This window comes from Sciurus vulgaris (assembly GCF_902686455.1).
Source record: "Sciurus vulgaris genome assembly, contig: HiC_scaffold_316_arrow_ctg1, whole genome shotgun sequence".
In the NCBI taxonomy this organism is placed as follows: Eukaryota; Metazoa; Chordata; class Mammalia; order Rodentia; family Sciuridae; genus Sciurus; species Sciurus vulgaris.
In genome coordinates, this window is record NW_027632733.1 from 75,023 (window position 1) to 147,111 (window position 72,089).

Genomic DNA, 72,089 nt, shown 5'->3' on the forward strand with positions numbered 1-72,089 from the left:
CATGGAGTAAAGGCATACCATTTGTGTAATCATATATTTACATAGGGTAATGTTGTATGATTCATTCTGTTTTATTTTTCCCTAATCTCCCACCTTTCCCACCCCTCTTTTCCATCTATAAAGTCCCTCCTTCCTCCATTCTTGCCACCTCTCCCTGCATATGTGTCATCATCCGCTTATCAGCAAGATCATTCATCATTTGGTTTTTTGAGATTGGCTTATCTCACGTAGCTTGATATTCTCCAGTTTCATCCATTTGCCTGCAAATGCAATAATTTTATTATTGTTTATGGCTGAGTAATATTCCATTGTATAAATATACCACAGTGTCTTTATCCTTTCATTAATTGAAGGGCATCCAGGTTGGTTCCACAATCTGGCTATTGTTAATTGAGCAGCTATGAACATTGATGTGGCTGCACCTTTGTAGTATTCTGCTTTTAAGTCCTTTGGGTTATAGGCCAAGGAGTGGGATAGCTGGGTCAAATGGTGGTTCCATTCCAAGCTTTCTGAGAAATCTCCACACTGCTTTCCAGATTGGCTGCACTAATTGGCAACCCCACCAGCAATGTATGAGTGTACCTTTTTCCCTACATCCTCTCCAACACCTATTGTTGCTTGTATTCTTGATAATCCTCATTCTAATTGGAGTGAGATGGAATCTTAGGGTAGTTTTGATTTGCATTTCTTTTATTACTAGAGAAGTTGAACATTTTTTATACATTTATTGATTGCTTGTAGATCTTCTTCTGTGAAGTGTCCTGTTCATTTCCTTATCCCATTTGATGATGGGATTATTTGTATTCTTGGTGTAGAGTTTTTTGAGTTCTTTATAGATTCTGGAGATTAGTGCTCTATCTGAAGTATGGGTGGCAAAGATTTTCTCCCACTCTGTGGGCTCTCTCTTCACATTGCTGATAGTTTCCTTTGCTGAGAGAAAGCTTTTTAGTTTGAATCTATCCCAGTAATTGATTCTTGCTTTTATTTCTTGTGATATGGGTGTTCTGTTAAGGAAGTCTGATCCTGAGTTGACATGTTGAAGATTTGGACCTACTTTTTCTTCTATAAGATGAAGGGTCTCTGGTCTGATTCCAAGGTCCTTGATCCATTTTGAGTTGAGTTTTGAGGAGGGTGAGAGATAGGGGTTTAGTTTCATTTTCCTGGATATGGATTTCCAGTATTTCCAGCACCATTTGTTGAAGAGGCTATCTTTTCTCCATTGCATATTTTTGGCACCTTTGTCTAGTATGAGAAAATTGTATTTATTTGGGTTTGTGTCCATGTCCTCTATTCTGTCCCATTGATATACCTGTCTATTTTGGTACCAATACCATGCAATTTTTGTTACTATTGCTTTGTAGTACTGTTGAAGTTCTGGTATTGCAATACTCCCTGCTTCACTCTTTCTGCTAAGGATTGCTTTAACTATTCTGGATTTCTTATTCTTCCAGATGAATTTCATGATTGCTTGTTCTATTTCTGTAAGGTAAATCATTGGGATTTTAATTGGAATGGCTTTGAATCTGTATAGCACTTTTGGTAGCATGGCCATTTTGACTATATTAATTCTGCCTATCCAAGAACATGGAGACATTTCCATCTTCTAAAGTTTTCATTAATTTCTTTCTTTAGTGTTTTGTGGTTCTCATTGTAGAGGTCTTTCACCTCTTTCATGAGATTGATTCCCAAGTATTTTATTTTTTTCGATGCTATTGTGAATGGGGTAGTTTTCCTAACTTTTCTTTCTGAAAATTCATCACTTATGTATAAAAATGCATTGGATTTATGAGCATTGATCTTATATCCTGCTACTTTACTGAATTCACTTATGAGTTCCTGAAGATTTTGGTGGAATTTCCCCATTCCTCTAAATATATAATCATGTCATCAGCAAATAGGGATAGTTTGAGTTTTTCTTTTCCTTTTTGTATCCCTTAAATTTCTTTGGTCTTTCTAATTGCTCTAACTAGAGTTTCAAGGACAATGTTGAATAGAAGTGGTGAAAGAGGATATTCCTGCCTTGTTCCAGGTTTTAGGGCAAATGCTTTCAGTTTTTCACCATTTAGAATATTAGCCTTGGGCTTAGAATAGATAGCCTTTACAATATTAAGGAATGTTTCCACTATCCCTATTTTGTCTAGTGTTTTGAGCATAAAGTGATGCTGTATTTTATCAAATGCTTTTTCTGCATCTATCTAAATAATCATTCTATTCTTGACTTTAATTCTGTTTGTATGGTGAATTATATATTTGATTTCCAGATGTTGAACCAACCTTGCATCCCTGGGATAAAACCCACTTGATTGTGGTGCACTATCATTTTAATATATTTTTGTATGTGATTTGCTAAAGCTTGGTTGAGAATTTTTGTGTTGATGTTCATTAAGGATATTGGTCTGCAATTTTCTTTCCTTGAAGTGTCTCTCTCTGGTTTAGTATCAGGGTGATATTGGCTTCATAGAATGAGTTTGCGAGGGTTCCCTCCTCTTCTATTTCATGGAATACTTTGAAGAGTATTGGAATGAGCTCTTCTTTAAAGGTTTTGTAGAACTCGGCTGAGAACCCATCTGGTCTTGGACTTTTCTTTGTTGGTAGGCTCATGATGACTTCTTCTATTTCATTACATGAAATTGATCTATTTAAGTTGTGTATGTCCTCCTGGTACAGTTTATGTAATTCTTGTCTCTAGAAACCTGTTGATCTCTTTGAGATTATCTCTTTTGATGCAGTATAGATTTTCAGAATAGCTTCTAATTATATTTTGTACTTCACTCGTGTCTGTCGTGTTATTTCCTTATTCATTCTGAATTTTAGTAGTTTGAGTTTTCTCTGTTCTTCTCCTTGTTAGTATGGCTAAGGGCTTATCAATTTTGTTTATTTTTTCAAAGACCCAAATATTTATTTTGTTAATTTTTTCTATTGTTTCTTTGTTTCAATTTTATTGATTTCAGCTCTGATTTTAACTATTTCCTGTCTTCTCCTACTTTTGGTGTTGATCTGTTCTTCTTTAACTAGGGTTTTGAGCTGTAGTGTTAAGTCATTTATTTCTTGATTTTTACTTCTTTTATTGAATACACCCAATGAAATAAATCTTCCTCTAAGTACTGCTTTCACAGTGTCCCAGAGATTTTGATATGATATTTCTTTTTTCTCATTTACTTCAAAGAATTTTTTAATTTTCCTCTTGATGTCTTCTGTTATCCATTCATCATACAATATCATATTATTTAATCTCCAGGTGTTGGAGTAGTTTCTGCTATTTATTCTGTCATTTATTTTTAATTTCAATCCATTATGATCTGATAGAATATGAGGAAGTGTCTCTTGTTACTTCTATGTGCTAACGTTAGCTTTATGGCATAAAATATGGTTTATTTTAGAGAAGGATCCATGTGCTGCTGAGAAGAAGGTATGTTCACTCTCTGTTGGATGGTATATTCTATATATGTTTATTAAGTCTAAATTATTGATTGTGTTATTGAGATCTATGTTTTTTTTATTCAGTTTTTGTTTGGAATATCTGTCCAGTGGTGAGAGAGGTGTGTTAAAATTGTCTGATATTATTGTGTTATGGTCTATTTGATTTCTGGAATTGAGAAGGATTTGTTTGATGTGCATTAATGAGCCAATGTTCAGGGCATAGATATTTATGATTGTTATGTCTTACTGATTTATGCTTCCCTTAAGCAGTATGAAATATCCTTCTTTATCCCTTCTGACTAGTGTTGGCTTGAAGTCCACATTATCTGAAATGAGGATGGATACTCCAGCTTTTTTGCTGTGTCCATGTGCATGGCATGTTTTTTCCCATCCTTTCACCTTTAGTCTGTGGTTTTCTCTTTCTATGAATCAGTCTCTTCCAAGCAGCATATTGATGGATTTTTCTTTTTAACCCTATCTGCCAGTCTATGTCTTTTGATTGATTAGTTCAGGCTATTAACATTCAGGGATATTATTGACATATGATTCATATTTCCAGTCATTTGACTCATTTTTGTTTTCTGGCATGACTTGGTTTCTCCTTAATTGGGCTATCCCTTTAGGCTAGTTCCTCCCTTTGCTGATTTGCTTCATTGTTTTTCATCTCTTCCTCATGGAATATTTTGCTGAGAATGTTCTGTAATGCTGGCTTTCTTTTTGTAAATTTCTTTCAGTTTTTATTGATCATGGAAATATTTTATTTCATCATCAAATCTGAAGGTAAATTTTGCTGGGTATAAGATTGTTGGTTGGCATCCATTTTCTTTCAGGGCTTGAAAAATGTTGTTCCAGGCCCTTCTAGCTTTTAGGGTCTGTGTTGAAGAATCTGCTGATATACTTATTGGTTTCCCCCTGAATATAATTTGATTCTTTTCCCTCACAGCCTTTGAAATTCTGCCTTTATTTTGTATATTAGTTATTTTCATAATAATGTGTCTTGGTGTGGATGTGTTGTAATTTTGTGTATTTGGAGTTCTGTTAGCCTCTTGTACTTGGTTTTCCATTTCATTCTTCAGATTTGGGAAATTATCTGACATTATTTCATTGAATAGATTGTTCATTCCTTTGGTTTGTTTCTCTGTGCCTTCCTCTATCCCAATAATTCTCAAATTTGGCCTTTTCATGATATCCCATAATTCTTCTAGATTCTGTTCATGATTTTTTACCATCTTCACTGTTTGCTCAACTTTGTTTTCAAGATTAAATATTTTGTCTTCAATATCTTAGGTTCTGTCTTCCAGGTGTTCCATCCTATTGGTTATGCTTTCTATGGAGTTTTTAATTTGGTTTACTGTTTCCTTCTTTTCAAGAATTTCTGTTTGTTTTCTTTTTCAGTATCTCGAACTCTTTATTGAAATGATCTTTTTCTTTCCATATTTGCTCTTTTCACTGTTGATTGGTGTGATCATTTAATGCCTGCATTTGCTCTTTCATCTCATCCTTCAATGCCTGCATTTGATCTTTCATCTCCTTGTTTGCTTCTCTGATTGTTTTAATTATGTACATTCTGAACTCTCTTTCTGCCATTTCTTCTGCCATGTTGTCATTGGGTTTTATTGATATAGCTTCTAGGTTTGTTTGGTACATTTTCTTCCCTTGTTTTCTCATATTGGTCAAATATCAGTGGGACTCTGAGATATTGCAGATTTCCTCTATTGGCTTATAGTGTCCCTGTAGATTTCTAGCATATCACCTCTTAACCTTCAGTAGCCTGAAGTCTTGGAGGAAACTGATAATGCAGTGCTTCAGAAGAAAGCTACCCCTGGCCTGCTAGTGGGTGCAGAATTGTGGGATGGATGTGCTTCGAAAGACTCTCACTAGGCATGCCTACTCTGAGAAGCCTGCTGTGCACTGGGTCTGCCACTGGATGGAGGCAGGCTGCCCAGGAAATCCTCAGGCCTCCATGCCCTGGTTCAAGAAGCTGCCTGTGGACAGGATCATGGCCGCCACTGGGGACTGTGTGTGTGTGGAAAGCTTCTCACTGGGAGGGTCTGTTCAGAGAAGCTGACTGTGGGCTGGGCCTGCCACCAGATGGAGCCGGGCTGATGGGGAACCACCCTCTCCACCCTACCTTGGTCTGAGAAGCAGTCTGGGGACAGGGACCCACTGCTGGGTGCGGGACTCGAGGTTGGTTGTGCTCAGAAAGCCTCTCACTAGGCAGGTCTGCTTGGAGAAGCTGGCTGTGGACTTGGCCTGCCGCTGGATGGAGCCAGGCTGCTTTGGAAAGCCTTCGGTCCTCCTGTCCTGGTCTGAGAAGTTTCCTGCAGACCTGACCAGGGCTCACAGCTTGGGGCTGGTTGTGCACAGAAAGCCTCTCTCTAGGTGGACCTACTCTGAGAAGATGGCTGTGAGCTGGGCATGCCACTGGATGGAGCCATGCTGCTTGGGAAGTCCTCTGGCCCTCCTGTCCTGGTCTGGGAAGCTGCCTGCAGACCTGACCATGGCCCGCTGCTTGGGGCTGGGTGTGTGCAGAAAGCCTCTCACTGGGTGGTTCTTCTCCAAGAAGCTGGCCATGGAACTGGCCTGCTGCTGGATGGAGCTGGGCTGCTGGGGAAATTCTCTCACTGCCCTGCCCTCCTTCGAGAATCTGCCCACTGTCCTGGCCTGCTGCCCAGGCCGAGCTTCACCCAGTGGGAGCGACTCATCAAGTGTCTCTGAGTTTGTCGGAGTCTCTCAATACCTCCCCTTCTTGAATCCTGAGTTCTGGGGTGTCAGGAGATGCAGTCACCCTCTAGTCTGCCATCTTGAAACCCCTTCTAGAAATCATGTTTTTAAGATAAATTTTCTTCTTTGACAGGCAAGAAGGACTTGGGATACTGCATTCAAAGAATCCAAAATAGAAAGTATCAAGTACCTAGCTCTAAAGGTTTTTTTGAAAAAGCTAAAGGGAAGGGGAAATGAGGGAAAAACCAAAGATAATAGCTAGGTAATTTTGGAGGGGATAAATGAGGAAACTGAAAGAATGTGATTCACTTCTATCAGGGTACCTGCATTAAAACCAAAGGTGAGATGATTGCTGGTCCACAGATGATTGAAACCAGTAGGGACTGGAATAAATTTCTCCTCCATACCTAACCGGCCCACATTCATATCAGTGGCAAACATATCAGTGATTCAGATGAGAGGCCTAGCATTTTGAAGCTTTGGTTGTTTTAAAGATAACTATTATTTCATTATTATTGGGGCTTCTTCTACTATTACTACTATTTCTACTAGTACTTCTACTACTAGTACTACTACTAATACTACTAGTACTAATCTACCACTGCATTGGAAAGAATCCATATCCTCGGTTATGTCAAAAATGCAATCTCTTGGGGTGCCAAACTCTGATCTCTAGGTATCTAGTTTTCTGCTCAGTCAGCACTTTCTGAAAATATTTGCAATTAAATTTATGTATGCTATACCAGAGTCATTTTCACCAGAATTCTTGATGGAATTCATTCCTTTATTCCTCAAATACCAAGACTAATACTCATAGTGTATATACCAAAGACTTTGAAGCAAAATACTTAACTGGTATGTGTCAAATCTGTGAACTTTCAGAACACATTTTGCTTTGGATTGGCTTTTCTGAATTCTTTAATCTTTATCATGTGTTTTTTTGTTTTTGTTTTTCTTTTTAGATGTGGAACCTATATCTGTGCACAAGGGAGGAAGAAGATACATGAAATGGCTTAAACCAGAGGATTCAGACAAGAAGGTATGCCACTGTCCCACATGGGTATGAAAAAGACAACAGTACATATATTAGCTTTGGTTCCAAAAGCATATGTCTGATCTAATTAGTTCAGAAAAAACTGTCTGATGAGAAATGGATTCTCTTCACAACTTTGGAATTTTTGATACTAAGACAAATGAAGTACAGGTTGCATGCTTACAATAAAATGGATCAAACAATTCTGACAGGTCACTCCACATATGTGCTACCATCTTATTACTCCAACATTGACGTTGAACTTCTCAGGTTCCTTGCTTGCTCCTCTGCATACAGATGTCTTGTTCTCTAGCATTCTGCATAATAACATTGGTATTTTACCCTTCCCTAAGTATTCATGGTCATTACAAAGGTGTTCTTACCATTGGAAACTTAACTGCAGCTTTTACTAAAGCTATAATTCTTATATTGATTTAGTATATTTCAGTCATGTGGTTATATTCAACAAAAATCCCCAAACAAATAAGAAACCCAAAGCTAATGAAATCTTTATCAATTCTCTCTGAAATCCTTATCACTCAGGCTAAGCTGCATATTCATTCAGTAGGAACATGAGGTGGCATTGATATATTCCAGTTTTTGTAAGTATATATTTAATTTTCTTTTCTGAATCTAAGGACTTACATGCTTCCTATGAGGTAATTCATCATCTACTTTTATGTTTCATTAATAACTGAATGTTGGGTGAAATACAAAACATTTACAAAATATCTTGTCTCCAGGAACATAAAGCCTACAACCAAAATCAAACATACATTTCCAAAAAATGGAAATAAGAAGAAGGGAACAAGGAAACTGAAATCAGTTAACTTTTGCAGTGCAACTTCTATGAAAATACCTATATTAAAACCTATGAAATGATAGGCAATTTCTCACTCATGATTTAAATGTTTTCTGCAATGCTTTGGGAAGATTTGCCCCATCAGGTTTGTGTTGGTGTTTGCATTCATGTTTCAAAATATTTCTGTAAATGTCTGAGGAAAAGGTGTTTTAAAATACCATATCATAGACATTTCTACAAATAAACTTCCCAAATTGGAGTTGTTACACCAGTTACCTGGATTATGAGACTGATTTGCTTGCCACCCAAATTTTATAGATAGGCCTAGGGGAGCAGAGTTAGATTCCAGAATCCTGAGACCATAAGGAAATTTTTTTTGAAGCCAGGATGTCAAGTCCTGTCTGTAAATTAGGAGAAACTCATTTATAAGACACTGTCCACTCTACTATGACACCCAGTGTACTGACTGAATGCATTAAAACATTTGTTATGGTTCATATGCCATTTTATTTCATGACTTCGACAACCTTTCTGGTCAGCTTGTAGCAAGAAATGATAAAATGTATGATCTTATGTACTTTCATTTACCGCTTGTTTGTAAAATGAACATTTACTGTTGAACACTCTTTCCTGAAATTTTGACTCAGAACAGTCAATACATAATACTTCCACACACCAAGGGAGTGTTTTCTCATCACTCTTTGACTTGATGTTTGTTATCCACTCCATGGTGATGACAAATCCAGATCCTTCTGGAGATATGCCCTCCATTCAAGCCTGCATCAAACCAGTAGTGCATGGTTGCATTCTCATCATCCATCTCCATTCATGAGCATGTGCCTCAAGTTCTAATGCTCACACAGTTTGATTGGTCCAGTTATGTATGTATATGTGGCATGTTACTATCTTTGGAATGTGGTTTTCCAAATACCTCAACATTTCTAGGCATGTTTCACAGTACAGTTGTGCCTAATCTGCATCTTTAGTCCTTTCCCTGCCTGTACACTCCTCTGGCAGTTTTCACCAATTCCTATATCATCAGACAAATACTGTGCCATTTAAGCCTGTCTCTATGCCATGCTACATTCTTCCACACCACTACCATTTTCTGCCTCTGCATGCTATCCTCACTACTTAAGTCTGCATTCATTCCTACCTCTAAAATAGGCACTATCCATGAACCTGTTATGACCTCAGAATCATACCTCACACTCAATTTTGTTTGCAAAGTGTTCACACCACTGTGATATAAAAGCATCCCCTGGCACTCCAGGACCTAATGGAATAGAGAGGAAATGGAATAATTTACAGGTCAAGTGGTTATTCCCCAGTAGAAAAGAGGGTCCATATGTGAGGTAACACTAGTAAAGGAAAATCAGTGTATGCCAGGAATAGCAGGCACTATGATTGATGCTTCCAAATGTGGAGTGAATACTAAAAAAAGAAATGAAGAAAATGGAAAGAAAAGGAACATGCAGTTCACTGGTAAAAGTGGAACAGTGACCATTTGTTTTTGTTGTTGAATTCCAAAAATGCTGTGCAGTTGTTCTTGAAAAGTTACTATTATGACAAAGATATAGTAATGAGTGTGAAGATTGTTTATTCATTTTTTCACATATTTAGAGACTTCATTTAGATTCTTTGTACACAAATAGGTACAAATTTTTGTTTCTATGGTTGTACATGATGTAGATTCATACCATTTTTTAATCACGTGTGCATAGAGTAATGATGTCTGTCTCATTCCACCATCTTTCATACCCATGTCCCCCTTCCCTCTCACTTCCTCTATGTAACCTAAAGTTTCTCCATCCTTCTCTCACCTCCCACCTCCCCATCTCCACTATGTATCATCATCCCTTTATCAGGGAAAACTTTCAGCTTTTGGTTTTTTGTGACTGGCTTATTTCTCTTAGCATGTTATTTCTCAATTCCATCTATTTATATACAAATGCATAACATTATTCTTCTTTATGACTCAATGATATTCCATTGTGTATATATGTCACCATTTCCTTATCCATTCATCTGTTGAGGGCATCTAGGTTGACCCTTGTTTCCATTGTAATTTTAATATTTTTTTTTCTGTAAAATGTCCTTTTTCCTTGAATGGATGGACTTTTGAGTCATCATATGCATTGAACATGATGAACTCTAGTGTCTCAGGAGTATTGGATCTGCCTAATTACTCCCTAAATAACTCAGTATTCCCTGAGAGAAGAGGGGCACATCTCTATTTACAGATTCTTGGGAGGCTGAGGCAGGCTGATTACAGGTTTTACATCAGCCAGGGAATTTGCAGACCGCCTGTCTCCAAATAAAAAAAAGACTTGGGATTTGAAGTAGTGACACAGTTCTCTGCAAGGATTCACCTGTGCCTTTGTACAATCTCTAGGCCCCCACACACAACAATCCAAAAGTTTCAAACAACATAAACATTCACCTAAAATTAAATTTAATTTAAAATTATAATTGTGAAAATAAAATTATAGAAGTATTACTATTATCCTTTCTTATGTGGCCAGATTTTCACTCATTCTAACAGTTTAAAGTAGCTTAAGTACATCTTTATGTTTATCAGCAGAGTCACATTTGGACATGTTATCAGCAGAAGAGCAGGAGTGGCTTGATGGCATGGGACATAGCCAGCAATGGGTATGTAAAGTGTCAATTTAAATTTCTTGTCAACTTATTTGCTTACAGAAAGGAGATTAGGCCAAACAAAACATAGAAAAATATGCATAATATATTGGCCAGACAATGAAGAGAAGCAGTAGAAAATAACAATGTATACCTCACTGAAAAAAAGACCTTAGGGACAATAAATTTATCATGGTAAATTCTAAAAAAAAAAATGACATTGAAAGTACTGACAGTAAGCAGAGACTGAAGAGGAGATGAGAATGAAATTCAAGAAGGATGAGAATAGAAAGGATTTAAAATCAGAAAAAGAGATCAAGGACCCTAAAACAAGGAATGAATGAACATATCTGAAAAAAAATCAGATATATCATGAGAAAAGAAATAAGTTGGGAAACCCAAAGATAAAACAAACCAAAGATGAAAAAGACACACTTCAAAGCTCTGAAATCTTCCCATTTCCCTGGTACTAATGTAACTGAAATAAAGGGACCTCTTTCTAGGATTTCTAATTTTGGAAACATATAGCTTTTATGAAGCAAATATGATCCAGCAGTTTTCTTTTCTGCTCTGGCTCAATCAGGCCTTTCCTCATGGTGGAGAGCACAACCTTAGCTTACCTGCTTTCTTCCCCCTCACCCCACCCAGAGAATGCTGAGGTAGCACTGCAAATGTTAGAGGAAATGCAATCTCAGTACTGGGTTTTGTATTGAATGATGTGGGTCTCCTTAATGAAGAAATTTCCTGATAAACCCTCTAATCTGTGGAAACTGTGGAGTAGTCTGTAATGCATTTCTTCTTTAACAAGCCACTGTTTCTGGTTTCATCTTATGACAGGCTCTCCATAGTGGCTTTCCGGTGTTTACCCACAACCCATCTTTTTGATCATGCAGCCACAAAACAGATCATTTGACTGCCATCTCTGAAAAAATGCAGTCAATAAGCACCATATGATGCTGTGCTGCTACACTTTTCCCTTGGGATTTCTTTTTTATTTTATTTTATTATATTTTGGTTCATTGTAAATAAATGGGGTACAAATTTCATTTATCTGGTTGTACACATACATGTACATAAGGTAATGATGTTTGTCTCATTCTATTGTTTTTATTCCCCTACCACACCCCATCCCTCCTTTTCCTCTATACAATCCATCCTTCCTCTATTCTTGCCTCCTCCTCACCCCACATTATGTATCATCATCCACTTATCAGAGAAATCATTCAGCTTATGGTTTTTTGGGATTGGCTTACTTCACTTGGCATGATATTCTCCAACTCCATCAATTTGCCAGCAAATGCCCTAATTTTATTTTTATGGATGAATAATATTCCATTGTGTATATATATCACTGTTTCCTTATCTATTCATCTATTGAAGGACATCTACCATGGTTCCACAATCTAGCTATTGTGAATTGAGCTGCTATAAACATTGATGTAGCTGTATCACTGTAGTGTGCTGAGTTTCATTCCTTTGGGTATCGTCCAAGGAGTGGGATAGCTGGTTCAAATGGTGGTTCCATTCCAAGTTTTCTAAGGAATCTCCATACTGCTTCCCAGAATGGTTGCACCAATTTGAAACCCCACCAGCAATGTATGAGTGTACTTTTTCCCCACATCCTTGCCAACACTTCTTGTTGCTTGTATTCTTGATAATAGCCATTCTAATCAGGTGAGATGAAATCTTAGGATAGTTTTGATTTGTATTTATTTTATTACTAAATATGTTGAATATTTTTCATATATCTGTTGATTGCTTGTAAATCTTATGAGAAGTGTCTGCTCACTTCCTTAGGCAATTTGTTGATTGTATTATCTGTATTCTTGGTGTAATATTTTTTGTGTTCTTTATAGATTCTGCAGATTAGTGCTCTATCAGATGTATGCATGGTAAGATTTTCTCCGACACTGTAGGTTCTCTTTTCACATTGTTGATTTTTTCCTTGCTGAGAAAAAACTTTTTAGTTTTAATCTATGCCAATTATTCATTCCTGTTTTTTATTTATTGTGCTTTAGGAGTCCTGTTATGGAGGTCTGGTCCTAAGCTGACATGATGAAGATTTGGACTCAATTTTTCTTTTATTTGGTGCAAGTTCTCTGGTGTAATTCTGAGGACCTCGATTAATTTGAGTTGAGTTTTGTGCAATGTGAGAGATAGTGGTTTAATTTCATTTTCCCAGCACCATTTGTTGAAGAGGCTATCTTTACCTACTATGAGATAACTGTATTCATGTGGGCTTATCTGGGTGTCCTCTATTCTGTACCATTGATCTACTTGTCTTATTTTGATGGCAATACCATGCAGTTTTTGGTAGTATTGCTCTGTAATATAGTTGAAGTTCTGGTATTGTGATAACATCTGCTTCTCACTTCCTGTAAGAATTGCTTTAACTATTCTGGGTTTCGTATTCCTCCAAATGAATTTCATAATTGCTTTCTCTATTTCTATGAGGTACAATATTGGAATTTTAATTGGAATTGCATTGAATTTGTATAGCACTTTTGGTAATATCACCATTTTGACAATATTAATTCTGCCTATCCAAGAACATGGGAGCTCTTTCCATCTTCTAAGGTTTTCTTTCATTTCTTTCCATAGTGTTCTGTAGTTATTGTAGGTATTTTACCTCTTTATGTTGATTCCCAAGTATTTTATTTTTTGAGGCTATTGTGAATGGGGTAGTTTTCCTAATTTCTCCTTCAGAGGATTCTCACTTATGAATAAAAATTCATTAGGTTCATGAGCATTGATTTTATATTCTGGTACTGTACTGAATTTATTTATGAGTACTAGAAGTTTTCTGGTGGAATTTTTTGGCCCTCTAAATATAGAATATCATTGGCAAATAGGGATAGTTTGAGTTATTCTTTTCCTATTCATATCCCTTTAATTTCTTTCATCTGTCTAATTGCTCTGGCTAGAGTTTCAAGGAAGATGTTGAATTGGTGAAAGAGGGCATCTATGCCTTGTTCCAATTTTCAGGGGAAATTCTTTCAGTTTTTGTCCATTTAGAATGATGTTGGCCATGGGCTTAGCATAGATAGCCTTTACAATGTTGAGGTATATTCCTACTATCCCTATTTTTTCTAGTGTTTGGAGCATGAAGGGATACTGTATTTTATCAAATTTTTTCTCTGTATCTGTTGAAATGATTATATGATTCCTAATTTAAGTCTGTTGATGTGGTGAATTACATTTATTGATTTCTAGATATTGAACCAAGCTTGCACCCCTGAGATAAAACCCACTTGATCATGGTGCACTATCTTTTTCATATATTTTTGTATGCAATTTGCTAAAAATCTTGTTAAGAATTTTTGCATCTATGTTGATTTAGGGATATTGGTCAGAAATTTTCTTTCTACAGTATTTCTCTGTCTGGTTTTGGTGTCAGGGTGATATTAGCTCCATAGGTTGAGTTTGGAAGTGTTCCCTCATTTTCTAATTTCATGGAATACTTTGGAGAGTATTGAAATGAGTTCTTCTTTAAAGGTTTTGTTGAACCTGACTGAGAATCCACCTGTTCCCTGACTTTTCTTGGTTTGGTAGGCTTTTGATGACTTCTTCTATTTCATTGCTTTAAATTGATCTATTTAAATTGTGTATGTCCTCCAGATTTAGTTTAGATATATCATATGTTTCTCGAAATGTGTTGATGTCTTCAAGATTTTTTATTTGAGTATAGATTTTCAAAGTAGCTTCTAATTGTGTTTTGTATTTCAGTAGTGTCTGTCGTGATATTTCCTTTTTCATGATGAATTTTAGTAATTTGAGTGTTTTCTCCTTTTCTTCATTAGTGTGGCAAAGGGTTTATCAGTTTTGTTAATTTTTTCAAAGAATCAACTTTTTGTTTTGTCAATTTTTTGAATTGTTTCTTTGGTTTCAATTTCATTTATTTCAGCTCTGATTTTAATTATTTCCTGTTTTCTACTAATTTGGTGTTGATCTGTTCTTTTTGTAGGGCTTTGATCTATAGTGATAGGTCATTTATTTGTTGACTTTTTCTTCTTTTATTGAATGTGCTCTATGAAATAAATTTTCCTCTTAGTACTGCTTTCATAGTGTCCCAGAGATTTTGATATGCTGTATCTTTGTTCTCATTTTCCTCTAAGACACTTTTTAATTCCCCCTGATGTCTTCTGTTATCCATGCATCATTCAATAGCATGTTATTTAATCTCCAGATGTTGGAGTAGTTTCTGTTTTTTATTTTGTAATTGATTTCTAATATCATTCTTTATGATCTAATAGAATATAAGGGATTATCTCTAATTTTTTGTATTTGCTAATTGTAGCTTTGTGACATAACATATGGTCTATTTTAGAGAAGGATCCATGTGCTGCTAAGGAAGTGTATTCACTCATAGATGGATGGAATATTCTACATGTCTGTTGAGTCTAAATTATTGATTGTGTTATTGATTTCTATGTTTTTTTTTATTCAATTTTTGTTTGGAAGTTCTGTCCAATTGTGAGAGAGGTGTGTTAAAGTCACTGAGCATTATTGTGTTGTAGTCTATTTAGTTCCTGGAATTGTGAAGGATTTGTTTAATGTACAAGGATGTACCATTGTTTGGAGCATAGATATTTATGATTGTTTTGTCTTGCTGATTTATGCTTCCCTGAAGCAGTATGAAATATCCTTCTTTATCCCTTTTGACTAACTTTGACTTGAAGTTCACTTTATCTGATATGAGGATGAAAACTCCACTTTTTATTACTGAGTTTGTGTGTGATGTATGTTTTCCCCCATCATTTAACCTTTAGGCTGTGGGTATCTATATCTATGAGATGAGCCTCTTGAAGGCAGCATATTGTTGGGTCTTTCTTTTTAATCCAATCTGCCAGTCTGTGTCTTTTGATTGATGAGTTTAGTTCATTAACATTCTGGGTTATTATTGAGATATGACTTGTATTCCTGGTCATTTTGGCTAATTTTTTTGTTTTTAGCTTGACTTGGTTTCTACATTAATTGGCTATTTCTTCAGAGTAATTCCTCCATTTACTGACTAACATTGTTGTTTTTCATTTCTTCCTCATGAAATATTTTGCTGAGAATGTTCTGTAGTGCAGGCTTTGCATTTGTAAATTCTTTTAGCTTTTGTTTATCATGGTACAATTTTATTTTTTCTTCAAATCTGAAGGTTAGTTTGGTGGGCAGAATATTCTTGGTTGGCATCCATTTTCTTTCAGAACTTGAAATATGTTGTTCCAGACCCTTCTAGCTTTTAGGGTCTGGGTTGAGAAATCTGCTGATACCTGTGTTGGTTTTTACCCTGTATATAATCTGATAATTTTCTCTTGCAGCCTTTAAAATTCTATTTTTATTTTGTACTTTAGAAATTTTCATTATAATATGCCTTGGTGTGGATCTATTGTAATTTTGTACATTTGGTGTCCTGTAAGCCTCTTGTATTTGATTTTCCATTTTTTTCTTCAGATTTGGAATGTTTTCTGTTATTAATTCATTGAAGAAATTATTTATTCATTTGATTTATATCTCTGTGCCTTCCTTAATCCCAATAATTCTTAAATTTGGTCTTCTTGTGATATCCCATAATTCTGAAGGTTCTGTCTATGATTTCTTACCATCTTTCTCCTCTGTCAACCTTGCTTTCAAGAATATTTTGTCTTCAATGTCTGAGGTTCTGTCTTGCAAGTGATCTAGCCTGTCAATTATGCTTTCTGTTGAGTTTTTAATTTGGTTTATTATTTCCTTCATTTCAAGGATTTCTGTTGTTTTTTTTTTCAGAATCTCTCTTTATTGAAATGATTTTTTTGCTTCCTGCATTTTCTCTTTTAACTGTTTATTGGTGTGTTCATTCATTGCCTGCATTTGCTCTGTTATCTCATTGTTTCCCAGATAATTTGAATTATATACACTCTGAACCCCTTTCTGACATTTCTTCTGCCATGATATCTTTGAATTCTCTTGATATCTATATAGGTTTTTTGGGACACTTTCTTCCCTCATTTTCTTATGTTGTTCATGTATCTTTCCCTCTAGCAGTGTGAATCCAAGGCATGGCAGTTTCACCCCCATAGACTTATAGTGTCCCTGTAGGTTTCTAATACCTTACCTTGAAGTGAGAGATCAATATTAGCAGCACACAATATAAACAATATGCATTCTTAACCCAAAGAGTCCCTATTAAGATATTAACCATGTTGTCTTATTAAACAGGTGATGAGTTCAATTATTGTTTACAGCATAACCAATAGTTTTGCAATAAGGACCACAATTTCTAATGGTGGACAAAGCAGATGGGGAGGGGTGTAATATACAACATTAATGAGATAAGAAGCTGGTCTATAGAGGTGTTATGTGGTAGGAATAGTGAAAGTGGAATTAAAAGAAATTAGTTATTAGCCTGGGAAAAGGAAGAAAGAGTCTCCAAGGAAACAGAGAGATAAAAGGAAAGTAGAGAGAGCAAAAAAAAATTAATAAAACATAGTAAAAGTAGGAATAATAGTTATACTAGGAATAATCATAATGTTACTAATAAAAAATTCTACAATAAGACTATTCTGTAGAGTTCAAACCTCTTAGTCTTCAGTAGCCTGATGCCTGAGAGGAACTTTATAATTTGGTGTCCCACGAAGTGTGCTGCCCCACTAGGGCTGGTGGTCTCCAGATCAGGAATAATCCATGTTAGCAGGCAGAAGTGAACCCATATGTTTATAGATGGTCAGCCACAACACAGATGCTAAAATGTGCAGGGCATGGGTGCCAAACTGCAGACTGGGGTGGGTCTCAGTGCTGGACTCGGTGGCTGGGTCATGGAATTCCTTCTAATTCTTTCTTCAATGAAAATGTTGCATACTTTACTCAAACTCAGTGTGCTCATATGTCCAATTAAAATGTAGATGTATTTCCTGTGCTAAATACTTTAATGTGTATTTGACTCAGTAAATATTTTGTTGAAAGTCAGTAAATTTTGAAAGGCCCTAATGATTTAAATGAAGTGAGTGAAGCAGTGTTTCACTCTTACACAAAGTGACAGAACTGAAACTTCCTTATCACATCAATTATCATATTTACCTCTAAAAATTTGGTCCTCTGGTATTTAAAATGTTGAATGCTGTATAACATCAAGTACATTTCACAAAAGAGATTTAAATACATTTTCTACTGTGTTCATACATTTTCTGAGGAGTGCAAAATGGGCTACTTAAGTACTGATGTAAGATATTTTAGATATATCTGCTTAAGTGAGTTTGTTATCAGGGAACACATTTCCTATTTCATCCATCTTGACATATCCCATCAGTAGCCAGTTTCTCTCAAAGAGAGAAACTCATTTTCATCTGGAGTGTATTAGAAAATATTTTTTTTGGAAAATATGGTGCAAAAAATATAATGATTTTAATTTCTAATTTCTGATTTTCATGATTTCACAAGTAGAAACATGATGATTTCTAAAGAGTAATGATTAAATCTATATGCATCTAATTATTGCCATTATTTTTACCACAGTGGCTCTGAGCAACATCCAGAGGTGTGTGCTTCCTGTATATCTGGTGAGTTTCATCCAAGAGCAAAGAAGGGAGCAAATAGACATGTAAAATATATGAACCATATATGATTAAAAATACTTTAAAGTGAATGTGCTTTAAATAATGAAAAATAGTATGTTGTAATTATTTAAAGACAGTTCGTATAAAATATCATAAGAAAAATGGAAGAAAATAGGAGGCATAACTATTAGGTTTCAGCCACAGGTTAAATTGGGGATATTGCTAAAGGAACTGAACTTTGAGTTGCATTTGACATATGCTTCCATCACAGGAAAGTTGGAAATAAGGAAAAGAAGAGAAAAGGAGGGAATGAAGATTGAGAATCTTAAGGAGAACAAAGAGTTGAAGAAGGTAAAAAAAGCAGTGAAACTCAGTGGAGTGTGGGAAATTCAAGCCACATATGAAAAGGGAAAAGAGGAGAGTTTTTAAACTATGGGAAGAATTTGTTTCAAGTTCCAAAGATGAGTGAAAGAGAGAGTCAAACTTTCTCACACTTCCTGGTTTAGTCATAGTTGGAAAATGAATTGAGGAGAGAAGACGTGATCCCAAAGAGCTAAGTAAGTTCATTTGCCATAAATGATTAGGAATATATACAATTTAATGATATGCAACATGTTTCTACTACCTAGGACAAAAACAGTGCAGAAACAGCAAATGGAATAATTGAAGTATGAATTGTTATGGAGCATTCCCCAGAAAGATTTCTAAAATTCCCTTTGGAAAGATTACATATACTTCTACATTTTATTTGAGGGGTCAGCCTAGGGAGGAATTGAGAGCTACATTCAAATTAACCTACACAAATTGAAAGCTGACAAATTCACACTGGAAATCTGAAACTGTGAGAAATCATGCCTTCAAGACCATGTTCAAAAGTTCATTCTGACTCAGCAGGTCTTTGAATCTACATGTCCATTAAATTCTAAGGTGATTACAAAGATCATGGTACACAGACAACATGTTTTGGTGCCAGGGAATGGATGTCCTTTTGGTAAATAAAAAGGAAAAGGTATCAGTTTCTACAGTTCAGGACAGAACAGATGAAGGACAAGCATAAATCTTTCTTTCATTCTGAGACTATTTCTTGGGAATTTTAAAAGACTCAAAAGACAAAAATCAAGAATTTACATAGCTAAGATGAATTTTCTAAGTTGGCAGACAAGGAAAAGTGGAGCTAATTCAAATGAAGAATGTAAAATCAAAAGAATCAAGTCCCCAACTCTGGGAGTTTCATTGGAAAAGCTAAAGAGAAAGGAAAATGATGGGGGACTGAAGTAGTTTGGGAAAAATGAGGAAATGGAGATAATGCTACTCAACTCTATTCAGTTTATCTGTCTCAAATCTAAGTGAAACTTTTTGTGGTCCAGAGATAATTCAAACCAGTAGGGACTGGAAGAAGCAGCTACAAATTTCTCCCCTTTATATTTAGTAGGTACCAACATAGGTAAGGTGTCAATATGAGTCATTCAGATGAGCAACCTAGCATTTTTGAAGCTTTGATTTTTAAAGGCAGCTAATATTTTGATTGTTCCTATTTTCAATATTATTAATATTACTATATTTGTCTATTAGTGCATTGCAGTGAAACCATGTTCCTAGGTGTGTCAGGAAAGCATAGTATTACTAGAAAAATTCTGATATATAGGTAGAAAACAATGTGGTCAACTAGCCCTCTGATGAAAATACTTGAAAAGCTCCCAAGTTTATGTCACACTAGATACATTATTTTAAGCAGAATGCTTTATGTAGTTTATCCCTCAAATAACAACACTGTTACTCTTAGAGTATATAAAAATTTCTTTGAAACTTGATATCTGATATCAAGTTTATTGATATCTGCTAATTCTGCAAGCTTCAGAATGCATTTTTTGATTGCTTGTATGAACTCTGTTTTCTTGTACATTTTCTTATAGATTTGAAAACACTCTTTTCACACAAGAGAGGAAAATGAAACTTGATGTTGGATAAAACAGAGGATACAAGAAAAGAAGGTGCACCACTTTCTCACTTGGGTATAAACAAACACAAACATGCAGATGCATATTTGTTGTTATCGTAAACACATATATCTGAGCTAATTAGTTCAGAAAACTCTCTTGGATGAGCAAAAAAGTGTACCTTTCCCTGGAATCTCATCACAATTTGGACTTATTGATTATAAGGTAAATGGGGGAGAGAATATGTACTTATTATTAAATGGATTAAATGACTGACAGGATTCAATTGAGATATGTGCTGCCACATTTTAATTTAGCTTTGACATTGAATTTATAAGGAAACTTTTTTCCTCCTCTGAATACAGATCAATGTGCTCTCCAGCATTCTCATTTTGACACTGGTATACTTACCAATGTCTTTGTTTTAATGGTCATTGCAAAAATTATTTTACTAATGGGAACTTAACTGCCAATTTAACCAAATATTCCTGATTTTGAGTTAGTACATTTGAGACTTGTAACTTTATGAAATACCTATGTGATTTAACTAACTCTTTTCCTATAAAATAAATCCATGGTTGCTGGATAACATTCTTTCCAGAAATATTTATGAGTTGTAAATCAAGAATATACCTGCACCTAGCAATGAAGTGTTTGCTCATAGGTCTATCACATATTTTATTTATTTTCTTCTCAATGGTGAACAATGAGAGAGAAACTTTTGCCTGCTAAGAATTTGCTCTCCCACTGAGGTTCTACCACAGATCTCTCAGATTCTTCAAGGGTTTGTATATATTTGAATTGCACAAAAGTGTTCATAGGATCCTAAAAGAGTTCCCTCAACATAGGAAGACATTGCCGTAGGAGATACTACATGGTAAATGAAAGCAACTTTCATAGTTGTTGCATTTTATTACACAATGCATTTGAAACCTTGAGTTCCAATTAAGACCAGAATCTCACATTTATGTAAACCAGCTTCTTATTTGTTCCTTTAACTTTCATTCAACACAGGTCACTGGACATTTTCTATCCTCTGTATGTCTGGAAATACTCCCCCAGTCAGGCTGCAATCAACACCTAGTGCACTGGTGCAATTCTCCTTACACATCACAATTCATACACATGCCCCTCATGTCCATCTGCTTGTATCATTGAGGTTGGTCTCTTTATGCATATACTGCATATGTGACCATCAGTTGTATATAGAACATGGATGTTCAAGCATCTTGACTTTCCAAAGACTCTTTCATAATAAAAAATTTGCCTTACTCTGTATTCTGAACACTTTCTTTGCCTGCTATGCCCTCTACCAGTTCTCCTCACCAATCCCTGTGAGAAGACACTTTCCCAGACACTTTCCATTTAAACCTGGCCTCAATGTACAGCCTTTCATGCTCTCAGCATTTTCTGTCACTGGCTAAAATCTCACTATTTTTTTCACCTTTGAAGTGGGCATTTATCTTTATCACTACAAAGGAATGCATCACTGACATTATTTTTCTCCTTTGGATCTTACCGTACACTCAATTATGGGGAGAGTCATGTAGTGTCTCCCCATCTGTTATACTGAAGTATTGGGCTAGTAAAATTATTCCTCAATGATGTCAATATGTACTGGGTTCAGAGGGGCACACATGTACTTACATGTACTTGAGTGGTTGAGGCAGGCTTCTCTCAAGTTTCTAGCCAACCAAGAAATTGATTGACAACTTTTTTCCAAATATAATCACATGGGTTTAAATTTTCTATGAATCTTTCCTAATACAAATTCTGCCTCACTCTGTATCTTGCTCCCTTTCTCTGCTTGAGCCATCCTCTGTAAATTCTCCTTCCCAATTCATATATCATCAGATAAACCCATTCCATTTAAAAACTTTTCTATATACAGCCTTTCATACTCTCTGCATTTCTTGCTTCTGACTGATAACCTCACTTTTGAAGTCTCCATTCATCTCAATCTAGAAAAGACTTCATTCCTGGCACCTTTTGTCTCCTCTACCTCTTACTACAAATTCAAATTTGAGGGGAAATAAGTAAAATTGTTGACAGCAACATGAAGTAGAATTTGCCCCATTAAGTACAGGAATTGATAGAGTAGAAAGTAAAAGGAGTGTTCACAGGTCCCATGTTTATTATCCAGTATGATAACTGGGAGTATTTAAGATAGCCCTATTGAAAACAAGCAGATTCTGATAGGAATAAGAGGCTTAATCATGGAAGTTTTACAAGAAAGTAACTTCTAAAATTTTAAGGTAAAGAAATCCAAAGAAATGTATAAAAAAAGCAAAAGGAGTTCATTGATAAAGATGTTAATGTGATTACTTTTTTGGGACACTAAAGATGGGGTTAAATGGATTTTTAAAATTTAATATTTGAAGGAAGAGATAGTAAACTGTGTGATGTTTAACGTGTCACTGGAAATTGAGTATATTTTTCTCTGAAATCTTCTTTCACCTTGAGTGGGTCAACCTGTGAGTTATTATAGGTCTTATACATGGCATGGTGACACCTAGTGTCTCCCAATGATGTTCTAAAGTATTGGATTAGTAGAACTATATCCCTATGATGTACTGTGCTCAGAGGGACATTCCTGTAATTGCAGGTCCTTGAGAGACAGATGTAAGCCCCTGTCAGGTTGCCAGCAAACAAGGAAATTAACAGATATTCTGTTCTAATTATGAAGACATGGGGTTTGAAATAATTCCTATGGTGCTTGATAGGATACACATGTTCCTGCATAAAGTACAAAGGACCACACTTCAACAATTAAGTATTTCAAATAATGGCTATATTCACCTAAACACATGCTTAATTTAAAATTATCATTGGGAAAGTAAAATTTTAGAATTATAGTTACTGTTCCTTTTTATTTTATTTAAATTTTCTTTAACATTAAAATTATAAGGTAGTTAAAGTAAATCTATGCATGTTTCAGGAGAGTCACACTTGGATATTTCAAAAGAGGAAGTGGAGGAGAGACTCCATGGCACTGGATTTAACCAGCAACACGTATGCATACATGTCATTTTGAATTCCAAATATCTTCTTTCTTTTGTTTTCAGGAGGTAAATTAGGGCAAATAACATAACTTAATACACTTTGGGCATCCAACATCACAATTTCATATTTAATTGTATAACATGTAAGTGGTCATGAATCTGAAAATAGTTTTAGAAATCAAGGTGAATTAAAGATAAACTTTGTGCAAGAAATTGGACAAATATTTTAGAACACTGTTTGGTTTTGAACTGTGTAACATCCTTAAATGATGAGAGATAAATTAGAGACTGACAAGTAGTCAGTTGACACTAGGGACATACATAAATGTAATGACCAATGAGCAGATTCATGTAAAATCATCTTCATTTCCAAACGATCACCACTGAATTTTACATGACCTGCCATCCATGCCATAGTTAAAAAATCATATTCCATGATTTCCAGTGTCTTGATTAAAGCAGATAAAAGTTGTAAAACAGACACATACCTTCTTATTAATAGAACCAAAACCATTCAGGATGCATACTTTACTGATAATTTACAGAAAATATCTATCAGGTTTATGTTCTTTCCCTTCAAGAATGCAAAAGAATTACTAAACATATTTAACTTACCTCTTTACACAATGTTAGACTAAAGTACTTTGATGCATTTGTTGGGATGTTATAAAATATTGGAGGTGTCATTTTGCCACCTGGTTCTTATGTTGTATATGTCAGCCAGTGGAGGACTTGCATGCCTTTCAGTGGATTTCTCTTCCACAGCTACACATGAGTTCTTGTAATATGCTGGTTTGTCATGGAGATGGGTCTGGTGCATTGTTTATATCTGAGCATCACATCTAAAAATGAGCATGATACTCATGCTAGTTTCATTCAGTATCTCTGCAAGGAGAAAGAATACACTCAATCAATGATCACAGCTCACAGAAAAATATTTACCATGAGTAAATAAAATGTATGTATTAAATGATCTCAAGAACACCACAAAATAAGGAACTGAGTGGGAAAGCTCAGCTTCATTAACACTGCATATGCTTGTGTCTCCTGTGCAAAGTATTGTTGCACATAATTTAATGGTCTTAGTTCCAATTCCAATGATTTCACATATATGAGAATGGTGATGTCCAAAGAGTGATGATGAAATCTATATGCAAGTAATTATCACTATTATTGTTTTCCAGAGTGACTCTGAGCAACATGCAGAGGTGTGTGCTTTTTGTGGACATGCAGAAGGTAAGAACCACATAGGATCCAAAGTACCTTGCAGAGAATATTGCCAAAAATATGGGCACTACTATATAGTAAATGCTCAAAGAGTGTGTCTGTTACCTAGCTATTGAACAAAAAAGTAGGTAAGGAGTGGCATAACATATTAGGTTTCAGCCACAGATTTAATTGTGGGTATTGCTAAGAAGAGAATGGTGAATTTCCTTTAAGATATGCTTTTATCTCTGGTAAATTGGAAATAAGGAAAAGGAGAGAAAAAGAGGAAAGGAAGACTGAGAACTGCAGTAAGTACACAGAGTCAAAAACGAAAAAGAATCAATGGTTCTCAGGAGAGGTTGGGAAATTCAAGCCCCATATGAGAAGGGAAAGGAGCAGGTTTTTTTTCACACTGAGGGAAGAACTTGTGAGTTTCAAGGTTTCAAGATGAATGAAAGGGAATATAGATCTCAACCTTGGTGAGTTTTCACAGTTGGAAATGGATTGAGGCATGAAGACCTGATCTACAAAGCTAAGTTTGTTGACCAACACTGAGTGGGAATATATAAAATCTAATGATTGCAACATGGTACCACTGTCTATGACAAAAAAATACATGATAGAAACAGCAAATGGAAAAATAGAAAGATATATGAGTAGTCAAGGGGAATCCCCCAAATCCACAGGTATCTAAAATTCACTTTGGAAAGGTCCTTCGAAAATTTAATTTGAGGGAACTCCAAGGGAGGACTCAGAGCTGCATTCTCATTAACATAGATGAATTGGAGGCTGACAAAGTTCACACTAGAACCGTAAAACTGTATGGAATCATCTCTGGGACCATGTTCCAAAGCTTCTGACTCAGCAGGTCCTGGCCTCAACATGTCCATTACATTCTAAGGTGATTCCATTGATCCTGGTCTACAGAAAACAGTGTTTGTTGCCAGAGAATGGATGGCCTTTTTGGAAATACACAAGAACATTTCCTGGTTCCTACAGTTCAGGACACAAATACATCAAGTGCAAGCATAAATCTGACTTTCATTCTGAGCAGGTCTCTTGAAGACTGGGAGCAACTCAGAAAATAAGATGGCAAAAGTATATGACTAAGATTTATTTGTTAGTTTGGCATGTAAGAAGGAGTGGCAAGAATGAAAGATGTAAAGACACAAGCTCCCACCTCAGATTTTTCTTTGGAAAACCTAAAGAGGAGGAGAAATGAGAGAGGAACCAGGAATTATGATGAAATGGAGAAAATGGTCCTCAGCTCTTTTCACATTGTCTGCTTTCAAATGCAAATCTGGTGTAGAGATGATTGGAACCCATGAGGGCTGCAAGAATCAGGGCATTCCACAGCTCCCAATTTGTCCCCTCCTTATCTAACAGACACCACAATGTGTGAGGCTTCCATAAGTGTCATTGAGGTGAGCAAAATTGGATTTTTGAAGCATTCATTGTTTAAAAGAAGACTAATTTTCCTTTGGTACTCATCTTATAATCATCATTAATTGTTTTAATGAGTACATCATTAATTGTTTTCCATGAGTACTTTATTGGTGTGCTGTTGGAAAAACAGGTCTTTGGCATGCCAGAATAGCAGGATATTAGTGAGATATCTTTGGAACTGAAGAAAGCAAATTTTATCACCTGAGAGACTTGAACAAATACATGAAAATCCACTCCAGATTCATTTTTAACCAGAAGCCAGTAAACAGGTTATTCCTAAAACACCATCACTGTCACTCTTAATGAATTTACCATTTACTATGAAACACAAGAGTTTATTGATATCTGATAATTCTGGAAGTTTTCAGAACACTTTTGTTTTGTACTGCTTTTATGCATTATCAAACTTTTTTTTCACAGATATGGGACCATACACTTTACACAAAAGAGCAAAAAGAAACTTGATGGTTGTGAGACGAGGGGACACAGGAAAAGTAGATGCATCAGTTGCCAGCATGGGTATGAACAAACACAAACAACCAAATGTGTATTAGCAGTTATTCTAAACACATATCTAAGCTGAGTAGTTCAGAAAACTGTCTCAGATGAATAAAAGAGTATACCTTCCCCTGGAATCTCATCACAACTTTGGACTTAGTAATTACAAGGCAAATGATAAACAGGAAATGTACTTATAATAAAATGGATTAAATGATTCTGAGAAGATTCACTCAAGTTGCCAGCTGCCACATTTTCATACTCCTTTGGCATTGATCTTCTCTGGGTCCCGCACTCCTCCTCTGAATACAGATCACTCTGCCCTCCAGCATTCTCTATCTTGTCATTAGTATATATGCCAATATCTTTGTGTTAATGGTCATTGCAGACTGGTTTTACCATTGGATACTTGACTGAAAATTTTTCAAAATGTCTGTTTCTGACTCTGATTCAGAACATTTGAGTCTTGCAGCTTTTGTCAGCACATATATATTTATTTTTTGCTTTCCTGTAAATTGCATCTCTTATTTACTGAATAATTGTCTATCCAGAAATTTTGACTAAAAGTTATAAATCAAGAATATCCTTGGACAGAGCAATTAAATGTTTGCTCATATTTCTTTGACATGTTTTGTTTGTTTATCTTCTCAATGGTGAACAATGAGGGAGATCCTCTTGCATGCTAATCAGTTGTTCTCCCACTGAGACTCTCCCACGGTTCTCTCTAATTCTCATGTGTGTTGTTAATATGCAAGTTGCACAAAAGTGCTCACCAAGATCCTAAATGAGTTTCCTCAGAATATAAAGATATTGCCATAGAAGGAGCTACATGGTAAATGAAAGCAACATTCACAATTGCTCCATTTTTTTTTTACATGATAAAATGGAAACTTTGAGATATGATCAGGAGCAGTATCTCACATTCCTGTAGCCCAGATTCTTTTTTTGTTCTTTAATTAGACTTCATTCTATACTGGTCACTGAAAGTTTTCTATTCTCTGTATTTTGGAAACATTTCCTCCAATCAATGCAGGATCTACTTCATAGATTACAGATTCCTTCTCATTATTCATCACCATTCATGCATATGTTCTTGATGTCTACCTGCTGGTAGTTTTTAGGATAATCCTGGTCTTATGCATTTAATGCATATAGGATCATCAGGTCTGTTTAGAACATGGAAGTCTCTGTACCTTCACTTCTATAGGTAATTTTATAATAAAAATTCTGCCTCATCTCTATTTTTAACCCTCTCTCTCTGCCTACTAGATTGTCTCTCAATTCTCCTTACCAATCCCTGTATGAATGGCCTCTGTCCATTTTAACCCTGTCTCTATGTGCAACCTTTCATGGTTTCAGCATTCCTTGTCACTGGCTGACCACCTCACTACTGAAGTATCCATTCATGTCTATCTCTAGCAAAAAGTTAATGCTGTCTTCTTGCATCTCCTCTGGCTCTTAACAGAAATAAATTATGAGTAAAGACACCTAGTGTCTCCCAAGTGGTTTTCTGAATTATTGTTTCAGTAAAATTACTTCTCAGTGATATCAGTATGTCCTTGGTTCAGAGGGACACACCTGTATGTGTAGCTACCTTAGGGCTGAGACAGTCTCCTCTCAGGTTTCTAGACAACTAGGGAATTTACAGACACCCTTTTATCAAATACAAATAAATAGTATTTGAAAGAATAGTTACAGAACTTGGCAAGGAAACACATGTCTGGGTAAAATACACAACAATAAAAAAATTCAAACCCTAGATGTATTCACCTAAAACTTACTTAATTTAAATCTTTCATATTCACTAAAATTTTTCTATGTTCTATATTTCTGGAAACATTATCTTCAACCAGTCATTCATCAATGTTGTAGATCACTGATGCCTTCTCATTATTCATCTCCATTCATGCTCATGGCCTGATGTCACCTGCTTGTAGCATCTAGGTTGATCCTGCTCTTCATGCATATGCTGCACATATGACTATCAGCTCTCATTGGAGCTTGGATGTCCAAATATTTTACATGTTCTATGAATCTTATTTAATACAAATTGTGCCTCACTCTGCATCTTGTTCATTATCTCCCTGCACCATCCTCTGGAAGTTCTTTTTCCAATCCCCATATCATCAGATAAAATCATTGCATTTAAAAACTTTTCTGTGTACAGGCTTTCATTCTCTCAGAATTTCCTGTCTCTGACTGATAACCTGAATTTTGAAAGCTCCATTCATCTCCATCTAGAACAGAATCATCCCTAGCACATTTTAACTTCCCTACTCTTTCCACAAACTCAAATATGAGGGGAAAGAAATAAAACTCTTGAGAGAAACATGATGTAAAAGCGATCCCCTCAAGTCCAGAAAATGAAGAACTAGACAGAAAAAGAAACATTTATAGGTCCTATGTTTATTGTCCAGTATGGAACCTGGAAAATATCTGAGGAAACCCTAGGGAAAGTACAACCAGATTATACCCAGAATAATGGACATAATCATGGAAGATTCACAAGACTGATTCCTGTTAGAAAAGAAAAGAAAATCAAAGTAATGTACGAAAAAAACAACATGGATTTCATTTACAATGGTGTAAATGTGATCATTTATGTGGGACACAAATATGATGTCCAAGATTTTTAAAATTTGTTTGAATGAAGAAATAGTAAACTGTGTGATGTGTCTTTGTTCCTCTGAAATTATTTTTTTCTGAGAAATTTTCTTTCACCTTGAGCAGATCAACCTGTGAGTTATTATAGATTTTGTACATGGTGACACGCAGTGTCTCCCAATGGTGTTCTGAAGTATTGGATCAGTAAAGATACACCTCAATGATGTCTATATTTACTGGTTTCAGAGGGTCATACCTGTAATTGCAGGTCCTTGAGAGTCAGAGACAAACCCCTGTCAGGTTGCCAGCAAATGAGGGAATTTACAGATCCTCTGTCATCAAATATGAAGATATGTGGTTGAAATATTTTTTCCTGCAATGATACACATTCAGTACATAAAATGTGCAGACCCACACACATACACTAATAAAATATTTCAAATCATAGTTATATTCTCCTAAAATTGTGCTTAATTTATCCTTTAATTTAAAATATTTTTTTCATTTTTACAGACCGCATTCTGATTTAATGTATGCAAATGGGGTGCATTTCTATGGTTATACATGATGGAGATTCACACCATTCATGTAATTATACATGTACATAGGGTAATGCTGTCTGTCTCTTCCACCATCTTTCATGCCCCCACCCCGTCCCACCTCTCATTTCCCTCTATATAATCCAATATTTCTCCATTCATCTCTTAACTCCCCATTGTGTATCATCATCCACTTATTAAGGGAAAATATTTGGACTTTTGCTTTTTGTGACTGGCTTATTTCACTTTCCATGATAAGCTTAATTTAAAGCTATCACTTGAAAAATAATATTTTAGGATCATAGCTACTATTCCTTTTCATTTGAATAAATTGCCATTCACATTATATTTTTTTGTTATTTTAAGTATATCTGTGCATTTTTCAACAGAGTCACGCTTGGATATGCCATAAAAGGAAGAGAAGGAGTTACTTAATGGCACTGGATTTAGCCAGCAACTGGTATTCACTTGTGTCAATGTAAATTCCCAATTTCTTCCCATTTTTTGCTTCCAGAAGGTAAATTAGGATAAACTTAGTGACCTCATAGAATATTCTTTGGGCACCCAAACTTTGCAATTTTATTTTAATAATAAAATATTTAACTGGTCATGAACATGAAAATAGTTTCAGGAACCAAGGTGGATTAATTTTATACTTTATGCAAGCAATTGCACTGATGTTTTTTAAATAATATTTGCATTTTCTTCTCTGTGATATACTTAAATTGTGGATAAATTGGAGACTTAGGGATAAGCAGTTGAAACTAGGAACATACATAAATGCAAGGACACTTGAACCCATTCATATAAAAACAGTTTCATTCTCAAAGTCTCAAAATTTGATGTCACATTACCTGTCATACTTTCCAAAGTTAATGGTATAATTCTCCATGGATTCTAGTGTCTTTTTGGAGGAAGATGACAAGGTCAAATTGGAAGCATAAGTGCATGTTAACAGAATCAAAATCATTAAGAATGAGTACTTCTCTGTTATTTGCAAACATTATCTATTTAAATTTCTTTTCCTGAAAGAAATGAATGAATTAAATGAATTAATTAAACATCTATTATACCTATTTGTTCAGTGTTGCATCAAAGACCTTAAATGAAATTATCGTAAAATTATGACACACTGAAAGTGTCTTTTTGTATACTCTTTCATGTGTTCTGTTAGTGGGTGGAGGATTTACATGTCTTTGCATAGATTTATCTTCTACTGTTACTTGTGCTTCCTGCTAGTGTGTATGTTTATCATGAGGATGTGTTCTGGGCAAATTTTATATCTAAGTATCACATCTGAAAATGAGCATGTTCTACATGGCCATTTCACTCACCAGCTTTTCCATATGGGGATAAAATAAAATCCAACAATGATCACAGCTTAAAGCAAACATTTATCACCTGGAAATAAAATGTATATTTTAAATGATCTCTAGAACACCACAAAATGAAGAGATTTGGTAGGAAAAAATAATTTTTACCTGGCAAAATGAGAACTTTGTTAAAGTTAAAAATTTTAAGACATATTTTAAAAAGGAATGAGAATGAAAGGCATGGGAGTAAACAGAGACAGAAAAAGAAATGAGCAGGAAATTTAAAAAAATTAATAAAAGAAAGGATTTAAAATGAGATTTTAAAAGGTTTTTGGATAGTAAACAAAAAAATGGAATAAATTTCTCATCTAAAAGAATGATCCTCCCAAACTGGACCAGTAGGACATACACAATTTAAACAAATCAATATCAAACAATGAAATAGAAGAAGCCATCAAAAGCCTGCCAAGCAGGAAAAGCCAAGGATCAGATGGAGTCTCAACTGAGTTCTACAAGATATTCAAAGAAGAGCTCATTCCAATACTTCTCAAAGTATTCTAGGAAATAGAAAATGAGGGGACCCTACCAAACTCATTCTATGAAGCTAATATCACCCTAATACCCAAATCAGACAAAGACATATCAAGGAAAGAAATTTTTAGACCAATATCCTTGATAAATATAGATGCAAAAATGTTTAACCAAATCCTAGCAAACCATATCAAAAATCATATTAAGAAGATAGTGCACCATGACTAAGTGGGGTTCATCCTGGGAATGCAAGGTTGGTTCAACATTTGTAAATCAATGAATGTAATCCATCTTATCAATAGACTTAAGGATAAGAATCATATTGTTATTTCAATTGATGAAGAAAAACATTTGAAAAAATAAAACACCCTTTCATGCTCAAAAATAGAAATAGTAGGAAAAATAGAGATAGTAGGAACATACCTCAACATTGTAAAGGCTGTTTATGATAAGACCATGGCCAACATCATTCTTAATGGAGAAAAACTGAAAGCATTCTCTTTAAGAACTGGAACAAGACAGGGATGCCCTCTTTCACCACTTCTAATCAATATCATCCTTGAAATACTAGCCAGAGAAATTAGACTAAAGAAATTAAAGGGATATGAATAGGAAAAGAGGAACTCAAGCTGTCACTATTTGCGGATTTGCTATTTAGAGGATCTAAAAAACTCCAGAAAACTTCTAGACCTCATTAATGAATTCAGAAAAATAGCAGGATATAAAATCTACACACATAAATCTAAAGCATTTTTATACATGAGTGATGAAACATCTGAAAGGGAAATGAGAAAAACAACTCTGTTCACAATAAAAAAATACTCGAGAATTGGTCTAACCAAAGAAGTGATAGATCTGTACAATGAAAACTACAAAACATTAAAGAAAGAAATTGAAGAAGATGAAACCACCATTTGACCCAGCTCTCCCACTTCTTGGCCTATACCCAAAGGACTTAAAATCAGCATACTACAGAGATACAGCCACATCAATGTTCATAGATGCTTAATTCACAATAGCCAGATTGTGAAACCAACCTAGATGTCCTTCAATTGATGAATGGATAAAGAAACTGTGGTATATATATACAATGGAATATTACTCAGCCATAAAGAATGATAAAATTATGGCATTTGCAGGCAAATGGATGAAATTGGAGAATATCATGCTAAGTGAGATAAGCCAATCTCAAAAAACCAAAGGTCAAATGATATCGCTAATAAGTGGATGAGGGGGGAGGGAGGGCTTACTGTTAGGGTTAGAGTTAGGGTTAGGGAGGGGGCAAGAATGGAGGAAGGAAGGACTGTATAGAGGGGAAAGAGGGATGGGAGGGCTGGGGGGAAGGGATAAAATAACAGAATGAATCAAACAACATTGCCCTATGTAAATTTATGATTACACAAATGGTATGCCTTTACTCCATGTACAAAGAGAGAAACAACATGTATCACATTTGTTTACAATTAAAAAAAAAGAAATTGAAGAAGACCTTAGAAGATGGAAAGATCTCCCGTGTTCTTGGATAGTCAGAATTAATTGTGGGGGTCTCTGGAATTCCATCCAGTGCTTGACAAAGATCCTCTGGAGAATGATTGCAAAGACTCATCCTAAAAGGAATTGTGGGATGTTTTCCTCCGGAGCATGGTGTTTTTTCTGCTGTGTTTTTCTGATAATATATTACTCATTTCATTCTGAACAGATTGCTTAAGGGGATGAGTGGAATACAATAAAAATTCCAGAAAATATTACCTACAATCTGAAAAACAATGTTTTTTTTTTCACCACTAACAAAATTAAAAATAATTTTGCAACCATGCAATGAGTCCCTGAAAGCCTCTAGAGAAAAGAGTTATAGATCTGCCTTTGTCTCCAACAGGCTGGTTAAATTCTAACAATGGTGGTGGGGTAAAAGAATAAGGTTTCACAACATTCCTTCCTTCCTACAAAGAATAGGTCACCCCTATAATAAACGTTGGTGCACAATGCCCTGTTCTTGAAAAAAGAGCTACATGAGACAATGTACTTTATTCAGTAAAAAACTTGGCCATGAGAACCACTGCGATCGCTGCCCTCTTGTAGCCCTTAACTCAGCAATTTAGATATTAACCAGATAGACATAGTAGAGATGGTCACATGAGATTACTTGTCTATTGCTTTAACCGTGAGAATAATAAGAATAGTCTTAGGTCACATAGAGTTTAGATATTAAGGAAATAAACATTGTATTAGCTCATTAACATAGTTAGATATTCATAAAACAACTGTGATTAGGTAAGGATAATCTGTAAGGTTGCTGTTTTCTGCCTATGCTTTGGAAACTTCTTTAATATTAACCACAAGACTGCCATTATAGCCTGAAGAAAAATGTATATAAACCTAGCCTTCCCCAGAATAAAGTGGGAATGATTGCACCAGAACTAGAGTCTGTGTCTTTCATTCTCCATCCATCACTGACGCTGTCTCCCCAAACCCCGTTTACCTGTGTGGAACCCATGGACTCCTGCTAGGGCTGGACTTCGGCAATTAATATTATTAAAATGGTCATACTTCCAAAGGTGCTATACAGATTTAATACAATTTCAAAAAAAAATACCTGTGACATTTCTCATAGAAACAGGAAAAGCAATCATGAAATTCGTCTGTAAGAAAAAGAGACCCATAATATCCAAACAACCCTGGGCAGGAAGGATGATGCAGGAGGTATCACAATATCAGTCCTTAAACTCTACTATGGAGCAATAGTAACAAAAATGGCATGGTATTGGTACCAAAATAGACAGATAGATCAATGGTACAGAATAGAAGACATGGAGACATACCCACATAAATACAGTAACCTCATAGTAGACAATGGAGAAAAGATAGCCTCTTGAACAAATGGTGCTGGGAAAATTGAACATCCGTGTGCAGTAAAATGAAATTAAACACCTCTCTCTCACCCTCTACAAAATTCAACTCAAAATGACTCAAGGATCTAGCAATTCGACCTGAGACCCTTCACCAAATAGAAGAAGCAGTAGGCTCGAATCTCCATCACGTTGGCTTTGGACAAGATTTCCTTAACAAGACACCCAGAGTGCAAGAAATAAAAGCAAGAATCAATAAATTGGAAAGATTCAAACTAAAAAGTTTTTCTCAGCACAGAAAACAATCAGTAATGTGAAAAGAGAGCCTACAGAGTGGGAGAAAATCTTTTCCACACCAACTTCAGACAGAGCACTCATCTGTATAGTTTATAAAGAACTTACAAACTTTACACTAAAAATACAAAGAACCGAGTCAATAAATAGGCTAAGGAACTGGGCAGACACTTCACAGAAGAAGATATACAGGTGATCGATAAATATATGAAAAAGTGCTCATCATCCCTAGTAATTAGAGAAATGCAAATTAAAACTACCCTATGATTTCATCTAACTCCAATTAGAATGCCTATTATCAAGAACATAAGCAATAATAAGTGTTGGCATGGGTGTGGGGAAAAGGAACACTCATACATTGCTGGTGGAATTACAAATTGGTGGAGCCACTCTGGAAAGTCATGTGGAGATTCCTGAGAAAATTTGGAATGGACCCTCCATTTGACCCAGCTATCCCACTTCTCAGTTTATACCCAAAGGACTTAAAATCAGTGTACTACAGTGAAGCGGCCACATCAATGTTCATGGCAGCTCAATTCACAATAGGTAGATTGTGGAATCAACCGAGATGCCCTTTCATAGATGAATGGATAAAGAAACTGTGGTATATATACACAATGGAATATCACTCAGCCATAAAGAAGAATAAAATTATGGCATTTGATAGTAAATGGATGAAGTCGGGAAATATGCTAAGTGAAATAGGCCAAACCCAAAACAAAAGGCTGAATGTTTTCTCTGATAAGTGCATGACAATATATAACAAGGGGGAGTGATGTGGGAAGAGAAGAATGAAGGAACTTTGGATGGTGTAGAAGAAAATGGGGTGGGGGATGGAAATATAGTAGAATGAAACAGTTTTACCCTATGTATATGTAAAATTACATAAATGATGTGAATCTACATTGCGTACAACCATAGAAATGAAAAGTTGTATCCTGTTTGTGTACAATAAATCAAAATGCAGTCTGTAAAAATAAAAAAAGATTTTAATAAAAAAAGAAGAAATGAGAAAAATGAAATAACTTCAAAACCCCCTACAAAAAACGGACAAAAAAAAAATCAATGTCATAAAGAACAAAAAACTGAGATTTCTCTTGTACTAGTAGTATAGAAAAGAAGATCCAGGATTACCTACTTGACAAACATAATTTTTGGGGTTTCCTGTAGTCAGACATAGTCAGATATTTTCCAGCTATTTATTTGCTCTAGTCCCAAAAGGCATATCTTGCTAGTGGCATGAATAAACTAATTTCCTCTGCTATTTGTTTCCCAACCCACCCAGAAAATGTTGAGGAATCTTTGCAATTTGAAGAAAACACACACCCACCATATTGTTCATGTACGCAGAGATATTGATCTTTCTAAGGTGAGATATTCCCAAAAACACTCTGGTCCATGGAGCCAGGTAATACAGGTCCCACTGATGGACTCCTGCTGTCAGTGATCTAGAGGTGGAAAAAATTCCATGTGTTTGAGGGTTTCCATGCAGCCAGTTGGAGCATGCCAGTCATGGCCTGCTTGCCAAATCTGTGATTTCTTCTAGAAACTACAGAAAAATAAATCACCTGACACTGCTTCAGCACTCCTTAATCCTTCTCTCCCTTGAATTTTCATAATCTATTCTCCCTCACTATTCTTATTCTAAACCACCCTTTTAAAGAGTAAGTGTTCTGTGGACTTCTACTCAAATAACTTTTCAAAAGACACAACACATTTCTGATAAAATTTTCAGCTCATTCCAGACCACCACTATCCTGAGACCATATGATCAGGGTGAACACCCACCATTCTGTGAAGAGAATTGGCTGTATGTCTTGGAAGTGCAAACAAGCTGTGGCTTCTGATCTCTTCCTGGCAATTACTGTCACAGAGCTGCAAGCAATATGTTTCAATTAAAGTGCCCATGAGGGGCGAGGGCTCCGGGCGGGGCGGGGCCGTTGGGCAAGGGCTGCCGTGAGGCCGCGGCGGGGCGGCGGCGGCGTGGGCTCCAGATGGAGGCGGCACCGCCCCAGGCCGGGGCTCTGCTGCAAGCCTGGCAGGCGGCTGGACATGAGCCTCGGCTTCGTGCACCACATCCAAGGGAACCAGATCGCTCGGTACCGCCCCGCCCCGCCGCCGCCCCGCTCCCAGCCGGCCGGGCGCGCGGGCCCTGACTCCTGCCCGGCTACCCGCAGGGACGACTACGACAAGAAGGTGAAGCAGGCCAGGGAGAAGGCGAGGAGGCGGCACACGCCCGCGCCCACGCGGCCGCGCAAGCCCGACCTGCAGGTGTACCTGCTGCGGTGTAGAGGTGAGCAGCCGGCTGGCCCGCCGCCCGGCCTGCGCGCAGAGCCTCCGGGGCACCCGGCGAGGAGTCTGCCCTCCGCGGGCCCACCGAGCGGTGTGCGAGCATCCCCGCTGCCTGGCGGAGACAGCCCGGCACAAATACAAGCGACCAGGACGTAATTATGGAGGGATCCAGAAAAACGCCCCTTTGCCTAGCCTCCCTGCGACGTGCAGAGCACAGTAACTGACCTGTGGCACTGAGTTTGCTAAGTGTTGTTTCAGACGCTTTTAGATCGTATGGTTCTACCCACCCGGGCAACCCAGACTGTGAGGAGTCAGGTGAAAGCAGCAGTAGTGGTGGCTCCGAGCTGGAGCCTTCTGGCCACCAGCTCTTCTGCTTAGAAAACGAGGCGGAAAATGGAGAGGTGACATCAGTTATCGTGTATCAGGTACGCCTCATGGAAACAGCAGCAGCCTGAAGGTCCCGGGCTGTGGTAGAAATCACTGCCAGAGCCAGCGCCACTGTTTGCCTCAGGGCCAGTGCGAAGACTGCCCCCCATGACAGCACAGAACTGCCAGGCGGTGCTCGAGAGCACAACTCAGTCCTGCCTCGGTGACTGTCAGTGGGGAGAACAGGGAGGACTTGTGACCCCCAGGTGAGAATCACTACTGCAGGGGACACCTGAGAAATGACAGGCACTGCCCAGAAGCCTTGAGCCAAATGGAGTTTTGTGAGAGTGTTGTCTGGGGACAGGGAAGGTTGCCTTTCTGAAAGAAACCAGGCCCTGAGCTTCCTGACTCTTCTCCACGTAGGACGATGACCCAGGAAGGGTGAGTGAGGAAGTGTCAGCACACACGCCTCTGGATCTACCCATGCGAGAGGCCCTCAAGTTGCGTATCCAGGAGGAGATTGCAAAGCGCCAGAGCCGACCCTGACTGGGTTGAAGTCATTTTCTCCAGGCCAGAATCACTGCACTCGGAAGAATTCCGACTAGTGAGCACACCCCTGGTTTGGGGATGCCAGAACTTGTCTGTCTGATCTTGAGACCCTTATGAGCTGCTGCATCCACAAGGGTGTTGCAGGGCTACACCTAGCCTGCCTCCCTTGAAGTGATTCTTGTCTCTTGGCCCATTTGCCTGGCCTACTCTTGGAATTTTTTGAGAATTTTGTTTAGATAATCTGGTGCTCTGGAAGCAGAGACCTCAGGGAGAGCCAGGGTCTATAAAGCCTTTTGCCAATATGCTGCTGTCTCACTGAGGTCATACACCTGGCCAGCCACTCCGTGAGCCATGTTTGTTGCTTTTCAGTTCTTTTCTTTCATGTTTCTGCTCAGTTTCCACCCATAGTTTCCTAGGCCCCTCTCTGCCCCCTTTTAGGTTTTTCTCTTTTCTTCATCTTTTTGCCTTAGGTGGAATCCATCAGTTCCTTCCACTCTACCCCTTGATGTGACTGTGCACCTCCTCAGCTAAGGATTTGGAGGTGGTATCTGCTTTTCTATCAAGTTCTCCAAGTTTTTCTGGCACCAGTAATACAGGACAGACTGCTTTGTTTTTGAGGCCTGTCTCCTTCCCCTTGCTTGACTTCTTCCACATTCCTCCCATGCTCCACTGCTTTGCACTGTCGAGATGGGACACCTAGGAAGAAAATGCTGGAGTTAAACTCTGAAGGTATCTCACAGTGAAACCTGCTTGGCGTGGGCTAAGCAATCCCAGCTTTTGATCCATCCCCAGCTGTGAATAGACTAAAGGGGAATTGTCAAGACAAGCTATTAAGTCCAGAACAGTTTTGAACATATGTGCAAAGTGAAAGCATTAGTTTGGAGCCCCAGTTGAGAAGTAAATGAGCCCCCCTTGCCTGCCCCATGCTTTTTCCTTTCCTACCTCCAAAGAGTATGTAACTGAGTATGTCTGAGATTCTTGTGGATCCCAGGAATAGCACCTAGAGAATTTTTATTTTTCAGAATGGTCCCAGGAATCAAATCCAGGTCCTCTTTCAAGCTGCACAGTCACTCTACTGCAGCGGTACATCCTAACCCAGGGTTGGACTGAGAGGATGAGGTGCCACTCAGTGGTAGGTGACTGCCTCCCTGCACAGGCTCTGGGGTCAGTCCCCAGCACCACACTGGGAGTGGGGGTGTGGTGGCATGGCTAAGATCTGAAGTATACAAGACATCCTGTGCACCCAAGTTCCAAAGCACCTCAGCTTCCCAGCACATCAGCCTGAAATCAGCCGAACAAGGAGTGTGCGTGAGCCTGCAAGCACTGAGACTCCCTGAAGCTGAAGCCCCCTGCCCCAGGGGTTTCTGTGTGGCAGGGTCTCAAGATCAGTCTGACTTCCATCTCAACCGCTTTTCCCTTAAAGAACACCTGAGGGCACTGTTGGTTTGTGTCCTCTGTCCCTGAAAACTGACCCTTTGGAAATGGGCAAGGCAGCTCCTTCAGCTGCACCATGACCACATTACCCTTGGGCCACAGCTGGCGGCGTCAGGAGCACTGAGAGCCAGTGAGGGGCAAGTGCAAAGCCTGTGCTCCAGACCCACGTTGCTGGCCAGGGTCAAGTGCCTTCAGCCTGCAGTGCCAGGCTCAGTTCTGCTTTTAGAGGAGGAAGTCCCTGACTTCTACTTATGCCTCTAGCTAGAAAGTGCCTTTGGACCTGGAAGGTCAGCTACCCTCCAGCTCCTCCTGGGCCAAGAGGGCCCTGCCAGACTCTGCCCACTTCTTCCTGCAGGTAAAGGATCAGTCTGTTTAGTCTTCCAGCTTTTCAGCTGATGTGACTTGAAACATGGGCTCTCACTGGAACTCTGGCTTCCTAATTGAGGCGGGGGGGTCAGCTCACAGCTGGATTACCTATTTCCTGGCTTTATAATAGAACATAGGAAGAAGGTTCCAAGAGGACTTGGGGGGCAGGGCACCAGAAACTTCAGCCTCCATTCCTGCTCTTGAGGGAAGAGGTCAAAGGAGGCAGCATTTAGTAATTTCTGTGTCCTTTTCCGCGTTTGACATGTGATCCTCACAAAGGCCCCTCGGGCCTTTAGAAACTCCTTAATTTTAATCCTTTCTTCTTGAGGCACTTTGTCTCTATCAAGGGCATGTATTTCCCACCCATGAAAGTGTTCTAACACATGTATGACTCGCAGTGTGACTAAATAAAGTGCTGCCTGTACCGCTGTGAGAGGTGGTCCTTCAGAGCTGCCTCAGCTCAGCCCCACTGCTTGCCATCACTCTTCATCTGGGGCCAGGGTGCTGCCATCCAGCCTACTTAGACCTGCCTCCAGACAGCTTGCCCGTGTGACACTGGTGCTTCGCCCTCAAGGAACATGGCCACCGCATCTCTTGCAGGTTCTTGGGCTGTCCAGAAGAGGACCACCCTCTGCTGTGCAGTGCAGGGGCAGCAGCCTTAGGCTGAAGGAAACTTTGGCAGGCTACTTCAGGAGGAGTACGCATTTGACTAATTGGTTCTTGGTGTCTTAAAGAAAAATGTGGTGGGCATCTCTTGTCCATTTGGTATGGAGTGTTCCTCTGTTCTTAACTGAGGTTAAGACTGAATTTTAAGGCTTTTGTTTCCTGGCCACAAAGGGTGGTTACTAACAGGCGGAGGCTGGCATGCAAGGTCTCGGTACTGTGCAGAGGTGAACAGAGAAGCTTGAGTCCTAGCCCCCTGGCAACCCCGGGGCCTTTGAATGTGGCGCAAGAGAAGAGAGAGCTGTGTGTGCATGTGTGCATGAGCTGGGAACCCCAGCCCCTCCAGCCAGTGGGGCCAGCACTGCTGAAGGGACACCACCAACTGGAGATGAGCACACAGTGTGGGAGCAGGCTCTTTGGGGGTGGCGAGTGCCCAGCTTGCTGTAAATTTGGCAGGATCCATGAACTCAGGGTGCTGGGTCCCCTGATGGCTCACAATTTAAATGAGACCTTTGCTTATGGAAAGAGGAGTAAGGACGGGTTCCTCTCCTACCTCTGAACTTTTTGGGAGAATCATCATGGAGTGCTGACACATATTTGAAAGTTTAACTCCCCCAAATTCCTGTCCAGAAATCACATGACCAAGAAGCCATAGGACCCACCCCAGGTTTCTCTAGGAGTTGAAGTGAGGCTAGAAGTGAGACCTGCGGGGTGAATGGCTCCCCTGCCTACTGGGAGCCAGCAGAGCAAGGCAGGCTGCACTGGCGGGGTCGCGGTGCCCGGTGCGGGAAAGCTGTGGTTCTGTCTTCCGGTTCTCGGCATTAGCGCTGATGTGGGTGAGCAAAGCAGTGTGCAAACTATTTGAAAGTCCCAGATGGAAGACACTTCAAAAGCTGTATTTTTTTAACCAATAAACTATGTTTACAGCAAAAAAAATAAAAAAAATAAAAATAAATAAATAAAGTGCCCATGATGTTTTAATCTTTAGGCAGAACACAGGACCAAGCTCTAGTTGCTCAGAGCTCTCAGCAGATATCTGACTCAGTTTATCTTTTATAATCACCTTAATCTTGCTGTGAATGCCTCCAAAACCACACTTTATGTCAGAGATCTGTCTTATAAGTTAATATGTAATGTATGCTTTTTTCTGATATCCCAGGGCAAATACCTATATAAAATAACAAGTGAAGGGCTCCAACATGCACATTCTAATTCTGCCCAGGAGTTATGGCAGTATTTCAAATTATGCTTGATATCATTGCAAATTTCCAAGTCTCTGCTTTGCTGAAGAGGTTGTATTTGAATTGAGAGGAATCTGCCTTAGTTTCCTACCTTGCACTAAAATTAGTTCCTTTATGAATATAAGGAGATTTTGCTGTTACAACCTTTATTATTTTGAAAGTTTTAGGACACTGATGTCATATGCATTGTGTGAATTCACCTTGATATAATGGTAAATCATGAAAAACTAATTTCCTCAAAATCAATCCCAGATATCTCCATTTTTAAAAATTCACTCTTCTGTTAATGGGAATCTGAGTTAGTGTCATAACTTTATAACTGTGACTTGTAATGCTAAAACATTAAAATTTATATGTCATGTATGCAAACTGATTTTTCTACATTGGTTTGAAGGTCAAGGAATGGGAAATCTGTGTCATATGGCAATCATATTTCTAGTATCCTGAAGAATCTCCATACTGAGATTTCCAGAGAGAAAGTCTTAATTTTCATTCTCAAGGTGTAAGATTGTACTTTTCTCCCAAATCCTCCACTGCACTTATTATTTGGATACATTGAAGAGAGGAGCTCAGCTTCAGCTGGAGTGCACAGGATGTTATCTCATATACAAATTTTTGTATCACCAAATGTAATGGTCTAATCTCAAATTCCAATGACTTCACATTTTTAAATATGAAAATGTCTAAGAGTGATAATCAAAACTATATGAAACTCATTATTGCCATTATATTTACGAGAGTGATTCTGAGCAACATACAGAGGTGTCTGCTTCTTGTATATCTGGTCAGTTCCATCCAAGTGAAAAAAGAAAATAAGTGGATATGTACAAGGTAAGAACCACAAAGTATACAAAATACCTTGGGGAGAATATTGCCAAAAAATAGGGGCACTTGTGTATATAATTATCAAAGAGTGTGCCTGTTAAATAAATAGTAAGGATAAAGGAATGTAAGAAATGTCAAATGTTGTAAGGTTTCAGCCACAGGATAAATTGAGGGTATTGCTAAAGAATTGATTAATTACATTAAAAACATGTTTCTATCACAGGTAAATTTGAAATAAGGAAAAGGACAGAAGAAGAGGCAATAAAGACTGAGAAAGGCAATGAGTACATGGGGTCAAAAAGAAAAAAAATCTGTGTTACTCAGGAAAGGGTAGGAAATTCAAGCCACACTTGAGAAGCAAAAAATGCAGCATTGTCAAAATGTAAGAAGAGTGAATGTGTTTCTAGTTCCAAGGTAGAATGAGAGAAACTTTCACAAGCTTCCTGAATTATTCCTGGTTGGAAATGAAATGAGGAGTAAAGACCTGATCTTCATTTACCATAAATGGTTAGGCATGCACACAATTTAATGACAAGCAGCATGTTTGTACATGCTAGGACACTTATAGGGAAGAAATAACAACTGGAATACTAGAAAGAAGCATGAATGTTTATGGATCATTCTACAAATCCATATATATATATATATAATTAATGTTGGAAATATTACAGATCCTTCTAAACTTTAATTTGAGTTGATATCCTAGGGAGGAAATCAGAACTCCATCCAAATGAACATAGAGAAATTGGAATCAGCCAAAGTTTACACTGGAATTCTGAAACTGAAAGGAATAATCTCTTGGAGAACATGTTCAAAAGCTCATTCTGACTCAGCAGGTCCTTCTATGTGTCCATAATATTCTATTGAGATTACAATGATTTGGGTCCATAGAAAATATGTTTGGGAGTCAGGAATTAGATATCCACTGAGGAAATATACAAAAACTGGTATAGATTCCTACATATTAGGACACAAGTAGATCAAGTGCAAATATAAATATTGCTTTCATTTTGAACATCTCTTGTAGAGTAAAAGGGACTCAAAATGCCAAGAAGAATAAAGTATATTACAAGAACAAATTTGATATATTGGCAGACAAGAAGGAATGGCAAAAATCCATACAATGTAAAATGGAAAGAAACAAGCCCCCTCCTCTACAAGTTCTTTTGGAAAAGCTAAAGGGAAGGGAAAATGATAGAGCAACACAAGAATTTTACTAGAAAATATTAAGTGGAGAGAATGCTTTTCAACTCTTCTTTGCTTTAAAATCCAAATGTGGTATACAGAAGATTGTAACCCATGGGGGCTGAAAAAATCAGGGCAACATATAGCTACCAATTACTCCCCTCTGTAACAAGTAGGCACCATAATGTTTGAGGCTTTCTTAGTGTTATTAGAATGAGTGACCTTGCATTTTTGAAGCAATAATTGTTTTAAAGAAGGCTAATAGTTCCATTCTTGTCATTCTTACTATTACCATTAATATTAATGTTTTTATCATTATTTTATTGTTGCTTTGTTGAGAAAACATGTTTCTGGACATTTCATGAATGCACAGCATCACTGAGGATAAATTCTGAAATCTAGAAAGTAAATGTTTTAAACTGGGCTTTTTGTGCAAATACATGTAAAAGCTGTCTAGATATGCCACACAAAATTCTTTTTTTAACCAGAAATCTTTGTGACGATTACTCCTCAAACACCAACACTGTTACTCTTAGAATATTTACCAATTTATTTGAAACAAAATATTTTAATGACACTGAATAATTCTATAAGATTTAGGAACACCTTTTCTTTTGGATTGCCATGTTAGTCCCCTTTATGTCTTATCCTACAGTTTTTCATAGATGTGGGACCATATTCTTAACACAAAAGAGGAAAAACAAAATTGATTTTGGTTAAAACTGAGAACACAGTAAAAGAAGATGAACCACTTTCCCACATGAGTGTGAAAAAACACTCATATGTGTATTAGCAGTATTTTAAACATGTATCTGAACTAATTGCTCAGAGTACTCTCTCAGATGAGCAAATAAATTTACTTTCTCCTGAAATCTCATCATAACTTTGGAGTTATTAATTGTAAGAAAAATGAGGGACAGGAAACACATTCAAAAATGCTCTAAATGATTCTGATAGGATTCACACAGATATGTGCTGCCACATTTTTAATCCAGCTTTGTCCTTTTTTTCTCTTCAACACACAGATCAGTGTGCTTTCCAGCATTCTGCATCTTGGCATGGATATACATACCAATGTCTTAGTATTAAACATCATTGCAAAACTAATTTTACCATAGAAAATTTTATGACAAATTTTACTAAGCCTGTATTCTTGATTTTAATTTAGTACATTTGAGTCATCTGACTTTACTCAACATGAAGGCACAATAGAAAGAAGAAACCTAAAGGTAAAGTGGTCTTCACCAATGCTAACTCCCAGCACTAGGGCCCATATTTATACAGTAGGAACATGAGGGTAGTTTTGTTATATTCAGGATTTGTTGATTATATATCTCAATTTCTTTTCTGTACCTCAAGATTCACATGCTTCCCATAAGATAATTCATCTTTTATATTTCTGTTACACTATTAAGTTCATGCTGGATGAAATGTAAAATGTTTGTGTAATATCTTGCTTCCAAGCACATCAAGCCTATGATTGAAAAGAAAGTTTCTCTTCCAAAAAGAGTAAAATGGAAGAAGGAAGCATGGACAGTTAAATCAAGTAACTCTTGAGGTGCAGCTTCTCTGGAAATCCTACATGAAAACTTTGGACTTCTCACATATGACATGGAATTTTTTCCACAATGGGTTGGGAGGATTTTCCCCAACATGTGTGTGTTGATGACTGCATGTACATTTCAAAATATGTTGTGTTTCATGCTCCATATTTTTTTATGTCCTTCACCACTGATGTGGTCAGTCTGCAGCAATTAAGAATGGAATGTGTGATCATGTGCAATTTATGTTACTCCTTTTCTGTGAAATTAATCCATTATTTGCTAGAGAAGTATTTCCAGAAATTTTGACTGAGAGGTATAAATCAAGAAGGTACTTGCACATTCCAATGAAGTGTTTACTCATATTTCCATCCAGGTTCTGTTTATTAATATTTTTCTCACTGGTGTACACTGAGTGAGAAACTTTTGCCTGATATCCATTTGCTCTTTCACTGAGCCACTCCCATGGACCTCTCTGATTCTCTAGTGGATTTTGTACATCCAAATTTCAAAAATTTGCTCACTAATTTCCTAAAAAAATTCTTTCAACATAGGAAAATATTGCCATAGGAAAATTTGCATGATAAATGAAAGCAACATTCATATTTGTGGTGTTCTAGAACACATCTCATTTGAAATTTTGAGTTTTAGTCAGGAGCAGAGTCTCATATTTGTGTGCCCAATATTCTTTCTTTATTCATGTAATTAATCTTTATTCTACACAGGTGACTGAAAATACTCTATTTCCTTTATTTCTGGAAACATTCCCTCCAATCAGGCCTGCATCAACTTCCTAGTGTACTCCTGCATTCTCACTATTTATCTCCATTTATGCACACACCCCTCATCTTCTCCTGCTTGTAACATTAAGTTTGTTTCTACTCTTTATGCATGTACTGCTTATGTATCTGTTGGCCCTCCCTGGACCATGGATGTTCAAACATCTTACATTTTGTAGGAATCTCTCATAATCAAAATTCTGCCTCCCTTTGTCTTGATCCCTCTCTCTGCCTGCACTCTCTTCCGGCAGTTCTACTTACCAATTTCTATATCACCATAAGATAACATTTCCATTTAAACCCTGTCTGTATGTACAACATTTTCTACCTTTGGTGAATAAACTCATTTTGCAGTCTCCATTTACCTCCGTCTCTGGAAAATACTTCATCTCTGGCACCTGTTACTTTCTGAAGCTCTTAATGCATGCTCATTTATGTGTGGAAATAAATAAACCTGTTTACAGTAATTTGATGTTAAAGCAGCCCCCTTGGTTATAGAAACTGATGGGCTACACAGGAAAAGAAATAATTTACATATCATCTATTTATTACCCAGAATGGATACTAGAAAATGTCTTCGGTAGCCTCAGGGAAAGTGAAACCAGTGTATGTCATGAATTACAGGCATAATCATGGAAGTTTCACAAGACAGAATGATGGAATAATCCATACAAAAAAAAAAATAAAATAGGAATGAACCATGCCTCCAACTCTAGATGTTTCTTTGGAAAACTTAAGTGAAAGCTAAAGTTTGGCAGAAATCTTAGATGTTAGGTAATTTTGGGTGGAACCATGAGGAAACTATGATAATGCAATTTAGCTCTTTTCAGTATATACCCCTCAAACCAAACTCCCCCCATACCTACCAGACTCCATGATGTACATGGCATCCATTTGAGTCATTCAGATGAGAAGCATATCATATTTAAATCATTGTTTTCTTTTTAAAAGTTATTCTTAAATATCATTATTATTATCATTATGTTTACCATTATTATTTTATTGGTGCTTTTGAATGAAACCAAGTTATTTGGCTTCAAAGTAATTCACTTTATTATCCAACAAAATTCTTGTCTATAGATACCTAAATTTTTGTTCAGTCATCCCTTTTATTAAAAACTTGATAAGCTGTCAAGATAAACCACAGCAGACTCAGTTTTCAACTTGAAGTTTTTATGAAGTATATTCCTTGAATAACAGGACTGTTACTATTAGTGCATATACCACTGACAGAAATACAAAGCCTTATTAATGTTTGATAATTCTGTGAGCTTTCAGTTCCATTTTTCCTTTAGATTCCTAAATCTAAAATCTTTCTGCCTTCTCATACATTATTTTTTTTATGTGGAGTGTGTATCTTTGCAAAAGAGTGGAAAGAGACTTGATGTTGGTTATACCTTAGGATACAGGAAAAAAAAAAAAAAAAACACCAGTTTCCCATGAGGGTATGAAAAACAAGGACATGTTATTCCAAAGGCATATTTCAGAGCTAATTAGTTCAAAAAACTCTCTCTGATGAGAAATTGTGTATACCTTCTTCTGAAACCCCATCACAAATTTGGACTTATTAAATAGCCAGACAAATGGAGAGAAGTTCTGTACTTGTAATAAAATGAATTAAATAATTCTTATCTGTTTCATGGAAGAGATGTGTGACTACATTTTTACTTCAGCTTTCATGTTAAACTTTTCAAAACTTTTATTCCTCTGAATAGGAATCACTGTGCTCTCCAGCATTCTGCATCTTTCCATTGTTACATATACCCTTTGCTATGTGTTTGTGGTCATAGAAACCATGATCTTAATGTTGGAAACATAACTGCATGTTTTACTAAACCTATATTCCTAATATTTTTACCATTTTTTAGACATGAGAACATTTAACAAAAAGTCCTTAACAAACACAGAAACCCCAAAGTTAATATTATCTTTATTATACATAACCACTGGGACTCAGCTCCACATTCATTAAGGAGAAAGATGAGTTTTTTTTTATATATATTCAGATTTTGTTGAGTGTATATTTCCTTTGCTTTTCAGTAACTCAGGACTCACATGTTTTCTGCAAGGTAATTAATCTTTTATGATTATTTTATGTATTAACTTGGTATTGAAGTGAATACATACTGTTTATGTAATATCTTGTCTCCAAGCACAGGAAGCCTACCATGGTAATCAAAGATTCTCTTCCATATAAATCAAAACCGAAGAAGGTAAAAATGACACTCAAATCAGGTAAATTTTTAAAGTAAAATTTTTCTGTAAGCTTAGCTAAAAACATTGGAAATGCTGGCAGTTTTCCTATTCCTAATTTTTCCCCCCAAATTAATGAGAGGATTTATCCTCCAAAAGACCAAAGTCAATATTGGTATTCATGTTTTCTTCAATGATATATTCCTGCATAAGAAAGATTTTTAAAATTTAAACTTTTTCACAGATTTCTTTGTCTTTTATTCTCCAATGTAATCCCTTTGCCATTTATGAATTCTCAAAGGTAAATTATCAGACCATAATCTTTTAAAAATAATATAGTTTTAAAATTCTTATTGCAGAGCTAGGCAATGATGAAAATTATATTCTCAGCTTCCTAAAAGATTTAGGCACAAATTTTACTAAAGGCAGAATGTAGGGTTGAGTTTGGTAAATATAGAGAAGACATCTCTTAAAATAATTTAGTTCATTTCTAGTACAAGACACAGCCTATTGAGTAATTACAATGAATACATGTTGTACTTCAGGTAACATTGTTTTTTTTTTTTTTCTTTTCTATGGAGGAGAGGATTGAAACCAGGCTTTTTCACATGCTGAGCAGTTGCTCTACCACTGAGATTGGCTGCCAGCCTTCTCTTTAAATTTGATGAACTTGTAAAATCCTTTTATCTAAATTGTTCAGAGAAAATACCTAAATTACTTCACTCAAAATAGGAAGATGTTTAAAGAAAAATCACAAGATAAACAAGCAACTTAAACAGCTCAGGTGCTTAATATTGCATCTTATTTGATTCCTTTTGTTGGTACAATAATGAGGAGAGTCTCATTTTCCAGAAACCCAGAATTGATTTTTTACTCATTAAATAAAACTTGATTCTTCACCAGGTTACTGAAAATTTTGTATCCCAAATGTTCTGAAAACATTCGCTTAGTTCAGGCCTGCATCATCTTGATTTTGCACTGATGCATGCTTATGCCCTCACCTTCATCTGCCCACATTCTGGGCGATCTACTTCCAATGCAATCTCACATAAATCACTCTTTAGAACAAGAATGTTAAAGCATTTTACACTTATCTATCAATCTTTTATTTCAAGATTTCCTCCTAATTATCTTTTTCCCTTTCCTCCCTGTGCCCTTTCCTCTGGCATTACTCTTCACAGATTCATATATATTTAGAAGAATATAGACCCAATTTATTAGACATCTTCCTCAATTTCTAAGACTTTTCAAGCTGTTATCCTCTTGTACCCACTGGCTGATAATCTCAGTTTTTATTTCTCTGTTCAGGCATTGCTACTAAAGATTATCTCTGACATCAATTATCTACCTTAGCACTTACCAGTAAGTCAAAAAATAATGAGTCAAATAAGTAAACACTAATTTCACAGAGATGACTTAAAAGATTATTTCCTCTTCACAAGCAAAAGGGATATACAAGTAAAAAACAATGTACAGTTTAAATCATAAGGATACAGTAGAAAAGTTGATAAGGTGCTAATGTTGGCTTGAGTAAAGAAAATTTGTTGAGAGAAGTAGAGCACAAATCAAGTAAAGGTGCATGAAGCACACTGAATCTTTAGAGTAGAAAAAATATTTGTCAAAAATTTGGATAAAAGCATTTCAGATAAGGAACAGGGTGTTCACAATAAAGGAGTAAAAATTATTACTTACTTTGGAAACCATTAATGATGAACAGGAGTTGCTTAAGCTATTTTTATGGGGTAGAAAATTGTGAACAGTGTGAATTTCTGTTTTTATGTATTTTTAAATTTCATGTATGAGAATTGTTCCATTTACATTGGCTAGGATTGTGGATGAATCTTTGAGGCATTTCTTTGCATTGAACCTGGTGACATCCTCTTTCCCCAACAAGAGGATTTTTCAAGATTTGGGTAATGAAAAGTATTATATAAAGAAGACAAGATTTATTGTGCACAATTGAGCACATCCACAAGACTTCAAGGTGAACAAGAGAAGGGGTCTTATACCCTCTTTTGACCTGTAGAACACAGTACAAATATGTTTTAGGCACTCTACATTTTTTCAGCATATGAATAATGCTTATGAAAATATATAGTCAACCATATATGTAAGTTACTCATATATCTTTTTTGTTTCCTTCCTGATATAGATTCTATTATCCAATTGAGACATCTGAATACAGATTCTTCATTTCACATAATAACAGAACTTAAAAATATTCACTGCTCACAGAGTTCACTGCATGCAGAAAAAATGGCAAAACTGGAAACTGAGCTTTGTGAACTTATAAAGGAGTATTCTGAAGCAAAAATAGTGATATCAAATGTTGCACAGGAAAATGTAGTTTTAAAAGAAGAACTCCAAAATTTGAGGTATGTGTAAACTACAACTCTTTCCTTTATAATATTGGCCCTTGGGGGAACATTTGTTACTTCTGACATATTTCTTGACATTTTTCAAGAGAGAAAAACATTTTACTCATGTGAAATATAAAATTCTAATGAATAAGGTAACAGTGTTAATCATCATTACTTCTAAAAAATAAATGACTATTCTTCCAAATCACAGTTTAATGGGTGTACTGACTACTCCTCTTATAGGAATTTATTTATTTATATAATTTTTGAGACACTAAGTTGCTAAGGGCCTTGCTAATTTGCTGACGATAGCTTTGAACTTGAGATACACTTGCCTCAGCTTCCCTAGTTGCTGAAATTAGAGGCATGTGCCACCCTACCTGACTAGAAATCTATTTATATAACAATTAAAAATTTGATTTTTTAAATTTTTACTTTTTCTTTTTTTAAGGGTTGTATTCTATTTTTATTATAATAAATAATAACCAAGTTGTAATGAAAATTGAATGAAATAGTTCAAAGAATACGAGAAATAAAATTTCATGACTTTCAAATATTTGATAATTTTACACAAAATTTTATAGATATACTCCTACTTGTATCATAAGATTTCCTAATTTATATTGGCAAACTTTATAATTTTGGAAATATGATCTGCTTTCTATAAATTTAAATATTATTTTTAAAATCTTAACCAAAACAATTACCTGCTTTAAGGTAAATTATATTGATCTAGCTTGAAACTTCTTAAAATATATGCCATTAGGAGGAAATAATATGGTACTTAAGGTCTAAAACATATATTTCTTTGAGATATAAGTAAATTTTGGCTATTCATTTTCACATGCAAAGATTTAAGTCTACAGAGAGTCATGTGACTATTTTCATAGATCTCATCCCATATTTATTTCTTTTAAGAATATTTATTAACTGAATATTTTAAATAAATTATATAATTCATATCATAATTTATTGATAGAGAGTTTCCTTTTCTAGGTCAGCCCCATTTATCACAGTGCATAGAATATAATGATTTCTCTTTATAAAGTAGATTATTGTACTATCAACAAAGCCATGTTCCATCATGTTTTACAAATAGTTTTTTTATAATGTATTTTTTTATTGTAAACAAATGGGATACATGTTGTTTCTCTGTTTGTACATGGCATACAGGCATACCATTTCTGTAATCACAAATTTACATAGAGTAATATTGTTTGATTCATTCTGTTATTTTTTCCCTTCCCCCCACCCCTCTTTTCCCTCTATACAGTCCTTCCTTCCTCCATACTTGCCCTCCTCCCTAACCCTAACTCTAACCCTAACACTAACCCTTCCCTCCCCCCATTATGTGTCATCATCCGCTTATTAGTAATATCATTCGTCCCTTGTCTTTTTGAGATTGGCTTATCTCACTTAGCATGATATTCTCCAATCTCATCCATTTGCCTGCAAATGCCATAATTTTATCATTCTTTATGGCTGAGTAATATTCCATTGTATATATATACCACAGTTTCTTTATCCATTCATCAATTGAAGGACATCTAGGTTGGTTCCACAGTCTGGCTATTGTGAATTGAGCAGCTATGAACATTGATGTGGCTGTATCTCTGTAGTATGCTGATTTTAAGTCCTTTGGGTATAAGCCAAGGAGTGGGATAGTTGGGTCAAATGGTGGTTCCATTCCAAGTTTTCTAAGGAATCTCCACACTGCTTTCCAGAGTGGCTGCACTAATTTGCAGCCCCACTAGCAATGTATGAGTGTACCTTTCTCCCCACATCCTCGCCAACACCTATTGTTGCTCGTATTCTTGATAATCGCCATTCTAATTGGGGTGAGATGGAATCTTAGGGTGGTTTTGATTTGCATTTCTCTTATTACTAGAGATGTTGAACATTTTTCCATATGTTTGTTGATTGCTTGTAGACTTCTTCTGTGAAGTGTCTATTCATTTCCTTAGCCCATTTATCCAAGAATACTTTTTCTTTTTATAGTACAATCAGTATTTCAAGGAATGCCATTTAGAAAAATCATTTTCTACATATTTTTACTCTGAATATATTTTCAATGTAGAATTACTTTAATAGAGAAACTTTTTAAAAGGTATTTGATCAAGATTTCTAAATCGCTCTCAAGAAAGCTTATGTTAATTTAAATATATCTCAAAGATAATAAAATGGGCATTTTTCACTGTCCAGAAACATGTTTTTAAACATTTATAGTTTGTCTTCTGATGTTTGGGATCAAACCCAAGGGTTAGTTCCACTAAGTAGATATGTTAGTGCTGTGCTAGACCCTCAGCTAGTTTTAAGGCTAGCTTCCATTTAAAAATGAAATGGAAAGTGATTACTGATTATTTTATTGAAATTCACTGTAGTTTATAAATAAAATTTCTTCTTCTTTGAAAAAAATTACACTTTTATTATTGGATTAAATATTAGGTTTGATCTTGTTCCAAATGGGATTTCAAGTTGTTTATAATACATAGTGCTCAACAAGGTAAGTCAAAAGTCTTACCATAAAAGAAACAAAAAGTTGAATAAAGTTACTTTTATCTGGAAAAGAAAATTTAAAGATAAACATTTTGTTACAGATGGACCTTAGAAAAAGAGAAGAGAAGAAACTATTATCTGTTATTTGAACAAAATAACGACCAATTAAAAGGAAAAGAAAATGAATATAATAAAGAAGTGAAAAAGAAACTTGAAATATTTGTTACAAAATCTGATGCAGAATTAAGTACTACAAGAAATAAGTTTAATCAGGTAAATGAGTTTTCAATAAAGTTTCAATTTTTTAATTTTATTTCAATGAATTTACTTTTAATATCCCTTTAGCATACTGTATGCAGCCATGTTTCACTTCATGATGGGGATATGACCTGAGAAATGCTCTGTTTGGCAATTTTACCAATGTGAAATCTCCATGTATGTACTTCCACAAACTTCAGATATCTCCCACAATGCCAGGTATTATAAACTTTCAGCATCTTTATTATATCTACAGTGCATTTTTTCCCACAGCATTGAAATATGGATGTGAGATTATTATTTAGATTTAAAACAAAATGCTATCTCACCCTGTAATTGTGATGACATGTGTGGCAAAATTAATTATTGCAAATTTTGGCATCTGGTAGATGTTCAACATTTGTTTCCTGAATAAAACATTAGGTTTAATCACTGACATAAATACCAACTTGGGCCTTTTTGTATTAAGATAGAGTAAATAGATTTGAAGCTAGTTAAAAATATTTAATTATTACCTCATATACATATATGACTGCATGACTGATGTGATCCTACAATATACTCAGAAAAAATGAGACTTTATATTTTATTTATCTATGATCTATCAAAATTTATAAAGCATTCTACTGTCAGGAATGGCAGATTAGAACAAATAAATTTTTTAAAAAATTGTTTTTCACAATTGCATCTCTGCCTGTAGTTAAGGAATATTTTTACTACTTGAGAATTTTTTCCTGTCTTTTATGCAGTTAAAATTTGAGTAATTAATGTGTGATAAAGATTTATGTGTTTTAAAAATCTACTTGTTTTCAGTGGTTATTTATTTTATAGATCTCCCTCTTAATTAAGGTTTTTTACTTTCTATTCCCTGCTGGGATGAGGCCAAAACCTCCTAAAAAGAATCTCTATATTACATCAGAACAGGTTCTTGAGAACAGAAATTACAGGACGGGATTCCAGAAAAACATCTTTGCAAACAAATACCTATAGACATGGCAAAAACTGAAATGATTTCTGAATTATTTTCCTCTGTTGTTTTCAAGTGTGTGTGGTGTGTGTGTGTTTGAACATTAACTATTTCCATCATGGGGAATTATAGAGGATTTTAAACCCATATATGTATTATAACCATAAGTTGCATATTTAGGGAGTGTGGGTGGCATTTTGTCCCATTGGATTAACTAATGTTTTTAATTCAACTCCATTTATCTGCAGTAGTCAAGTGGTGGCTTTCACAGTGGCCTCATTCAGAGAAAAGGTTTTTAATATTTTTCATGATAATTGATTTTTCAAGGTTCTTAAAACCCTTGGTTCTAACAATATATCTTCTAGTTTGAGAAAGTTATATCACTTCCTTGATGTGTTAATGTAGTGGTGTGCTTATTATGTGCATTATTAAGTAACAGGGAACAGTGTGGCCAGCACACTTTTTTACTTTTGAGAAAAAGAAACCCTTTGCAGCAAGCAGTCTCCTGTTTTACACAGATCACTTTTGGAAAGAATGATGCATCATAAAATGTACTTAGAAATAATCTACTGGTACTTGTTCCTAATAAGTTGGTCTGTTTGTTTTCATATTTCACACTTACATTTTAAATATCACTAAGAAGAAATAGAATATAATGAGCAGAAACAGGGATTTTTTGCAGTAGAGTTTTACCTATTTTACCTTGTTTACCATTAGTATTTTGCAACACAAGCCTTCTATGGTGTATTTACATTCACAGGATAGAAATAACTGGCTTGGTGTGTGAAGCAGAGGTGGAAGACCTAGAGACAGTCTCACAATTTGCCTATATTTTTGGCCTCACCCTACTTTCCAGAATTGTGTTCATTGATGAACATGGATATGCTTACTGTTCTTCCTAGTTTTCTCATATATTAATGTGCGCAATTCTCATAACTAACTAAAAAATTTTAAACAACAGATTATGTGTAGAATATTTTCAGGGAAAGAAACGTTTCCACCCCAGTCATAAGTGTATGATGGGTACTCATAAATTTCACCAATATGAAAGTTTATAATGTAAAGAAATATTGAGTAATTTTATAAATTCAGTAAAGTAACACTAAAAATGTTTAATTTCTTCTTTTGCTAAAATGTTTTGACATGTTCTTCAATGCAAATATATCTTTGGTTGTTTTTACTCACATAATATTTGTCATATTTTTGGTACAATATGTTTATTACTGAACTGTTACTACTGTTATAATGTATTTCAAATATTTGAATTAAGCATGTATTTCATTTTGTAAAACAATGAGCTCTTAGATGATTCATATCTAAGATGGCAGTGATATCAAGAGTCTTTGAAAAGCAATGACCATAAAGAAAAATCTATTATACTCTTCCTTTCTCCCATCTTATGTACATTGAGCACTGTCCCCAACTCTCTTGGGATGTAACAGGAACCTTGCATTCGCACCACGTGATTTCCTTCATACTAAGGCTTCTTTGAGATGTTTAAGTTTTATTCTAAAAATGATGAAGTCTATCTATTTAAGAGATGATAATAAAAAGATTTTCAACCACTTGGATACATTTTAAGGTATTTTTATAATGTTCAAATATTTTTGATAGGTTGGAATATTATAGCAATGAAATATCTGTTTGAAAAGTATATAAATAAAAGATAGCATCTTCTTTTGATTATGTGTCATTGCTAAACTATCAGTTTTATTCCACCTTGGTTTAGAACTTTGATGGTGTTTTGATGATTTTAATTCACATTAATTAGCAAATGCCTATTTTAAAAGAGGCCTCACTCTTTTTTTTTGGTTTGGCTTTGTGTTCTAATAAAATCTTACAAGAGCAAATATAAGCTTCATAAAACACCATTGCAGTGAACTAATTGAACAGGAACATTTAATACATAAATTACAATGTCATAGGTTGGTGATACATATTTTAACACTCTATTAGCTTACATGAATACTTTTTGAAAAATTGGGAGAATCAGGTCTGAATTGCTTCAGAGTTATAAAATTGAATGTGTAAAAAGAAAATGAAAGTTAATATTTTTGTAATTCGTTAATCACAAAGCAAACACAAGATAGTCTCATTAGTTCTTACCAGAATAATCATGTGATTGATCATTTTATAAGACAATGATGATTGAGTGTGTAAAGGTAGACACAATGCAAAGGAAGATTTTGCGGTGTCAACAATTTTCCCGTAACATTTCTGGAAGAAAGGAATGTTTATTATTTACTGCCTCTTATGCTAATTTATTTGAAATTCAATAGGTTGTAGATTTCACTGTGGGGCATTTATTTTTCAAATCCTGCTAGCCTTAATGAGAATCTTCAGAAAGCACTCTTCTATCAAGATACAGATATGTCTCTTTAATCACTGCAGCATGCCTTCAAATGTGAGGGGAGGAAAGGAGAAGAAAAAAGGCACTGGGGAGGAAGAGTGATCAAATTATTTTACGGTCATCTTTGAAATTTCCATAATTAATACCACTACTATGTATAATTAAATGCAACACTAAGAATTTTGCTTAAAATAATTTCACTTAACCAAGAAGAATGAGACTGGGAAATTTGTCAAAAATTTTTTTAAATCTAAAAAATGTAGTCATTAAACATCACATTATTATCAGGTGTACTAATCATGTTCCATAATCTACTTTAGAACCTGCTTGGAGAATTAGTGAGAGAGTTGCTTTTATACAAAAAATAAATAAATAAAACCTGTATATGGTGACACTTAGCAAAATATTTGGAATTATTTCCACACATTTCTAATCAAGCATATAACCATTGAACCAAATGTTTAAAAATGTTGGTTCTAACTACTGAAAAGAAATCAGTTACAATTAAAGAGCTATGGATTTCTTTCAAATCTGGGCAGTCAACAAGGTAAAAATCCTAAGTTTGAAACTGCCTCTTTTTACACATCTACCCTACTATGAAACTGTTGGCCTATACACTGAAAATATTCATGAAAAAAAAGGCATCACACATTTTCTGTGATTTATGGCAGAAAGCCCAGACTCACCTGGTAGCACTTAGTCAATCATCTAAATCACCCCGTTCATGACCTTGGCACTGGTTAACGTTTACCCTCAATAAAAGTTTGAAATTTCTTAGCAAGAAAAGTAAATACATAAATCAACTGGGTTCTTGTCAAGTTATTCAGGCTTCTCTTTTTCCATTCACACTACTGTAATTTTGCTCTGGCTTCTACTTACACTGGACCACTTACAAGTGTTTTGTCTCATCTCTCACTGCATGTATCTCTTCCCATTAAAATTTCTTTGTATCCTTCAGGTGTCAATTGACACAGCACCTTCAGAGAAGGATCTCCTACACTGCCATAAAATTGTCACAGAATTCCCATCTCTGTGTTCCAGTAGTACCTTATTCTGTACACATCATACTGCCCATTATTCTGTATGGAAATTTCCAGTAAGATAATTGTTGAGAAGTGGGCCTTTTTTTAAATCTTCATCTTGTCATCCCAATGTTTGCCATAGTATCTTAGCATATAATTGTTGTATTCATGAAGGAGGGGTGAAAATTCTGAAGTTCTGATACTTAGTCACAGTGGCAATTCTATGGGTGAACTCTTTCATAGTAACTTTGTAATGTGATCATACATAGGTGTTTTTCATTCTTACAAACAATGAAAATTTTTCAACATGTATTTCTGATTCATGCTTATGAAATCTTTGAGATAATAAATACAATTCTTTTTCTCTCAACTTGCTACAGAATTTGAATCTTTACCAACAGAAGACTCTGCCTTTAGATTTACTAAAAAATCAAGACAAGACATACTTGTGGAAGCATCACAAGAATACACAGAGGTTTGAAGCAAAAGTAGATATGATAGATAATATTGCATTTGCTAGACTAATGCCATAATATTTTTAAAACTTTTTGAAAGAAAAATGTTTGTATCATTTACGTATGGCAAAATTATCAAAATATTAAGCTATTTCTTTGCCTCTATAACATAATTTAAAATGCAAGTGCACTTTAAATGTATTAATGTAAATGTATTATTGTATTACAAAATTTTTTGTTAACAAATATGAACCTAGAAATTTAGACAACATTGTATTGGTATGCCAATTACTGTATTCACTAATGTTTTAAAGTATTAAAATTATACTGTCATTGAACTTGCATTATTTCATTTTTTATGTTAATAAAAAGCACCATTCTTTCCTGGTGAGAAATATGTTCTTAATGCTTTTTACCTTTTTTCTTTGTTTTTATAATCTTGAAAAATAATAGTGAAGTTGCAGCTTCTAGTATAAAGTACTTTTTTGCCACTGAATGATTCTAGAGTAGGTGACTGGCATACACCAACCTTTATGATATCATTAATATTTTCAACAAATCAGAACATGCTACACAACTACAGTACCACTTTCATAATGAAAAAGTCAAAACTAATACATTCTACCTTTATGCTTTCTACAAGTGAATCCTCAGATTCTTTTCACATTTTGCTACTTGCCTGATTTTGTCTTTTACAACAAAATGTTCCATTCAGCTACATGAAATATACATAATTTTGTAATTTGTAGACACCTTCATATTCAAACATACTTTATTCTTTCCTTAACATTCATTAATGTGACTCTTTTAAAGGATTATGCTTGTAGGATGTGCCTAAGATGACGTTTTCCACTGCCTAAGATAGATTTTTTTTATGATTGGAACAAGATTACAGTTTTGACAAGAGTATCACAAAAGTGATACTGTGATTTTTTTCTTTAAATCTCATCAGGTGCCCTATAATTTGAATTTCTCCAATACTGCTTAACATTGATTACTAACGGTGGTATCTGCTGTATTTCTCTTATGTGAGGTCATCTTTTCCCTTTATAATTATTTATTGTTCTGTGGGAAAATAATTTGAGACTATGTAAATGTTATTCAGCCAATATTCAATGAATTCATTTATTTGTAACTACACAGACCCATGGTTTATTTTACTGAGTCTACTGTTACTTGTTAATATTATAAAAAAATTATTTTTCTTTCAAAAGTGTAGTATTTGGACAAGTGCAGCTTTATAGAAGATTTGTAAATGAAACACAAAGAATTCTTAGGAAGCATTTCCTCAAAATTAACATTTTCATTATCTTTATTTTCTACCTCTTGTTCTAATAAATATAAACATAGGTATATAACAAAGTTTCTTTTTTTAACCATTTCTAAGTTGCAGACATGATGCCTTTTTATTGCTAAATATTTGTATATCTGTAAACAAATAATTATTTATCTACAGTGTAATAATCAGACTAAAAACTGTTCATTATAAATTTCTAATCCACAAATCTTATGCAGAATTATTTCAGCAATATTCTTTATAACCAAAATAAATACAAGCTTGAGAAATTTTAAGTTCCATTATTGTACTTATTTCTTCTGCCTCTTTTATTCTGAGACATTTCCTTAATCTTTCTGGACTCTTCTTGGAATTTACGCTTTTGAAGGTGTATTTCTGTAATTCTGTAAATTTTTCTTCAGTTTAGAATCTTGTAATGTTTCCTCATGAGTGGATTCAATTTATGCAATCTGATATGGAATATCACAAATTCAATGCCATGTTCTTACAAAGAAGTATATTCCTGCTGCACTGACAGATATAGCCAATAATTAGGAAAAGCCTCTTGGATGTTTAACATCTGCTAGAATATAAAGTTAACATCCACTCAAGAGTGAGTATCTGAGGTCCTCAATCACACAACACAAGAAGATATGCAGTTATATAATACAACTTGATTCTATCACTGGTCAATGTTGACTCATTGTTTGGTTAACGAATATCTACCAGGATGGTCTAATAGTAAATAAACAATTATTTAAACTTTGCATTGCACAAATATTTTGTGTGGGGATATATTGGACTCTGTAAATATCTGGTTGCTCCTTAAAATTTCACCCACTAGAGTTATATTTCATTCATGATTCTTGTGTCAAATTTTACTATCTTGGTGGTCAAATAATATTTTTTAAAATTCTGTCTACATAAACAAATACAACAAAACAATCAACAAATGGGGCAGAAGGAAAAGCTTATCAGTTTGTGAAGAAAATGTCCATTTTTGTAGTGTGACATGGGACATTTCAGGAATATTGATGTACAGGGTTCAATTGTGTTTACTGATTACAATTCATTTATTCACATAACAGATGATGGACTTTGAACTAGGTCCACATAGGAATTATGATAAACTGCTCACTATGAACATTCTAGAGTGAGTCTTCTTTGGCAAATATATGTGCACATTTTTGTTGAGTTTAGCAATATGTTTTAAGACAAAACATAGGTCCACAAAGATTATATACACCATGGTACTTCAGTATGATAACTTTACAAACACAATCACACTTCAGCATTATCCTTTACCTTTATATGATGTCATTTTTTTTTTATTTATTTTATTTACTTTGGTACCAAGGATTGAACTCAGGGGTATGTAACCACTAAGTCACATCCCCAACCATTTTTTATATTTCATTTAGAGACAGAAATCACGTAAGGCCTTGCTAAGTTGCTGAGGCTGGCTTTGAACTCACAACCCTGCCTTAGCAACCTAAGATGATGGGATTATGGTCATGTACCATCACAGCTGGTATGCTACAATGTTTCAGTTAAAAACAGCTAAAAACAAAATAGTAAAATATTAGATGAATACATAAGTATACAGTATAAAATATTTGTACCTTGTGAATGAAACATGAAAATTATACGTATAAGGTACTGATTCATTTTCACCTTGGTGAATAGAGGATGGGGAAAGAGAAGCAGGGATAAACCAGTATTCTAACTTATGTGTTATATGATTATGTCATGGGTAAGTATTATAAATATATGAATATAGTCTTGAATGGAACAAGACAAAGATGTGTGGTAAATTAAAGATTCTTATTTTCAAGTTTTAAAATGTGTAGGGCTACACAAATAAAGTAGAATATCATAATTCAAAAGTTCTGAAAAATAATCAGTCTGCAGGACACAGTTCCCACTTGAGAAGACCAAACATCAAGAAGTTTACATGACTTAGAAAGAAGCCAGTCAGATATTCTTTTACTTAATATTTATAAAAAGCTAGTTTTAAAGGTACTTCCCTCCTCTGCTTTATGCTTGGCATGAATAATACTTTCTTACAAAAATACTGCATTCTAATGTTTAAAAGATCATCATATTCTAACATTGTAGATCTCAATTGTTTCTAAAGGTGTTCCTGCTTCCTTCCACTTGAGGTATTTTCTTCAAGTAAGTTGCTATTTGAAGGGGCAGAAAGCATTCCATTCTGGGTGATCTAATTTGGCAGATTCACACAGAAGGAGGAGAATATTTTTAGGGAATTTTACCCCCACTTTTATGGAAGTTTCACATCAGAAGCAGCTACTCTTAGCTCTTACATTTTTTCTCCTTAGCACAAGTGTGCATGGTAGCACTACTTGTAACAGTCAAAATCTGGAAATAACTTAGCTGTCCATCAAAAGTATAATGGATAAATACCTTGTGATATATTCAGATACACTATAGCACTGAAAAGAAATTTCAGCTACATTTGACAAGAAAATTAAACCAGATGCACAAGAATACAGAATGTATGACACTATTAATAGAAATTGCCAAGTCATAAAAATGAATATATCAACTGAATTCAGAATGGTTGTTACTTCAGGACAGAGGTGATACTGGTTAGAATGGGTGATGATAACCACTTCCTCTTTTAATTTTTTAACTATTTTAATTAGTTACACATGACAGAAGAATGCACTTTTACATATCATATATTTTGGAGTATAATTTCTTATTCTTTTCATTATGCATGATATAGAATCCCACTGGTCATACAGTTATATATGTACACAGGGCAGTAATGTCTGATTCATTCTTCTATCCTTCCTATCCCCTTTTCTTGATACAAGTGGTAATTTTATAAATTTACTTTAACTGAAACTATGCACTTTTTATTTTGCTCAATTAAGTTTTATTGAACAATACAGGAGAAAATTCATGGGAAGAAATAAGTTGGAAGAAACATAATTTGGGCTTGTAAATCTGTCAATTAAAACCAACAAAACATTACTAGCAAAACATAAATCATGCTAGCTGTAAATGGCCACAACTTATGGGACTGAGTTTTGCCAATATCTGAAGCGTAGCATGGTGGGTGTGATGAAAGAAGGTTGAGCTGATGCTTGGAGTCTGAAATGTAAGCCCACTGTACTACTGATGGACAATATGTTTGAATTCTAACATGCAGCTCTCAGTTTTGGGGCACTTAGGTTGAACACCCTGAAAAATAATTGTGAAATTCAAGTAACATACATTTTAAACATTCTCAGTTCTAAAATTTTCTGAGACTCCATCACAAAACACATGTGCTGGGTAGCCAATTAGATGTGTTAGGCATCCAATTATTTTAATTTCAAATATTCCCCAAAAGTTGATTGTGAATAAAAAAAAAATAGTAGAGTAATCCTAAAACAAAAACCTATTAAAACCATACAATTACTGCAAACAGGAACAGTTTGAGAATGAAAGCTGTCTTTAAATCAATTATATATAAGTAAGCTTTAAAAAACATATTAAGACTAACCAATTGTTTACATTATTTTGGTGGACCTAAATTAAAGTTATTTTCAAAAATTATGTTTAAAAATAAATTTCAAATAATATTTTATGCATTAAGGCTATGAGAAATGATTTTTACATACAATATTTATTCTTGGTCCATACAGAAAACTTTAATCATGTTTTGAAAATCATATTTTTCTTGAGCACCGTGTCATTAGTATTTTTTGAAATAATATATTTCTTATTGCAATATGACATTGTTATTTTCCATGAAATTGTGTTCAGTATTATATTCTGGAATTAAAGCAACTCAGTTTTTAACAAATACTTTTTAACTTTATTTTATTTGTTTACTTATTCTTTTATGTGGTGCTGAGGATCTAACCCAGTGACTCACACGCTAGGCAAGCCCTCTACCCCTAGTGACAAACCCAGCCTTAACTGATTTTTTTAACATCTAACTCTTCTCTTTTATTTTCTTCATATGCCACAGTTTGTTTATTCAGTCACTTAGAGAAAATCATTGTAGTTCCTCTCATGCTTAGGCAATTACAATTAAAAGGCAGTATTATTAATTTTGAAGGAATATCAGGGTTTTATAACTTTCTATATCATTAAGTCTTAGTAAATGCAGACCAACAGAATGAGTGCATTCTGCACTAAGCATATCAAAGTAATCACAATTAATATATGATAAAAATTAGAATTTATTTTTTTATTAGAGCTTTATAGCTATACATAGTAGTTGGGTTCATTGCAACAAACTCACTCATGAATGAAATTTGATTTCAGTTCACTATCCATCTCTTTTCCCTCCCAGCTTCTCTCTCCTCCCCCATTCTCTCTCCTCTACCAGATTTCCTATTACTCATATATTTATATTTGATTGGTTCTTTTTTACTTATGTATAAATATGAAATTCCCAATGGCATATCTAGACATGTACATTATTTTTGAAAATTCATTTTTCATTGTCTCCCCTCATTCTTCTCACTCTCTCTCTAGATGTACTTCTACATTACTAATCTTTGTGTTATCTTATGTTTTTCTCGTATTTCCTCCCTCTGTCCCTTATTCTGCCTATGAAAGAAAACATCCAATCTTTGAGTTTCTGAGTTTAGCTTAGTTCACTTAGTATTATATTCTCCATTTCCACCAATTTATCAGTAAATACCCTAAATTCATTCTTTGTTGTAGCTGAGTAGAACTCCATTGTACATAGATAAATCCATTTTTCTATTTGCAGTCACCTAGGTTGATTCCATAATTTTACTAATATGAATATTGCTGCTATGAACATGAAAGTAACTCTATCAATATTACTATACCAATTTAAGATCATTAATACTGAGGAAGGAAGTTTCTGAGTCATTTTATGGTTTCATTCCTAGTTTTTTGAGGAATATGCTGACTACTCTCCAGAGTGGATGTACTAGTCTGCAATCTCACAAAAAAGTACAATTGTAACTTTTTCCCACAACCTCACCATCTTTTGTTAATGTTTGTATTCAAAATCCTTTTGACTGGAGTGAGAAAAGTCCTTAATTTAATTTTTATTTGCATTTTCTTATCTGCAGAAGATTTTCAACATTTTCTCATACATTTTTTGACCAGGAATTTTTCTTCATTTAATAAGATTATCTTTAGTTCTTTTGCCCACTGGTTGGTTTATTTGTTTTTAGCTGATCAAGATTTTCTCCCATTCTGTTGACTCTCTCATATTCTTAATTGTATCCTTTTTCATGCATAAATTTTATGGTTTGATGATATCCCACTTATTAATTCTTGGTTTTCTTGGTTTTATTTCATATACTTTGGGCATCTTATTAAGGAAGTTGGTGCTGGAACCTGTTTGACTTTTGACCCTAGGTTTTATTCTAGAAGATTCAAGGTTTATGGTCTAATTCATGTCTCTGGTCTATGTGTGCAGGGTGAAATGTAGAGATGTATTTTCATTTTTCTATGTATATCTATTCATTTTTCCTAGCACAATTTATTTAAATGGCTTTGTTTTCTCCAAAATATATTTTTTGTAACCTCTGGCAAGGATTAGATAGCTACAAGCATGTGGATTTACCTGTGTCTACTATTCTACTCCCTTGGACTTTATATCTATTTCCTTGCCAATACTGTTGTTTTGTTTTTTGTTTTTTGTTTTTTTGTTTTTTTCTCCTTTTCTGTAGTATAATATCAGATCAGGTTTGACTACTTTCCTTTTTTCACAAGTACCAATTTGTCTATTCTGGGTCTCATTTTTCCCAGTAAATGGATTTTTTTTCTAACTCTGTGATGAATGTCGTTGATGTTTTGATGGGCATTACATCAAAGAACAGTCATTTTGACAATACTGTTTCTGCTTGCCCAAGAACTTGGGATGATTTTCATCTGCTAAGGTATTTTCCAATTTCTTTCTTCAGTATTCTATAACCTTCATTGTATAAATCTTGCCTTGCCTCCATGTTATATCAATACCCAGATATTGTTTTAGGTTATTGTGAAAATGATGTTTTTTCTCTTTTATGCAAAGCTGAATAACTGTTAGCATATAGGAAATCTATTGATTTATGGGTGTTGATCTTGTATCTTCATACTTTGCTGAACTCATTTATACACTGTAGAAGTATTTGGTGGAATTTTTTGGGGTCTTCTGGATATAGGGTCTTGTAATCCTTTCTCTGCATGTAACCCTTTGATTTCCTTCTCCTGCCTGGTTATACTTGCTGATGTTTTGAGGACTGCATTGAATAGTAGAGGTGAGATTAGACATTTTTTGGGTGTCACAAACTTTAGAGACCATGTTTACAGTTTTTATCTATTTAATAAGATGTTATCTTTGAGTTTGTCATAAGTGAATGTTACAATGTAGAGGTAAGTTATTTGATCCCTAGCTTTGGCATCATTTTTAACATGGATGGATACTGGATTTTATCAAAGGCTTTTTCAACATCTACTACATTTGTATGATTCTCATTCTTAATTCTGATTATGTGGAGAATTGCATTCATTGATTTGGGTATGTTGAACCAACTTTCCATCCATACAATGGTATTCACTAGACAATGTTTTATCTTTCTGATGTATTTTTTAAGGCAGTTTACTAATATTTTCATAAGGATTTTTGCATCTATAGTCATCAGTTATGTTAGTTTGTACTTTTCTTGATGAGTCTTTGTCTGATTTTGTTATGAGAGTTATTCTGGCTTCATATATTGTATAAGAGAGTATTCAATCCCTTTGAATTTTATGGATAATTTGAGAGAAACTGGTGTTAATTCTTCTTCATATATCTTGTAGAACTTGAATGAGAGTCCATCTGGTATTGGGACTTTCTTTTTTGAATACTATTAATTTCTGTTTCAATTTTTTGATTTGATATTTGTCTATTTAAATTTTCTATATCTTTCTGTTTCAATTTGTGTAGGTGGTATATATTTAGAAATTTTCAATGTCTTGCAGATTTTGCAGTATAAATTTTCAAACTATGTTTTGATAGACATTTGGATTTCATATGGGTCTGTGATAATATCTCCTTTTTCATCTCTGGTCTTGTTGACTTTGGTCTTCTCACATTTATTTTCATTGGTTTGGCTAAGGATTTTTTAATCTTTATCTTTTAAAAGAGCAAACTTTTCATTACATTGATCCTGTGTGTTGTTTTCTTATTCTCTATCTCAATAATTCCACTTCATTTAAACTTTTTTTAAATTTATTCTGGTTAGTTGTACACAACAGTGGAATGCATTTATATATTCTGAGAGATCATAAATAAATGGAGTGTAATGTATCATTTTTCTGATTATACAGATTGTAGGAACACATTGGTCATGAGGTCATATATGTATATGAGGTAATAATGTCTGTTTTATGCTGCTGTCCTTCCTATTCCAGACCCCCTTCCATCCCTTCACTCTCCTCTACCTAATATGAAGTAACTCTATTCTTCACTATCCGCACTGGCACTTATTGTGATTTAGCATCCACATGTCAGAGAAAATATTCAGCCTACAGTTTTTTGGGTTTGGCTTATTTGCTTAGCAAGATATCCCCTAACTTCATCCATTTACCAAGAGATGTCAGAATTTTATTCTTCTTTAAAGCTGAGTAATATTCCACACACACACACATGCCAGATTTTCTTTATGCATTAATCTGTTGAAGGGAATCTAGGTTAGTTCCATAGTTTAGTTATTGTGAATTGAGCTGCTATAAACATTCATGTGGCTGTGTCACTTGTAATATGCTGCTTTTTAAGTACTTTGGGTATAAACCAATGAGTGGGATAACTAGGTCAAATGGTGGTTCCATTCCAAGTTTTATGAGAAATCTCTATACTGATTTCAATAATGGTTGTACATTTTGCCTTCCCACCAGCAATGTATGAGTGGACATTTTTCTCCACATCCCAAAATTTATTGCTGCTTACATTCTTGATAATTGCCATTCTGATTGGAGTGAAATAAAATCTTAAGTGTAGGTTTGATTTGCATTTCTCTAATTGCTAGAATGTTGAACATTTTTTAATGTATTGATTAATTGATTGTATTTCTTTGTCACGGTCTCAAGCCCCCTTGCTCTTCTCGACAAGCGACAAGGGAAGGGGACACTCCCCAACAAGACCAGACCAGGATAGGTAGGGCTGACTGACCACCCACACTCAGCCCTCCGGGCAGAGGGCAATCAGATGCATCAGGGAGACCAGTCACAGCAGGAACTCGCTTATTGAGGAAGTCACACAGCTTTTATGTAGGATGGAGGCTAGGTGGGAACCAATCAGCTTAAAGGTCAGCAAGACATGGGGGGGGTTCACGCAGGTGAGAGTCCAATAGGACTATATGGCAAGCACGAGCTGATCACGTTCATGGAATTGTTGTTAACCAATCCCTGATGGTGGTCCAATTTATCCTCATTAACCTTTGAAACTGCCTTTGAGGTCTTGATCTTGCTCACCCTCCAGGGAGTAAGAAGTCAGCCTGAGTTAGTTAACATGTCATTAGTCCCAACATTTCTTCTTCTGTGAAGTGTCTGTTCTATTTCTTATCCCATTTTGATTTGGTTATTTGGTGTTTTTTTTTTTTTTTGGTGTTAAGATTTTTAGTTCTTTATATATCTCAGAGATTAATGCTTTATCTGAGGTGCATGTTGTAAAGATTCTCTCCTATTCTGTAGGCTCTCTCATCACAATAATGGTTGTTTCTTTTGCTAAGAAGAAGTTTTCAGTTTGAGTCCATCCCATTTATTGAATCTTGATTTAACTTCTTGCACTTTAGCTGTCTTCTTAAGGATGTCAGATTCCAGACTGACAGGGTGAAGATTTTGTCCTATTTTTTCTTCTAGTAGTAACAGGATCTCTGTACTAGTGCCTAAGTCTTTGATCCACAGTGAATTGAGTTTTGTGCATGGTGAGAGATAAAGGTCTAATTTAATTTTGTTACATGTAACTTTCCATTTTTCTCACACCTCAATGATTTCACTTCTGATTTTAATTAATTATTATCTTTTACTAATTGTTCTAAGGCCTTGAGGTGGTGCATAAGTTCATGCATCTGCAATCTTTTTTTTTTAAGTACTGGGGATTAAATGAGGGGCATATGACCACTGAGCCACATTCCCAGTCTTATTTTGTACTTTATTTATAGATAAAGTCTCACTGAGTTGCTTAGTACCTCACTTTTGCTGAGATTGGTTTTGAAATCAGAATCTTCCTGCCTCATTCTTCTGAGTCACTGGGATCACAGGTGTGTACCATGATGCCTGACCAGAATCTATCTTTTAATTTAGGCACTGAGTGCTACAAATTATCCTCTTAGAACTGCTTTCCTAGTATCCAAAATTTTTATATGTTTTATCTCTGTTATTCATTTCTAAAATTTTCTTTATTTCTATTCTCATTTCTTTGCAGAGATGATAGCTAAAAATTATGATTATCAAAGAGTTCTCTTGGAACTACATAAGGTGTTGTTAAGTGTTTGGCCACATCTCTCTACCCCACACTTTGCTAAAGAATCATGTCTAATGAAGAGGCACATGAGATTTTTATTTCCTTTTTAGAATCTGTCCTCTGCTGTCTGTGTGTGCCATTGGATCAAACTGCGTCTAAGATTAATAAAAAGGTGAGACTCAAATGTGCCATATTTTTGACCTTCTACATTCTTCCAAACCTGACATGAACAATAGCACACATGACAGTTTTCCTCAAGAGAATTATGTTCTAAATGCTGTTAAATAGTTCCTATCCTAGGTATACAAACATATTTACAGTAATAATGGATCTTGGCAGGGTTGGATTCCACATAAGTGGCATGAGTCATTATGTGCCCTTTGTAAGAAGTGCATACAATTTTGTATAGATATGTAAGTGAAGTGTTTTGTTTTCTCATTCACAGATCATTATATGAAGTTTACAGAGACTCAGGAAATACAGTAAAGAACAAATTCAAAAGATTTTTCTCACTACATTCTCTTCCAAAGATCTAATATTGTGGCTCTGATTACCAGAACATTATATGACCATAGCCTAATCAGGAGTGGAATGTACTAAGTTTAAGTAGCAGACATCTTTGGGATCTCTGCCACCATCTCTACAAGGCACTTCCAAGACTTATTGGAGCTCCCCTCTGAGGTGCATACCTACTATCAACTGACACAGCTATCAAAAGGCCTGGTCAGTGATGGCATCTGTCTCAGATCAGCCATTGACCCTCCTCCAAACAGAATTCTAAGCTTGTCATTTCCACTCATCACACTCAGAGCATATCTTGGAGTATACCCAAATTAATAGCACATTCTGAGTAGTTTGGTGCTTTGTTTTTCCTTGCACATTTTGTGTCCATTTAGGTTAATTATACTGGAATCAGAGATTTAAATAATATACAAAATTTCTTATTTTCTTCTGAATTTATTTTCAGTATTTGCAAAGCATATAAAATAATATTGACTTCACATTTATGAAATTGTAATTGAAAGGATAATTTCATCTCTAAAGATATCTTAATTACAGCTCATGAGGACATTATAAAAGCTAAATGTTCTGTATAGTAATTCAATCAAATTGACCCACTCTTCTGGCCACCACATGCTTTTATTCCCAAGAAGCAATTTATCAGTAGCTCTGCCTGAACTCTGTGGACAGGATATATTGAATTCCTAGAAAGCTACCTCTTTGCTGCAGCCACAAAATATTGTTGACAAGAAGAACCCAAGTTACCCTTAAGAAGTATATTTTTGTGACCAGACCTTGAAACTCTGGGCAATAAGGACATTTCCTCCTAACCATAAAATCTGTAAGAATGTGTGGTTGGAAATCCAATTATCATGGGCCAAGTTGACCTAGAACTGCCATGATAGCAGAGATGTAAAAGTCTGGTGTCACCTTCTGTCAGTAAAAATAAGGTGGACTTGTGCTGTACTCTCTGGAAACTTCCCTAGGGTTCCCATTAAAACTGGAGTGCAGGAGAGGTACATTGTCCCTTTCTCTTCTACTTGAGTAGATCCACTCTCTCCCTTGAGACTGTCCTCTTTCCTAAAAGTAATTTTTCACTTTTTGAATGAATGAAAATACCCAATAATTCCTTCATGGTTGATCTGTGGTCTCAAAATGAGCACCAAATAGAACTTCAGAAATAAAATCATTGTTCATTTCAATTGCCATTTTACACAACTGAATTCAAAGATATATCCCATCACTCTGGAAACACAAGTGTAAAGAAAATCAGAAAATCTAGAGATTATGTTGAATATCTTAAATCTCTGTACAGGTATATTTGATCCAAATCTACCCAAAATATATCAGAAAAAAGATGCCATAAATGTACATTGGAGAAAAGATAGCCTCTTCAATATATGGTGCTGGGAAAACTGCAAATTCATATGCAATAGAAACAAATTTAAATTCTATCTCTCATCCTGCACAACACTCAAAGTGGATCATGGACTGTTGAGAACAGGGTGATATCTGTGCAGCTAACTCCCTTAATCACCAGGATGCAGGCAGTTGTGACTGCACCCTCAAGAGCCAATACAGCACAATCAGGACTGCTGGGTCCCTGTGCTTATCGAGGTTGTTAAGAGATATTTGTCTGAGGAATGTGCAGCTGCCTAGAAACCTTATCTATCAAGGACAGGGGGGCCTAACCCTGACTCATCTCCTGCATAGTTCACCCCTTCCCTCCTCCCTTCTTCCTCTAGGACCGTTCAGTTCTGGTGGGACCCAATGAGAATCAAATAGATTGGCAGGGCCCAACCAGAGGATGACTAATGTTTAGCTGTTCAAATGTTAACCAATAATGTACAGGTCTTTGTGTGTGAATGCTTGGAAATCTCTTAAATAGAGGGCTTTATCGCCCCTTGGGGCCGCTCCCTCCCCTCAGCCATTGTATCAGTCTAAGGGGCTGGTTGCGGTCCAGGCTTGAGCTTGCTTTAATAAAACCTCATTGTGTGATTTGCATTACTGTGTGTTCAGTTTGATTCTCTGGGGATTAGTCAAAATGGGACCCTAACAGGACCTATGCCTTAGACTAGAGCCCCTGTGCCTTCTACAAGGAAATGTAGGCTCAGATCTCCATCTAGTGAACTTAGGAGCCAAATTCCACAAAAGGTCTCTTAAAACACAAGAAGTAAAGAATCAATAAATGGGATAGTATCAAACTAAAAAATTTTCTCACAGCAAAGAAATCAAGAACATAAACATAGAACATACAGAATGGAAGAAAATGTTTACCACCTGTACCTCAGAGGTTTAATCTCCAGGATATATAAAGATCTCAAGAAACTTAACACCCAAACCACAAAAATACTCGATCAACAAATGGGAAAAAGTATAGAACATGCATTTCACAAAAAAAGATATACAAGTGTCCAAGAAATGTATGAAAAATGTCCAAAAACCCTGGCAATTAGAGAAATGCAATTTAAAATTGCACTAAGATTCCCTTTCACTCTAGTCAGAATGGCAATTATCAAGAACACAAGTAACAATAAGTCTTGGCCAGGATGTGGAGAGAAGCTTTACTTATACATTGGGGTGACACTACTAATTTGTGCAATCACCGCAGAAAGCAGTATGGAGATTCCTCAGAAACCTTGGAATGAGAGCACTATTTAACCCAGTTATGCTACTCCTCCAGACATACTAATCAAACTTAAAACCAGCATACTCCATTAATTCAACCATGACAATGTTTGTAGCACCTCAATTTACAATAGCAAAGCTATGGAACCAACTTAGGTGCCCTCCATCAGATAAATGGATTAAAAAATTGGTATATATATATATATATATATATATATATATATATATATATATATATAATGGAATATACCTCTGCAATAAAGAAGAAAAAACTATAGCATTTGCTGGTAATTGGAGGGAACTGGTGACTGTAATGCTAAGTGAAATAAACCAGTTCCAAAAAACAAAGGCTGAATTTTCCCTCTGATATGTGAATGGTAACAGTAAGGAGGGGAGTTTGAAATTCACTTCAATAGACAAAAGAAAATGAAGGGAAAGAATGGAGAATGGGAATACAAAAAATAGCAGCTCAAATCAGAGATAAATTTCTTATATTCATATATGAATACACAAGTGAATCTCCACATTATGTGAAATCAAAAGAATGGGATCCTTGG

At 35.5% G+C, this 72,089-nt stretch overlaps 2 protein-coding genes across 2 annotated transcripts; both read left to right on the plus strand.

The window, feature by feature from the left end:
- Positions 1-10,307: 10,307 nt before the first annotated feature.
- LOC306652586 (uncharacterized protein) lies at positions 10,308-57,775 on the plus strand (the record flags this gene model as incomplete). Its single annotated transcript, XM_079125400.1, has 8 exons — positions 10,308-10,634; positions 20,053-20,151; positions 23,015-23,088; positions 24,263-24,314; positions 26,151-26,249; positions 49,942-50,164; positions 52,747-52,918; positions 57,623-57,775. Exons 2-8 carry the CDS (start codon positions 20,097-20,099, stop codon positions 57,773-57,775), a joined length of 828 nt encoding a protein of 275 aa, XP_078981526.1. The 5' UTR covers positions 10,308-10,634; positions 20,053-20,096.
- On the plus strand, positions 35,696-38,455 carry LOC306652588 (UPF0561 protein C2orf68 homolog; the record flags this gene model as incomplete). Its single annotated transcript, XM_079125401.1, has 5 exons — positions 35,696-35,724; positions 36,257-36,454; positions 36,533-36,799; positions 36,916-37,072; positions 37,437-38,455. 5 exons carry the CDS (start codon positions 35,696-35,698, stop codon positions 37,557-37,559), a joined length of 774 nt encoding a protein of 257 aa, XP_078981527.1. The 3' UTR covers positions 37,560-38,455.
- Positions 57,776-72,089: the final 14,314 nt, after the last annotated feature.